Genomic DNA, 71,178 nt, shown 5'->3' with positions numbered 1-71,178 from the left:
TCCAGGTTCACAATCGACATTTATCTCTGACAAGCTGAAGAATCGACTTCGACTTCCGAACAGGCGAAGTTTAGTTCACGTCTCAGGTTTGAGTCCAACAGTGACTGAAACTTCAACCCAAGCGTGTATTTTCACACTGTGCTCAAAGGTGGAACCCGACTTCAAATTAGACGTTTTGGCTCCAGTTCTCAAAACCTTACCGTTCAATTTGCCACCTAGAAACCTAGACATTGACATCAGTGACTTTCAATAACCATTGGCAGATCCGTACTTTTACGTAAGCCAACCTATCGACATTCTCATAGGACTTGATCTGGGTCCCTCAATTTTTGACCTTGAAGCTCCGATTCGTCCACTTGGCTCCCTTTTGACACAAAAAACTGTTTTCGGTTGGACTTTGGGGGGACCAGTGCCAATATCGACTCAATCAAAAAATGAGATTTCACTTTTTAACGCAGTCTCACTCGACAAAATCCTCACACAATTGTGGGAGGTGGAGGAGACCCCAAACCCCATTTTGCGGTCAGAACAAAACTTGACCTGCGAGAATATCTTCCGAACCACGACATACAGAAATGACTTAGGAAGATATGTAGTTAATCTACCATTTAAAAATGGTGAAGAAATTGGACATTCGCGGAGCATAGCAATAGCTCAATTTCTTCGTATGGAAAAAATGCTCAGCAAGAGGCCTGACATTAAGAGTCAATATGACCAAGTCATACTTGAATACCTGGACCTAGGCCATATGAAAAAGATAAATCATTCGGAAATCCAAAAAAGACCTAACTACTATTTACCTAACCATGCGGTGATAAAACCCGACCGTGTTACAACCAAATTAAGAGTTGTCTTCAACGCGTCGTCTCCGACTTCTAACAAGAAAAGTCTTAATGACATTTTATATTCTGGACCTATTCTGCAACAAGACCTCGTACTACAGACCTTGAAGTGGAGACTTTTCAAGTATGTCTACAATGCTGACATAACTAAAATGTATCGTCCGATATTAGTAGACCCTTCACAGACTCAGTATCAGCGAATACTGTTTCGAAAATCCCCTAAGGACCTAATTGAAGACTTCGAACTTCAAACAGTGACTTTTGGAGTCAATTGTGCCCCATTTTTGGCAATTAGGACCTTGCTGCAACTGGCTGAGGACATTCGAGATTCCCATCCTTTAGCTGCTAAAGTTCTAGAAGAAAACATGTACGTCGACGACGTTCTAGCGGGAGGACATACAGTCAATGAGGCAATAATTTCTAGAAAGCAATTAGAAAGTGCGTTACTATCTGCCGGTTTTGACCTCATGAAATGAACATCCAACGATCCTCAAGCCATAAAAGACCTTCCTAAGGAAAAACTTCTTTCATTAGATTGCCTGACCTTATCCGAAAATATTGGGACCAAGACCTTAGGGATAAAATGGAACATTAAATCAGATTCTTTTTCCTTCCCTCAACCTGATATTGGACTTAAATCATCCTATACTAAGCGAGAAGTTCTTTCGACTATTGCTCGATTCTTTGACCCATGTGGCTGGTTAGCGCCATTGTAGTCGTCGCCAAACTTATCATGCAACAAATCTGGCTGGACAAAGTCGGATGGGATGATGGCCTAACACCACTGACTTGCATTACATGGCAAAATTTCATAAAGATCTGTCCTGACATTCAAAATGTCAAAATACCTCGCTGGGTACAATTCACACCAGAATCCAAAGTAGAACTACACGGTTTTTGCGACTCTTCGGAGAGAGCATATGCTGCCACTTTATACATCCGACTTCAAACGGGGAACGACATAAGGTGCCATTTATTGGTTGCTAAAACTCCTGTAGCCCCTATCAAAAAGCTATCGTTGCCGAGACTTGAACTTTGTGGCGCAGTTTTACTCTCGACTTTGGTATCTTCTACTGCGCCACGTTTACAGTTGACCTCATACGACCTACATTTCTGGACCGATTCAACGATTGTTCTATCCTGGCTGAATCGACCTTCATGTACTTGGAACACCTTCGTTGGAAATAGGGTAACATAAATCACGGAAAAAGTAGGGACCTCAAACTGGCGACATGTAGAATCTCGATATAACCCAGCAGACATTGCAACAAGGGGATGTTCGTCAACTGACCTACAGACTTACGACCTGTGGTGGTACGGACCTTCCTGGTAGAAAGAACCAAAAAGTTGTTGGCCGATTCCAAAACAAACGATTGAAACAACTTTAGAAATAAAACCGGTTAAGACATTTCTCACAACGACTTTTGAAGACCCGTTGGAACGATTTTCTAGTCTTTCTCGTGCTTATCGCGTTCTCGCTTATGTATTTCGTTTTTGGAGAAATACAGGATCCAATCGACGTCACATTCGATCGACGTCATCTGAAATTTCGTCCGATGAGATCAAATTTGTGAAAAATAGACTTATCATTATAACACAACGACATCACTTTGGGGAGGAATACAGTCAGCTTTCAAAAAAGCTTCAAGTAGCTTCCACCAGCTCACTTTTGACTTTGAATCCATTTTTGGATACTTCAGGCATTATGAGATCAAATGGACGTCTTACAAAATCGCCAACTTTAACGTTTGGCGAACGACATCCCATCTTGATTCCTCATGACTGCCGACTTTCACGACTTCTCGTAGAACATACTCACAAATCGACCTTACACGGCGGCAATCAGCTAACGATTCGCATTTTACGAACAGAATTTTGGATTTTTCGACTTAAACCTCTCGTGAAATTTTTCATAAATCGCTGTAAGACCTGTATCTTGTATAAAAAGCACACAAGAAACCAGATCATGGCCTCTTTGCCTCCTGAACGGAGTACCTTCACAAGACCTTTTCACAATACCGGAGTTGACTTTGCCGGACCTTTTAACATTCGAAATTACACAGGAAGAGCCTGCCTCATTACCAAGGGCTACGTCTGCATTTTTGTATGCTTTTCAACCAAAGCCGTGCATTTGGAGGCCACTAGCGACCTTTCGACTCAAGCATTTCTCGCTGCTTTTGCCCGATTCATTGGTAGACGTGGTTGTCCTGCAAAAATGTTTTCAGACAATGGAACCAACTTCACGGGAGCAGCAGAAATGCTACAAAAGGATCGGATAGATTTTTTCAGACATTTAAAATCCGACCTTATTAATCGATATTCAACTCAGGACATCGAATGGAACTTCATTCCACCCGGTGCCCCACACATGGGCGGCCTATGGGAGGCTGGGGTGAAGTCTTTCAAGTCTCACCTAAAGAAGACGATTCCTGACATGACCTTTACTTTTGAGGAACTTTCAACGATTTTGGCTCGCATCGAAAGCTGCCTCAACTCAAGACCTCTAAGTCCTGCGAGTGACGATCCAAATGACCTTTCTCCACTTACGCCGGGACATTTTCTAATCGGTGCACCAATGTTATCTCCAGCTGAACCCGACCTATCTTCAGACAATATCACGCTTGCCAATCGGTGGAAGCGTTTGAAGATAATATCTCAGCACTTTTGTCAACGGTGGAAGAGTGAATACCTGAGAGAATTACATCGTAGGTATAAATGGAAGAGACAACAAGAAAATGTCAAACTTCATGACCTCGTAATAATCAGAGATGATAGACTTCCTGAAAATGATTGGAAATTAGGCAGAATTGTTCACCTTTATCCAGGATCAGACGATAACAGCCGTGTAGTCGACCTTCGGACATCCAACGGTGTAATTCGTAGACCTATAACCAAACTCATTCCCCTCCTATCCGACTAATCCTTACCTCACTTTTCAAATTTTCCGCTATATCAACGTTCCGTATTTCAGAAATGGCAGCACGACTTCCCAACGCTAATCAACAACCAAACAGACCTAAAGGATGGATATATTCTTGTGGGCTTTGCAGAAAAGATCATCCTCTCAAGACCTGTCCCAAATTCTTAAGCCGTGACCCTGCTGACCGGTATGAGATTGTGTGCGGATATTTATACTGCATTAATTGTCTTGCGTGCTCACATAACAGACGTGCTTGTCGAACTACAGCTTGCTGCCAAATATGCTATCAAAAACACAATACTTTATTGCACTATGCACCACAAATTGCTGAACTGCGACAACGACCTACGGAACAAGCGGAACCAACCCCCTCTCGTGAGAACAGACCTACTTCACGTGACACTAGACCTACTTCACGTGACACTAGACCTACTTCACGTGACACTAGACCTACTTCACGTGACACTAGACATTCACCACGTGACAATCACCATTCATTACGCGATGAACGAGCTCATCAGCCTCAGCCTTCACGCCGACGAAGTATATCAAAAGACCGTGAATCCCGATCAGAAGAGCGAACCTCACGAGTTCTAGAGTGGTCTTCAAATTCGGCAAAACGACCTTTGCGAAGTCTATCTGAATTCAGAATAGTGCCGCGTGTATATTTTCCCTTCAAATGGTCAAAGGTATTTGTTCCAACGGCTCAGATTCGCGTTGCTTTTCCCAATGAAGCTGACATGTGGCATACCTGTCGTGCAGTATTGAATTTCGGTTCGACTGTCTCTCGAATCTCTGGCCATATACAATCGACCTTAAGCCTTCCGACTTTTGAGTACCGAGACAACCGATTTGCTAAACTTCGAATTACTGGCCGACTTGCACGCTTCAAATGGTCGAAAGAAATTCGAGCCCTTTTGACAAATGACCTACCTAAAAAACCATACGATGGACCCATACTCGCTGACCCATCAGAAGACTTCACCCCCGATACGCTGGGGGTCCTGACCCACGATGCAATGCAGCTACTGACATTGAATTGGGTTCTGACCTCTTTGCTGATCTCTGGCGAAACGGATCCATGGAGACTATAGTCCCGGATGTGATTGCCATGCAGACAGCAATTGGCTACACTTTCAGCGGCGCAGTTGGACACATTTGGTGAAGGACCACAAGGAGGCCGGCATGTTTAATGTCAACCGACATTAAACCAAAAAATCATTTTATTTTTTCATTTCATTTTTTTTATTTGTAATTTTTCATTTAAATTAAAATTTTGTCGCCTAGTGTAATTTCCATTTTTTCATATTTACATTTTTCAATATCTCCTTTAATTATTACTTTATTCAATTTCATTTTATGTTTATGTTTGTTTTTATTAACATTCCCTAATACTAAAAACAACTGTTATAAACAACAACAACAATAACAACACTCAACTTCATCTAAAGATCGTTTCTTCTTTGCTTGCCCTTTACCAACATAAAGGGCAGCAAGAAGTTAGTTGGTTATTGACGTTTATTTCATACTGTTACGTTTTTATATTTAGGCGTTTTTAATTACCCGACAATTAAAACACAGTTCTTTTGAATAACGACAATCTACAATTTATTTACTTTGACTTCACACTTTACAATTCGTTCACACTGAAGTTATTCGTTTGACGCTTTAATTAAGACTGACTCGTTAGCAGCATGCGAGCGCTTTTATATATGACGGTGTGGCAATACGAGAACATTCCGGTAGCACCACAATATTCTGGCAACGCCAGAACATTCTTAGACAATGCTAGAAGGATCCATGACCATTAAGTTATTCGTCTGGTGGCTGCCAAACACATACACACTCACATAGATATATGCTCGCATTACTACAACAACAATGACAATAGACAATGAAATGAGAATGCAGAATAACAAAGCAAAGGGGTTGCTATTCTATGAGAGAGTAAGAACTAACATTTCGGTAAGCAAACAAAAGAACATAAAAGAAATTCAGGAAAATACTAGAAAATGAATAGATGATTCCAACAAGTGATAGCGAAATTTTATCGTTACAATTTGAAATTTTAAATTAACGGAAACTAATTTAAATAAACTTATATCTATAATTATCAAATTCGTAACAATACGGCACGGGCGACATTGCAAAATACAAACACGAAATCAAATATTATTAACCTAAATTGTTAAACAAAAAATACATGAAATAAACTTGTGAATATACTTTATAAAATTAATTAAAATAAACAAAGTGTGAACTCAAACAAAATTCAAAGTATTTTAATTTAAACAAAAGGTGAAATAAAACGGTAAAAGTGGACGGGCATAAAATAACAAAAACAAACAGTGACATATTAAAAGAAACTTTACAACATAAAAATACCAGAGAAAAAAAATATATTTAACCAAAATAAATCCTATTTAGTGGAAAATCATATTCCACTAAACAATGGCATTGGCATCGGATAGTTTTGAAAATTACAAGGACATCGATTTTTTACTGCTTGGAAAATTGAACCAAGACGCCTTAGAGAATTTCTTTGCACAATTACGGGCATCATTGGGGAATAATTCCCACCCAACTGCAAGAAAAGTTCGATATATCACGGCAAAACTAATTTCTCTAAAAATTTCAAAACAAAATCTAGCTGTAACAAAGAACTGCGATAATGACGACGATTTCCAATTGGAATGGGACAATAGCATTACTAATGAAATAGATGTTATTGAAAAAGAGACCAGCGTTCATATTGCACAAAAAATGAATGAATTGAATGATGCCCAAAATGATTTGTGTAACTATAAAATTCAAAATTATTCCGATAAATCCGAGGAACATACACAACGCTATTTAACGAGCTACATTATTTATAAAACAGTAGTAGCGAAGTTCAAATGCGACCGATGCCTGTCTCTAATGCAAAAAAGTTCTATTTTAAACCAATTGTCCGAACGTTTCATTATAAAAAAAAAATTTTAGTTCTTCGCTGCTTTATCTTGTGGCACCCGAAGACAGCTATTTTGAAATGGTGAGGTACCAATTGCAGCAATATTCAATACTTTTTAATAACTTTGCTCATTTGAATAATTTAAAAAAGTTTTTGTTTGATGAAATTCTAACGCGAACAAATGAAAAATATAATTGGTATAATAAAGACGATAAGTGCAAAGACCACAGATTAGAACAGCTGGAATTTCTTTTGCGGATTCTGCTATTTAAAAATTGCAAGTGGAAATCTGAGCAGCTCCAAAAAGATTCAAGAAAGAGGAAAAGGAATAACAAGCTTAAAAAGCTAGCCACCTAAGATTGTGATTTAATATTTTGGCGACTATTTCTAATATAAAATGGTTACAAATAACTCTAAAAAATACCAACCCGATTGGTTATTCACAGTTGAACTACAAAATAACATATTTATTTTGTTATTTTTTGACAAAGTAATTATGGTAAGTGCATTATATTACCATGTAGTCGACTTAACATTTGAAAGAAGGAAATACCAACATTTCATGCACATTGAAACAACAATCATATTTGGCAAACTACATACTTTATGGCAGAATTACAAAATTGCAGATTTACAGCTTATACAGCAAAACAAGGACTAAAATAGCAGTCTTTCTGCTGGAAATTATCGCTTTTTGTCATTATTAATAGAGTTTTTCTGATTATTAAATATAGTTGTACTAATTAATATAAGACACCTAAAGTTTTTTTTTAGTAGAGACAACAGAAAAATATGTCAAAAGAGCAAAAAGTCTGCTGAAAAAGAGGAAGCAGTCGCCGTTTGCAGAAATAGCGAACAATTTAAACGGTAGCGCTTAAATATATTTAGAGTAACATATACGAAGTGTTATTTCCTAGACTAGTAATTACAAAAATATAACAGCCGACACTAAAACAACAAAAAAGCAGGCTTCGATTGAAGTTTTGTTGGAATTTAAAAATGTACTCACCGGCCTTCTGTCACTAATTATTATTAGCGAAATGAAGCAAGATTTCATGATCCATTCTCCTGACTTCTTTCACTAATTATTATTAGTGAAATGAAGCAAGATTTCATGATTCCCTCTCCTGCCTTCTTCCACTAGTTAAACATATATGTCTATGATTTTATTTAATGTACAAGTAATAATATATAAAATATGAAAATTGTATATCGGATAAGCACTTGTGCCCATATGCAAATCAATTCAATTATTTATTCAATTTATTATCGAATGAATTTATATGGCAAAAGCACGTTTTAGTTTTTTTTTTAACTTGTTTTGTATATAGAGTTGTAGTATAAATGGAAAATTTTCGTTGAATTTTAATATGATGTTTCATAGGGGAAATCCTTAAATTCGTAAACAAAATAATTGAAACTAATAGCCGTGTATAGCCAATGCACAATTTTTGGTTTTAGTCCCCACTTTTTCCCTATTGCCTTTTTGCACGAGTACAAAGCTACCGTGGCTTTTCTCGCCCTCTCTTCAATATTAAGCCTACAATTTTGGACAGGAAGCTGAATTTTAGGCTTAAATTGAAGAGAGGGCGAGAAAAGCCACGGTAGCTTTGTACTCGTGCAAAAAGGCAATAGGGAAAAAGTGGGGACTAAAACCAAAAATTGTGCATTGGCTATACACGGCAGTAGTTAGACCTATAATGCTATATGGTGTTGTAGTCTGGTGGCCGGCACTTCAGAAACCGACTTGTTTAGATAAAGTTCAGCGTATGGCGAGCTTATGTATCTCAGGAGCATTTAGTAGGACAGGAACAGACTCCCTTAATGTCATGCTACATCTATTGCCTTTAGACATTTTGGCCAAACAGTCAGCTGCAACAACGGCTGTGCGGTTGCACGAGCTATCGCTGTGGTCGCAAAAAATGTACGGCCATAGTTCGGTCCTCAAAGTAATGCCAGATGTGCCTAACGTAGTGGATTACACCCTGGCAAAACCACTTTTCGACAAAAAGTTTGAAACTCTAATTCCCAACAGTGAGGCGTGGTGTACACAGACCTCGTGGAATAAAAGATATATAGATTTCTATACTGATGGCTCCAAATTGAATGGACAAGTGGGGTTCGGAGTATATTCTAAAGATATGGAAATTCGAATAGCGAAAAGAATACCTAATCACTGTAGTGTTTTTCAGGCTGAAATATTGGCAATAAGAGAGGTGGTGAATTGGCTGAGAAGTAATTTTCCAACAAATATTGGCATTAATATATACTCAGACAGTCAACCTGCAATAAAATCCTTGGACTCTGTGTTCCTTAGCTCGAAAACGGCCATAGACTGCCGCAACGAGATGGCTGAGCAGTACAATATTCACCTAATATGGGTGCCTGGCCATAGGAACATACCGGGGAACTGCGAAGCGGATGAGTTGGCAAGGCTAGGGACTACCTTACATATTCCAGGGGAACTAGAATCTGTTGGTATGCCCCTGGCTACCTGCAAGCTCATGCTGCGTGAGAAGGCTGTTATGATGGCAAATGTTCGATGGGAGAATTGCAAGGGCTGTAACGACACCAAGCAAATATGGCTCCATTTAAACTTAAACCGCACACTAGATATGCTAGTGTTCTCGAGACGTCAGATATCATTCCTGATATCTGCTATAACGGGTCGCTGCCTGATAGGCGATTTTGCAAAAACTATAGGAAGTATAATGACTATTGTATGAGCTGTCATGATGTGGAGGAAAAGGAATCAATTAAACACCTCTTGTGTGAGTGTCCTGCATTTTGTGTAAAGCGCAAGCAACTTTTAGGAGCATATAGCTTCAGATTACTGGCGGATCTGGAAAACGTTAACTTAAGCAGTCTGCTAATGTTTTTGGAACAATCTGGTTGGTTCAACAAAGAAAAATAATCAAGAAGGTTCAGCGGTTAAAACTAGAAGTGCCCATATGTAATAGATACTTTTAGTTAATGTGGTATCACAATGGACTGAATAGTCTAAGTGAGCCTGAATCTTAAATCGGGCTGCAACTTTAACCTAACCTAACCTAATAGTATTTAGTGTAGCATACCAGGTATCCACATAACCATATTTACTTATTTCCCAATAAACACAGGATGAGCGTTTTTCAAATGCAACAACTTTTCAGTTTGAGGGTAAATATAATTTTCAACATAAATTCAACTTGACTTGAAATAGCTCATCTTCAATACATCTTCAAATTGTTTGCGAATTACTTCCAATTTGCCAAAATGTTGACAAAATCTTTGAAAAGGTTTTGAAGATAATATGAAAAAACTTTGACAAAACACTACCCTAAAATGCAACGAAAAAACCATGTGGTTTTCAATACTTATTTGTGCAACGAAGTTCGTGGTCAATTGCAAGAAATTAAAAAAATGGAAAATTTGAGACAAATAACCAAATAGTTTATAAAAATAGGTAAGTGAAAATAAAAAATGAAATAAAACTTTAAGGAAGTCACTAAATGTGTATCTCTTTGCAGAAAACTAAAATTATGGATTCTACGTTCTTGAAAACATTATAAAATGGTGGAAAATTAACTGGAACTGCTTCAAATAGTTTATAATAATTTGTACGTCAATATGAAAAATTAAATCAACACTTTAGAGAAGTCACTAAATTTAAATCTCTTTGCAGAAAACTAAAATCTTTGGATGCTACATTCTTGCAAACATTAAGAAGCTGACCAATAAAAAATGAGTGGCTTATCGACAAGAAAAAGTTTCCAGAAACATTACAAGTGCAACCAATTAAAATTGTTAAAAACAACAAATTGTTGAAATCATACATATGCTATGCATATGTATGATTTCAACAATTTGTCAATTGGTATTGTAGTGTATTATGTAGTGTATTATGTAGTGTAGTGTATTATTATATATTTTATTTTGATGAAAATAAATAAATTATACAAAATTCATAGAATTTTGGCTTTGACTTTCAATTTGAAGTGGGGATATCATTCATACAAATTTAGGTTGAAAAGTATTTGCAACGATGTTAATTTGGAATTTGACTCGCATCGAAAATTGTTTGACAAATTATTGAGTAGCGATGCATTTCAATTTGAGGATAACACTTAAGATATTATTGCTAATGTGTTGAATTTCACTGTTGAGGGTAATGTCTGTTTTTTGTTGAGAACGCGATTTTCTCAACAATTTCTCAACTTGAATATTACCTTAATCCTTTGAAAAAATGTTTGAAAAATTGTTGAAATTTAGCATTTTTCAAACGTTTGTGTTTATTGGGTTGTTACTTTTAGCAACCAATGGGTCCTCTTTCCGCTTTGCATAGGTTTTCAGCTTAATAACAAAGTTCTAATATGTATATTAAATGAATTTTAATTTTGAGATGTTATTCAAGATTAATATTTGATCATTTATGTTAACATATTGGCTTGTTTAATACAAAAGAACATTTTCAATTAATTAAGACAATACAGTAAACCAAATAATAGTGAGCTGCCACTAAAATAAACCTTAAATCTAAACAGTAGATTAGAATAATACAAAGAACATTTGTTTCGAAACATTTTATCCATGTTTTGAGAATAATATTTCAATAAATTTAAAGCCACTGAGACCTCGACATTAATTTTGTACCTCTATGGAAAAGGCTACAAATATTTAAGAAATGTTCAAACGTTATTTGCTTCCTATTTTGGCAAATATTGACTGCTTCCCACTTTTCAATATACTTTTTGCTGTTTTAGCAGACTTTTCTGCTGTGTCTAACTAACAAATTTCTTTGAGTCTCTTATATTAATCAAAATTGAATTATTATTGTAAATACATAACACCGAAATTATTAAAACTTGTTCTTATTTATGTGCAATCTAACAACAAAAAGGCTTTAGTCATATGTTATAATACAGTTTCATTTGCCTTATTGGTTTTGTATTACGCAACAAGTATATTAACTAAATTGCAAAATTGATTATTTTATAGCAAGAATTAAATTGATTGTTACTCTTTTTTTTATAAGACAATAAAGTATAATAAGAAAATATAGTACGATATAAAAAATCTTATTTGTCTTGTATGGGAATAATTCAAATCACAAATTTAAAAAAATGCTGCTTAGCTATCTTACAACCGGGTTAAAGCTTTAAATTTACACAAATCTCAACACTGTAGGGGTCAAAAATAACTCTATATTTAAAATCTCTGGCAAATACAAATTCATTGGCCATAAGTCTTTGGCTAGATTCTATAATGCATTTTTTGCATTATATGGGTATTAAGTTCGCATTATCGCGCTAAATTGGCCATTTTTTCACGGTTACTTTTCTTTAATAATTTATTTGAATTAAAATAGACTTTTTCAGTCGTTGTTTTGGACTATATCAAGTTATAATACAATTGCCTAAAAATTTATAATTTCGCTCTGCTTTTACAGAGATGTATATAGCATTTACAGAAAGCATGTAGAACAAAAATTTTAGTTTTTTTATACGAGGAACCCACTTCAATTACTTCAAGAGTTTCTTCTGAAAACTTGATTCTTGAGTTGTGACCTTATGAAAATAAGCTCTATTTATTTGGCCTCTAATACCTTTCGAAGTTTGAGAAAAAAAAGAAAGCGAGAAAATATCAGGTATAGTTTTTGTAAGAATGTCCATTTACTAGAGACGTACCGTATGGTCTCCAAATTTCGTTTATTGATAAAGATGTGTATAAAAATTAATTTTAGTGCTAACCAAATGGAAAATCGAAACTGTAGAAATAGAGTTTGGAGTCGTTTTCGAATGTTCTCCTAAGTAGATATCGGTAGTCAAAGGTATTTTTGAGTAATAAAGAAGTTTAGTACGCAAAAATACCTACGTAATCGAATAAGACTCATACACACATGTATATGGAGCCAATATTGCGGCCCAGTCCAATGCCGAGAAAAAATGCGCCTTTTTCCCAAAAAAAAAAAAAACAAATTTAAGATTTGGCGAGGGAATTTCTTTCCCACTTCCAAATCCATGTATATCCCGCATTGGAGGGCGCAAGATTTTTGAGGAACGAATCCTTAGCCACTTCCCTCACGTTTGGGATACGGGGGTCATGCCGGTGAGGGAATAACATCTCCCACCCCTATTCCCGAGTCCATCGTTATGGAGTGTGTACCGTGGAGGGATATACTTCTCCCACACCAAGTCTCCTCAATTTCTCGGCGGGAACAAAGAAATGGCAGCTTCATGGCAGTAGCTAGTAATTGTCACAGGTCACGTTTTCACTGATACCATGATGCTTTTATTTCCGTCAGAAATCCTAAAACGAGAAAAATATATTAGTAAAGATGTTTAAAAAATAATACTAAATAAAGAATACTGTATCCACATAGAAAAGAAGAAATTAAACGCGACGTACTGACTTAAGGCCGGTACTCTGTTTGTTGGTGCGAAAAAAGTTCCACTCAATCATTGTTTCGCGTTGAAAAATGATAGTGTTGACAATATATTTTGAAGGAAAAAACAGCCATTTTGGAACTTTTTCGCGTTTATATCATCGAAATGTATTGACAACATCGCAAAATGTCACGAAATGATTACATATACATAGGCAAATAGTGGCTCGATTTACACACATACACGCATACATAATAATTAAATTGAAAAAGAAGAAGCAGAAGTTATTTTACAAATAACTTTGGATTTAAAAAATCTAATTTTACAATGCTTTACAATTTTATTTTTTGGTCATAGCAATTAATTCTTGTGATTCCATTCATTGCTACCCTGGTACTATACATGTTGGTTAAAGTTCTAATGCTTGGTTGGTTGAAGTCAATTGCTGTACTCCTTTTGTTAACATTTTGTTTTGTGTGCATCGGGATAGCCCAGTACAAATGAAGCGATTGTAAAATATAATTCACCAAATAAGGCTTTTATTTTGTTAACATTTGTGATTAAATTTCATGTTTTATACATTATTTATGTTCTACAAGCGGCTAGATATTGGTTGCTAGTTTATTACGGAAATACAACTCCATGTCATACTTTGTTTTCTCAATCGATCAGATTACATTTTTAAATAATAGTCCGATCCACTTTTGCATTATAAATTCACCAAAATCAGTTTAATAAATAAATTATTTCTTAATTCACATTGCAAATGGCGCCATGTTATGAAAATACTGACTGATCGATTTACGTCAGTTTTTCAAAGTATCGCAAATGGAAAAAATTTCGCTAGTTTTTCGCATTTTTTGGTTTTGTATGGAGTTTCAACGCGAAAACCGAACAGAGTACCAGCCTTTATTCATTCATAACCATAAACCAACCTCAATAAACACAAACCTTCGAAAAATGCTAAAATTAATTTTTTTAAACATTGTTTCAAAGGATTGGGGTAATAATACGACGTTCTCACCAAGAATGTTTTGGGGTTTGAAATGTTTCCCAATAAACACAGGATGATGCAACAACTTTTCAGTTTGAGGGTAAATATAATTTTCAACATAAATTCAACTTGATTTGAAAGAGGTCATCTTCAATACATCTTCAAATTGTTTGCGAATTATTTCCAATTTGCCAAAATTTTGATGAAATCTTTGAAAGGTGTTGAAGATAATATCCGAGAACTTTGACTACACCCAGAAAACAAATTCGTTGCCTCAACCGAATTATTTGCCAACCGAAAGCAGATGGTTCCATCAACTATCAATGATATCTGTCAGCACAACTAACATTTGGCAATTGTAACTACATGGTAGTGTGTTGGATCAACTTTGCATTGGTTGTCCCAATTTCATATTGTTTTGTTTGTTGGTGCAACCGCCCTCGATTTTCTTTACTATTATCCTAACCAAATTCCAATATCAAATGAAAGGGCAGATTATATTGCGATTTTATTTATTTATTACAAGATTTACAATCATAATAAACTACGAAAATAAATACAAAAGGTGCTAACAACAAAGGCTTTTGATCTACATATACGTGAGATCAATTTACATTACAATTTACAATTTTTTATAGGTAATGTTTGTATACCAATGACAGATGGTTATTAGGTTGCAATTATGTGGTCAAACTACAGAACCTAATTCAATATATACTTGCCAGAAATTTCTTCCTTAAGCCTCTAGATATCAATACATATCGACTTAGACTCTTCCTGTAATCTTAACACAATAAAAAAGCTCGCTTGCCGTCAAAAGTATTTGTGTTTGTTGGTGTATGAAGCCTGCAATTTTTATGGAAACTTTTGTAATATTCCTTTTTTATAAATCGGTGCGCTACTTACCTGAAGGAAACTTCTTTTCTATGGGATAAACTTTATTCAATGTATTGCGGACTATTATCAAGTAAATGCTGTTCCCCGTTTTGCAAATTTTGTAGCGTCATACCATTTACCATGTCGATGTTGACATAAATATTTATTTGTTGCAACAACTACGTTACGCCCGTCCTATAATTGAACTAAGATTCTATTAGTATACTCAACTTTTGGTTGTACCAACCATTTGTTGATTCCCATGATGTAGGTCTCACTATGCTGGTGGTTAGCTCAACAATTTTATGCAGCATAAAACCAAATTTATCGGCATTGGTTATTGTAACCAATTGAATGGTTATGGGAATTTCGTTTTGATCCTGTGAACTTTTTTATGGTCGTGTTGAATGTATAATGGGGAAAATAATCAAAACTTGAAATTGTTCACAGAGAATGCTATGCATGTCAAATTTGGTTGAAATTTGTTCGGATTTAGATATAGCTATATATTTTGTCCGATATGCACTTATATAGCGCTACAGACAAAAATTCACTCCCATCTTCGTGAAGTTTTGCACAGAGAGTAGAATCAATATTCTTGCTATACATGCCAAATTCGGTCAAAATCGGTTCAGATATAACTCCCATATGTAATTTTCTCCCGATTTAGATTCATATGACCACGGAGGTCAAAGTTTCATTCCCCTTCTATATTAATAGATGGTCAGAGGTTTAACTTAGTCAATTCTCTTAAATGTCTTGGAATTACTCTAGATTCGAACCTATGCTTTGATCATCATATTAATAATGTTGCGAATAAGGTATGTCTTATTTTGAGTTAGAGTTTTACGTGTTTGGAATCATCTTCCTAATGACCTTAGGTCATTCTCTTATAGAAAGAGGATTTTGCAGTATTTTAATAGTGTTGAGTAGTTTATTATGATTTGCTGGCACCAGGTATCAGATATCTTACTACAACACATGTAGGCCTTTATTGGCTTCCTTTGTATTGACGACTGAATAAATAAATAAAATAAATATATATGGCAGCTATATCTAAATCTGAAAATTGATTGAAACGAATCAATAGCGATTGTCTTTGAGCCAAAGTAAAACTATGTGTCAAATTTGAGGACGATCGGACTTAAACTGCGAGCTGTACTTTGCACACAAAAATACATGAACAGACAGACAGGCGGACATCGCTACATCGACTTAGAATTTAATTCTAAGACGATCGGTATACTAAACGATGGGTCTGACTTTTCCTTCTTGACATTACATACAAATGCAAAAAATGTTGGCAGGGAAATGGAGGCTATATTAAAAAATCGACTAATATGAACCATATTTCCGCATATCTCTTTGTGGGCCACAATAACGATTGTCTTTCATACACTTGCAACATTATTCCATAAGCGCGGAAACCCAGCTTTGGACTAAAACAATACTTTGACTTATATTTTCGTAAGTCCATGGCTTCAATTTTTACTAACGATGTTTTTTATTTCCACACCCAGAAAAGCTAAATAAGTAAACCAGATGATGGAATTTAAGTTACTAGATACCATGTGCATTTTGTAAATGAAGATACATCTATTATCATGTTGCCATTTATTTATTTAGTTTTGCTTCTTTTTCTCACACATCAATTGTCACAACAATATCCAGATTCTTCTGTCCGGATGGTGCCTCTTCCAGCAGAGCTTTGCTTGCAACATTAACAGCACCATTTTTCATCATGTTTATATTGTGTTCCTCGTATTTATATTGTGTTCATATTTTTTTTTTTCTATACAGTACGTATTTCTATCGAGTCCCTATAGGAAATATCATTGATTAACATTAAGTTGTAATTAAGGACTACATACATTAGATGGTTTTACCGACTTTTTTCAACGGCGAATGACGTTGATGTAATGCATTGCTTTTGTACATGATTCCGTTTTACACCAGCATTTACCAGCCTTTCAATAACTTAAGCATGAAAGAGGATAACCTTATTGGAAGAAATATAAGGATCACAAGGACTTGTACATATTATTCTGGGTTTTAAGACAACTCTAGTTTAACCTGATGTCTAACCAAATAGATGAATTAATATGAAAATAAAGGAAATAATCGTGATGAAAGGAATAATCGCACAATCAGTGTAAAGGTCGGTTTGATTGGCTAAGGAAACAAACAAAAACTAATTTGCATTATGGGTGCGAAAGGGAGATGGTTGATACATTTTCTCATTCTAGTATAAAGTAAAAGAGAGACACATAGAGTAATGCTGGATTCGAACATGCTCAAAAGAAATGAACTTTTGAATGAATAGTGTTGCCAAGATACAATTTATAAATACGTAAATATAAAAAATCCCACATCAGAAAAACCGTAGGTCATAGCATCTATCAATCAAATACATCAAAAGATTTTCTGATATAATACAATGAAACTAATAATATTTTAGATGTTCAAATCTGGAGACAATTTTTGTTCATATTATATGGCATTTTCTTCACAAGCCGCTGGTTGTTCACGTAAGAACCCTGCCAACAGTTTTTGAAACAAAAACTCGTCGGAAAAGCGCCGCCACTATTGAGAAGTTGTACCACGCCAAGATACTACGAAAAAGTTTCTCATCAGTGCAATTATTAGGTGCCTATTTAGATCAATTTCGAAGGACGCCAATAAGAACCCCTGCAAACTATCAGAAAAAGTGAATTTTAAGGTAATTGTAGAAGAATCATTGTGGTCAAGTAAAACACGATTGTGTAGATGTTTATTGATTTGATTAAACATTTATAATTTCTTATAAATATAACATTTTTCGGTTTATCTCATCACACTTAACATAATTTTTTGCATTAATAAAAGAATGATGTTGAGTTTTAAGTAGCAAGTTACATATTGCAGCGTCTATCAGCCAGTTTGTTTATTTTCGATGGAGACAGCGTGCCTGGAAAAATATTTGAAAAACGATCACTTTATTCTATTTGGAAAGTCGAAAATTGTTCACCATATACCTTTCACAATTTTAAGCGTAATATCTATGTTTTCAGAACTTTATTTTCGTTTTTATTTAAATAAAATATAACAAGCTGGTTGCGCTTGGCGTTTCACAAAAAATAAAATGGCTCTTCTAACAGTAGTGATGGCAAAATACTTTCATGTACATTTTGTACTTTTTGATATGCTTCCCCCATCACAGTTCGCGATGGTTGTGGTGACATTTACGAGTCTGTGGTAGCGACGAGGTAATCCAGGTAAAGTCATGCAATCAGGTGACTAATATCGACATTCATCTTGTGAAAGGCTTTGTTTACGTTTAGTAGATTTGTTTACATTCTTTGTTTACATATATATTGCTTTTATTTACGTTGTGTTATTAGTATGGGGTTAGTTTTACGAATCTTTTGCCTACTTGTTAGAAACTGGGGAGAAAATAAATTCAAAGTGCGCAAAATTACAATTCGGGAACAGCTCAAAGTATCACAATATGATGGAGGCATAAGGCAAATAAATGTTGAAGAATGTATTGCTAAACTGAAACACTATGGTTCGAGTGTACGAATTGAGGCATTAAGGAATGTAAGAGATGCAATAGCAATAAATCCCTATGAATAGATCCCTATGAAGTTCAAAGAGCTTATATGGAAAAGGTCATCATATGTCTAAGAGATGGATCAAATGGTTTTCTGGAATCCCCAACGGGTATAAAATAATGTATAACAATGTAACCACCAATAAAACAAAAACTTTCTCATAGGAACCGGTTAAACCTTATGTTCATCTTTGGAATGGCTGCAATCCCGAAAAGAGGAAATGAAGATGCAAATACAACAAACAGCACCGCCACCAATTATTTTAAAAACAATCCTATTTAGGCGGAGCACCTGTAAATGATTGCTCGTGCAAAGCCCAAGGGTGGTAGCTGGCGTCTAAATAATATGTATATAATGGGTACCTCATTCACAACTAACGCAAGCTATGTAAGAATTAAAGCGGACATCTTACTCATTTACGAGAGCGGTGGTTTTGAGATCCAGAGATCAATTGTGTATATATCCCGAGGTATTGCGAGAACAGGGCAATTCAAATAAAACACAGAGCGATTTGTCGATTGCGAGTCCAAAAAAAAGAACTTGCGCCTTTCATCATCGTGTGGAATCGCGCAAATATGATCTGGATTTAATGGACATTGAAGACTTGGTTAAAGTAGGTAAAAACTCAAAATGTGTCCATATTATGGAGCCAAAGAATTGATTGAAGATGCAGACAATGTATTTATGTCCTATAACTATTTATTGGACACATCTGCAAGGAAAGCAAATAGAATTTAATTGAGCAATACCTCATAATATCGGAAAGATAAATAATAAATAATTTTTATGATTTTTTATAATTTTTTATAATTTTTAATGGATTCTAACGCTTGTCTGAAACGTTTGACCTCAAATATTCTCAAAAATTCATAATTTTTTCAGATTGAATTTAACATTTTTCGACAAAATTTAAATAATTTGTACCATTTTATGAATTCTTAAACAGTTTTTAACCAATTTGAAACAAAAAATTTAACATTACCAATTAAAAATATGAATAAAACATGTTATAAAAAATTGAATGAAAAGAACTTCCTGTGTAGTTAAAATGAAGAACATCATTGGGAGTACATCTTCTGGAAGTTCTTTTAAAGTTGTGCCTTTGGAAGAACTTCCAAATTTTTTGATGGGTAACTCTGCACTTCTGCCACATAGGATCAGCAATAATTTTTTATGAAATAGCGCAATGCCTCATGCAAACGATCCATAAATTCTGTTTCTGGTGTAATACAATTGCAACCGAATCGTTCGTGTTCTCTCACTTCACCTAGGCTCTGTGCTAATCGTTCCAAAGTTCAGCTTCCTTGGCTGAACGAAAACGTCTACTGCGCTGTTGATTCATTTTTGCACGAGGGGCCACTCCGTCAATGGCCATAAGGAATAATTTCTGTGGTTTAATTAGAAAAAACAACTTGTCAATATAGTTGAATATGTCCTTCAACATATCCTCCTGTTATGTTGAGATGGATGTTTGTATCATCGGAATGGGAGCAATTGTGAATAATGCCATTCATATCCAAATAAAGATTATCAAAATCGGGAACATAAATAGAATACACAAGAAGCTCATAATTATTTCCTCCAACTTGTTACATGTCATTCCACACTTACGCATTGTTCCCAGGCCAATTCACTGAGACAAGGACACCGTTCGCTTATGTAGCGGGAAAATTTCGGCCCATTTTTTGTTGTTGTTTTGTATTGATGTCTGCCTTAGGCATATATTTAAATTCAAATGACTTTGTTCTTTGTAATAAACAATTGTTGGCTGAAAACAACACTACACATACACAAAATGTCAACTTAAGTCATCTGCCATTTTAGTTTGACATTATAATTATCATGGGGGGTACACACGTTTGCTCGTGACTTTACCTTTAATTAATATGCCTTGAGGATGAAATGGAACTTTGAAATGCTGGCAGTGAAGTACATCCCAATAAACACAAACGTTTGAAAAATACTAAAATTCAATAATTTTTCAAGTTGAGAAATTGTTGAGAAAATCGCGTTCTCAACAAAAAACAGACATTACCCTCAACAGTAAAATTCAACACAATAGAAATAATCTCTCAATTGTAATCCTCAAATTGAAATGTATCGCTACTCAATAATTTCTCAAAAAGTTTTCAATGTGAGGCAAATTAAAAATTAACATTGTTGCGAATATTTTCTAACCACAATTTGCATGAAAGTCAATCCCAGTTCTAACTGAAAGTCAACACTAAATTTCTAGGGATTTTGTAAATTTTATTAATTTTTTTCGTTAAAAATATAATAATATTAAAAATAACATTAATAATATATAAGAATAATAATAATATAATACCAATTAAAACATAAGTTTCTTATTAAACGTATTAATAACTAAAACGATCAATACAACTTTAAATATCTTAAACATTTTTACATGTATAATTCCATTTCCTCCATAATGTCGGTGTCACATAACTATTAATTAATTAATTAATTAATTAATATGTTGGCAATTTGAAATAATTAATATCGAGGAATTTGCTGGCCTGCGTGTTAGAATAGATTCTATCAAGAGGAATTCACAAAATATCAAACTGATGACGGAATGTAAATTGATGTAATGCACATTTTCATCCAGAAGTTCTTGATATAGGAATTGTTGCACTTTTTTAATTGGTTGAACTTTGCAAGTTTTCTGGAATATTTTCTTTGTTGTTTGCTTCATCATTTTTTCACCGGTCAACATCTTCCAAGAATATAACATCCAATGATTTTAGTTTTCTGCAAAGCAGTCGAGTTTTGTGATTTCCATTACGTTTTATTTCACTTTTTGTTTTGAATTATCAATTATAGTTAGCGTTTTGGACTAATTTCACTCTTGTGTCAAAAATATTTCAATTTTTGTATTTCTTCCAACTGACCACGTACTTCGTGGCACAAAATGTATTGAAAACCACAAAATTCGATTTCCTCAAGAGCGTTGGTGTCACAAAATTGTTGTAAAACTCATTAAAATTCGGGCAATTCGCAAGGAACTTGATAACCAGTGAGTTAGAATAAATTTCCAGTAATTTCAATTCGCAAAATAACAAATTAAACCGATGATGCGAGGTAAATTAAAATATCGATGTGATGCGAATTAACATGTAGTAGTTGTTGATATGGAAAAGCATAAATACCAAGTTTAATTCGTTGCACTTTGATTTATGGAAACTTTCTCTTTTCGATAAGCCACCATCATTTTCATCGGTCAACCTCTTAAGGTTTCAAGAATGCAGCATCAAAATATTTTATTTTTCTGCAATAAGATTTAAATTTAGTGACTTCTCTAAAGTGTTGATTTAATTTTTCATATTGACTTACCAATTATTATAAACTATTTGAATCAGTTCCAGTTAATTGTCCAACATTTTTTATCGGTCAGCTTTTTAATGTTTCAAGAACTTAGAATCCATAATTTTAGTTTTCGGCAAAGAAATATATATTTAGTGTCTTCCTTAAAGTTTCATTTAATTTTTTTTATTTTCACTTACCTATTATTAGAAACTATTTGGAGTAAATTCAGTTTTTTGTCTAAAATTTTCCAAGTTTTTTATTTCTTCCAATTGACCACGAACTTCGTTGCACAAACAAGTATTGAAAACCACATGGTTTTTTCGTTGCATTTTAGGGTAGTGTTTTGTCAAAGTTTTCTCATATTATCTCCAACACCTTTTCAAATATTTCGTCAACATTTTGGCAAATTGGAAGTAATTCGCAAAAAATTTGAAGATGTATTGAAGATGAGCTGTTTCAAGTCAAGTTGAATTTATGTTGAAAATTATATTTACCCTCAAACCGAAAAGTTGTTGCATTTGAAAAACGCTCATCCTGTGTTTATTGGGATGATAATAATAATGACAGATAAAAGAATGCAGAATATATATAAATGATTTCGTACATTGCCAGTCTTTAAACTTCAATGCAAATGTTATCTTACAAAATCATTATCACACCGCAGTTTATAAACACATTTCATGTTTGTGCTATCCCTGCCAACATTTTTTGAATTTGGGGGCGCTTCTGAGAATCCCCACTACGTCGAAAACAGTCGTATACGATATCCAAAACTCCTCGGAAAAGCGCCGTCACTATTGAGAAGTTGTACCACGCCAAGTTACTACAAAAAAGTATCGCATGAGTGCAATTATTAGGAGCCCTTCTGGATACATTTAGAAGGACGCCAATAAGAGCCCCTTCAAACAATCAGACAAAGTGAATTTTAAGATAGTTGTAAAAGAATCATTGTGGTCAAGTAAAACACGATTGTTTAGATGTTTATTAATTTTTTGAAAAATTTATAAATTCTCATAAATATAACATTTATAAGACTATCACATCACATTTACATTTTTATGCATTAATAAGAGATTGATGTTGAGTTACAAGTTGTAAGTTAAATGTTGTAGCGTCTATCAGCCAGTACTTTTATTCCCAATGGAGGCAGCGTGTCTGGAAAAATATTTAAAAAGCTATCACTTTATTCCATTTGGAAATTCAAAAATTGTTCACCAATTTACTTTTCACAATTTTAAGCGTAATAACTATGTTTTCAGCACCTTATTTTCGTTTTCATTGAAATAAATTATAATAAGCCAGTTGCGCTTGGGGTTGCACAAAATATAAAATGGCTCTTGTAACAATAGTGATGGCAAAATACTTTCATGCGAATAGTGATGGCAAAATACTATCACAGTTGGCGATTGTTGCAGTGTCACTTACGAGTCTGTGGTAGCGATGAGGATGAAATGGAACATTGAAATGCTGGCAGGGATAACACTCCAATATGTAATTTGTAGAAAAGTTTGCATTCCTTGTCTATCTTAATAATCATTTTATTGGTTGATTAAACACAGTTCGTGCTAATAATTTTGTCTTGTCATTTGCAGAAATCAATTCTAGAAAATTTCTTAAAATTGTTCTCTCGATTTACAAATATGTTTGCCCAATTTTGTAAAGAAATTCTTAAAACGGCAACACTGTCATTGAGTGTAAGATCAGAAATGAACTTTTCCAATGAGTGAAAGATTGGACCAATATGCAACGACGACATCTATTGGGTATTGTCTATAATGTAAGTGCGACATCTTGCTATGTACATCTTTGGTAAAGCGAATATAAAGAACTTACGAACACTGACAAACAATTCACAGTAAACGGCTAAGGGCGTTATAAAAAAAATAGAAGGTAATTCAAAAGGAAAACAACGAAACAACTATAGTTATTTATGTTGTATGAATTAAAACACGAACTGTTTAACTTAAATAACTATTAAAATTCTTTTATTTAATAAAAACATATAAAAATTCAGTTTAATTTAGAAATACGATAAAGACTTCACGAGGAACTAACTTTTGTTTTCTTCTTTGTTGTCGTTTTTCCGCAATGCCAGACTTTTGACAATCTGTCATTGACTCGGCTGGAGTTGCCACACAACTTATCACACTGGAAAAACGAAAAGCACTCCATTTATCTCCGGAGGAGCAAACGGAAAAAGCACCAAAATTTGCCAAGATGAGTCAGGAACAACAGAAGGTTTCGGACATTAGTGTCGCTAAACTAAAAAATATTATAAAGGAGTGCAATGAAGAAGTACATGGGAACATTGCGAAACTGGCGAAAGATGTGCAGTCACTTAGGACACAAAACGGAGAACTGGACACGAGGTGGAACGTTTGAAGGATGAAAATGGTATACTTAAAAGACGATTAAGTGACCTAGGAATCACACCATACCAAGCTAACAAAGGCGAAATAGAAAATATATGCTCCACGGTTTTAGAAGTAGAGAAGCGCGTTAGATCAGTGAAAATATTATACCAAACGAACACATTGGTGGCAGCCTTGGTGGAGTTTGATTCAGAAAACGATGTGGATTTATAGGCAAAACGAAAAATTTGAAAGGTACCAACATATATATAGAAAGAGACTTAAACGCAGAAAGAAGATTGGATAAGATGGTAATGCTTCATTTAAGAAAGTGTCTAATGGAATTCAGTAAAACACATCCAATTAAAGTACGAGATGATAAAATAAGAGTCGGTGGTATAAGGTTCAAATGGAACAAAGACAAGAAGTTTGTATGTGGAACTATTGGACACAACGTTATGAAGGAATTGTATGGCGATAATTTTAATTTAAACATAAAGTATAATATACTAAAAACTCACTATAAGCTAAAAACTAAGAGATAGTACATCATATAAAAGAAATATGCAGTTAGCAAGTAATTTTAAAATTCTTTCTTATAATATAAATGGTTTGAATAACAAATGTTTATACCCAGAGTTTTTTACATATTATTACGAATTTGATTTTTCTAGATTTAAGTTTATTCAAATTAGTTTCCGTTAATTTAAATTTCAAATTGTAACAGTCAAATTACGCCATCACTTGTCAAAATCATTTCTTTATTTTCTAGAACTTTCCTACACATCTTTTGTGTTCTTAGTTTCCCAATCGTTCATTGTAAAGTAACCCCTTTTTGTTTTGTTATCTTCATTGCTTATGCCTGTGCGACATCGCCATAGAGTAGAATGTTCCAGTTGATTGTAGCCAAGACAATGAGCATAGGCCGATAAATATGTGCCCGTGCGACATCTACCAGGTAGTAGAATAGTCTAGAATGTTGTAGGCCAGACTACCGAGAATTTTCGATTTCGTTATACAGTACTATAAAAGAGCTGACGCAGGGAGCTGTGAAGTCAGTCGTAAGCTAAAGTTTATAGAGTACACATCGTAGAGCAAATAAGTGAAACCAATCAATTAAACAAATAAATTGTAGATTGTCGTTATTTGAAAAGAACTGTGTTTTAATTATCGGGTAATTAAATACGCCTCAATATAAAAACGTAACAATATATTAATGGGTTTGAAATTTTTGCTCCAACTGAAACAAAAACAGAAAAGTGGACAAAATATTTTTATGGTTTCGATTTGTATTGTAGGCACTTTGTATAATAAAAATACTTTAAATATTATTTTTGGAAAAACAAGCCAAGAAAATTATTTTACAATTTATTGAAAATAAAAAAAAGGAAATGTCATTCTGTTACTAACAACTACATAAAACGGAAGTTTTAATAAAAAGAAAAAAAAAGAACAATCCTTATAAAGCAGCGGTGGGATACACCAAATACTAATAACTGTATTGGAAATTACGCAAAGGACCAAAATGAATACGAGAATGCATCAATCGGCTAGAAGACAACTGGAAGCGCGAGAAAATGCAAGAAATTCAAATATTGATGCATTCTGTTCTGATGGAGATGGACATATCACGAGAGATGAAATTAACGCTAGGATGCAATCTCTTGAAAGTTTAGTGAGAAATTTATCTGATAGACAACATACAGCAGGTGTGACCGCAAGTGCTAATTTTATTCCGGAATTTGAACCTGGAATAATAAATTTGCCAGCATCAGCGTGGATTCAGAAAATCGAACAGTTTGGAGTTTTGAATGGTTGGAACGATAACTATAAAATTTTCGTCATGCAGAATCGACTAAAAGGATTAGCAAAAAATTGGTTTGAGAGTTTAAATAATTACTCGTTGTCATGGGAACAATGGAAAATTTTGTTAATTCAATCATTCCCAGAACACCAAAACTATGCAGAAACTCTTAAGCGATTGGTTAACCGTGTCAAAGTTCCTGAAGAGTCAATGGCGAAATATTATTTCGATAAAAAATTATTGACAGATGCATGCAAAATTTCCGGACGTGATGCTGTTTCGTGCATAATAGATGGACTCCCTCAAGGCAGTACCCAGATTGGAGCAAGAGCAGGCAATTTTATAACACCTGAGGACTTGTTTGGGCATTATCTTTCAACATTTCCCAGTAACATAGAACCTAGATCAAAAATTCGGAAGATAGAGGGACGATCCATAACAATACCACGTGAGGAAAATGAGGAAAAGGACTTGATTTGCTTCAATTGTAAGAAAAGGGGACATTATGCCAACAAATGTAAGGAACCTGCAAAGAAGTGTAATAAATGTAGAAAATGGGGACATCAAACCCAGGAGTGTTTGAAAAATACGGGTGAGTTTGCCACATTGAATGTAAAGAATAGCAGTAATTCAAGCAAGGATTTTTGTTATTTTATGAAATGTAAAGTGCATGGTGTGAGTTTTGATTCATTCCTTGACACAGGATGTTCTGTGATACTTATGAGGCAATCTAGTGCTAATACATTAAAAATTGAATATGATAAGTGTTGTATGCATGTTATGGGATATGGAGGGTCAGTTGTACCCGTGATAAACAAATTTTCGTCCAAACTAGAAGTTGATTTGGCTACAGCTGTAGTCGAAATTTACATTGTACCCGATTATGCGCAAGATGTTGACGTCTTAATCGGGCGACCTTTGATAAATCATCCTAACATTATAATGATTGTGGCGAATAATGTTGTTCATCTGATGACTCGTGATTGTGGTTTATTACCCGAATTTGATTGCGAGTTGAAGAAAAAATTCTCCTTATTTGTTGATGGCACAGTTAATATCCCAAAGAGACAGGCCCAACTTGTAAATGTTGTTACTGATTCAGACACGAATTTGAGTTATTACATCGACGACTTGTATGTTAATAAACCGAAGGGCGAATATCAAATCATGGGATGTGTTTTTGGTAATAATGGATTAGTTCTAATCAGTAATGAATCCGAAGAGGATATAATTTTTAAGGATGGGAGTCGGATTGGTAGAGCCCATGCATGTTATTTTGATGAAACTGGCTGTATAGAAAATAATGTTGTAAACAGGAAAGAGTTGAATAATTTGAGCTATGCTGAAGTTTCTACTCAGTGTGGTCATTTGACAGAAGAACAAATTAAACAACTGATGTTACTTTTGAATAAATATAGATGTTGTTTTGCTAATGATATGTCAGAGTTAGGGACAATAAGAGACTCGGAAATGAAAATTGTCTTAAAGGATGAAATACCGCTGTCATATAAACCATACCGCATGTCTTGGTCGGAGAAAGGGATTGTACGGGAAATGGTAGATGAATTAAAAAATGCTGGCCTAATTCAGGACTCATCATCCTCGTATTCCAGGCCCATTCGTTTGGTTAGAAAGAAAGATGGCGGATACAGAATGTGCATTGACTTCAGAGCTCTGAATAGGAAAACTGTGAAAGAAGTGTTTCCAATGCCGAGAATGGATGATGAAATTGATAGACTAAAAGGTAGCAAATACTTCACTAGTCTAGATTGTGCAAGTGGATACTACCAAATCCCGATGGATAACAACTCCTCTCACAAAACAGCCTTTATTACACCTGATGGTCATTATGAATTTTTGAGAATGCCATTTGGTTTGGTAAATGCGCCTGCGGTTTTTCAACGAACCATGAATAAAGTTCTTGGAAATTTGAGATTTAATATTGCAATGGTTTATATGGATGATGTATTGATTCCTTCTGACTCAATTGAAAATGGGTTTAAAAACCTTGAAATTGTTTTGAAACGGTTTGAAGAAAATGGTGTTACACTTAAATTAAAGAAATGTTTTTTTGTTCAAGATAGTATACAATATTTAGGATTTGAAATAAATTCAGAGGGTGTTAAGCCGGGAAAAGACAAAATAAGAGCTGTTCTAGAATTTCCAATTCCTAAAAATATACACGAAATACGACAATTTTTAGGATTAACAGGATATTTTAGGAAATTTATTCATCAGTATGCCTTGATAGCCAGGCCTATTCAAATGTTAGTGAAAAAGGATGCAAAATTTATATGGGGGGAGGAGCAAAACAAAGCTTTTCAAGAATTACAACAACGTCTTACAGATCGTCCTATATTAGCCATATACGATAGGGAAGCTTACACTGAATTGCACACAGATGCTTGTAAATGGGGAGTGGGCGCGGTTTTGTTTCAGAGACAAACTGATGGTTATTTGAAACCGGTTGCATACTTTAGTCATACAACTTCAAAGGAAGAACAATGTTATCATTCATATGAGTTGGAGACTTTAGCAGTTGTATATGCATTGAAACGATTTCGAGTATATTTATTAGGAATTGAATTTAAAGTTTTAACAGATTGCGCAGCTTTAAGAACTGCATTTACGAAAAGAGATTTATTTCCGAGGATAGGTAGATGGTGGTTAATGTTACAAGATTTTAATTTTGAAATAGAATATCGTCCGGGGTCTCAGATGGGTCATGTGGATGCACTAAGTCGTAATGCAATAGAGCCCCCAATAAAAACGGATATTAATAGAGTAGATATATCTGAGAAAGATTGGGTACTAGCAATGCAGCTCAGTGATGATAGGTGCAAATATCTATTAGAAATTCTTAAAAATGCACCACAAGATAAGAACGAAAAACAAATTCAAAAGGATTTGGATTAAAGCAGGGCAGGCTGTACAAGAAAACTGAAGATGGAATAAAATGGGTTGTACCCAAAACGTCTAGAAGAGAAATAGTTTTCAATCATCATGATAAGATTGGCCATTTTTCAGTACATAAGACAATTTCTGCTATAAGCAATAAATACTGGTTTGCGAATATGAGACGTTATGTCAATAGATATATCGCATGCTGTCTCCCCTGTTCTTACAACAAGGTAGTTTCGGGTAAGCAAGTAGGACAATTGCATCCTATAGAAAAGTCAAACATTCCATTTGAGACAGTACACATTGATCATATTGGACCTTTTTCGAAAAGTAAAAGGAAGAACATGTATTTGATTGTGATGGTAGATGGATTTTCAAAGTACGTGCAATTAAAAGCTGTACCAACGACAAAGGCGGATCATGTAATAAAATTTTTAGATGATTTTATAAAGATTTTTGGGGTACCAAGGCGAGTTGTTTGCGACCGGGCTAGTACTTTTAGATGCCATAAGTTTATGAATTTCACAAGTGAATGTGGAATAAAGGTGATCCATAATGCGACCGCAACTCCACGAGCGAATGGCCAGGCTGAGAGATATAATAGAACTATTTTATCAAGCATACGAGCATCTGCAGTAGAGGAGAACAGTTGGGATGAATGTGTGAGTAACATTCAGTGGGGTTTGAATTCCACCGTTAACAAATCTACCGGAAAAATACCCAATGAACTTTTATTTGGATTTTTACCAAAGGGAAAAAATGATGCATATTTAAGTAATGAGGTGGTAGAGAATGTAGGTCAGAATTTTACTATTAGCCGAGAGCAAGCTAAAACTTCAATAGAAAAGGCACAGAGATATCAGAAAAGAAAATTCGATCAGTGTAGAAAGTTGGGTAGTATTTATGAAAGAGGTCAATTGGTTCTTGTTAAGAAGACGAAAACAGTTGACGGAGGTCGAAAATTACTTCCTAAATTCTGTGGTCCATTTCAAATAGTGAAATATTTGGGAAATGACAGATATGTCGTGAAAGACATGCCGGGATCGAAGAGGACGCAAAGGCCATATGAGGGAATCGTATCGGCCGATAAAATTAAAATATATAAATCATTTTTGGAGGAAGATGATGAATAAAATTGTTTTCTTAAATTAAAAGATTATATTTCTCAATTTCAGATGTATCACGTGGACGTGTACAAAGGAGCATGGCCGAGTTGTAGGCACTTTGTATAATAAAAATACTTTAAATATTATTTTTGGAAAAACAAGCCAAGAAAATTATTTTACAATTTATTGAAAATAAAAAAAAGGAAATGTCATTCTGTTACTAACAACTACATAAAACGGAAGTTTTAATAAAAAGGAAAAAAAGAACAATCCTTATAGTATTGGCAGGCTGCGAAAAAGATAAGTCGAATGGGTAGAGCTAGTGGTGTAATTCTTTGTGGCGTAAAAAAGGAGTTACTTGTTATCGACAAGTAACTACACGGATGAAAAAGACTGTTTTTCATATGTTTGGCTATAAACATTATATGTTTGGAACACAAATTTTTAAACACAATATTTTTGAGTGCAAGCATATAATGTTCATAAACTAGCATAACATGTTTGGGACATATATGTTAATATGTTAGAACATATTATGTTTGGGACATAAAATGTTTTTAAATATAATATGCTTGGATGCAAACATCCCTGCCAGCATTTCAAAGTTCCATTTCAACCTCATCGTTACCACAGACTCGTAAATGTCACTTCAACCATCATGAAAAGGTACATCAAAAAGTACATGCAAGTAATTTGCCATCCCTACTGCTAAAAAAGCCATTTTTTTGTGAAACGCCAAGCGCAACCAGCTTGTTATATTTTAATTAAATAAAAACGAAAATAAAGTTCTGAAAACATAGATTATACGCTTAAAATTGTGAAAGGTATATTGGTGAACAATGTGGTGATTTTCCAAATGGAATAAAGTGATTGTTTTTCAGATATTTTACAGACACGCTGTCTCCATGGAATAAAAACACTGGTTGATAGACGCAGCAACATGTAACTCGCTACTTGTAACTCAACATCATCATTAATGCCAAAAATTATGTTAAATGTAATGTGATAGTGGTATAAATCTTATATTTTTAAGAATTTGTAAATGTTTAATCAAATTAATAAATATCTAAACAAACGTGTTTTACTCGACCACAATGATTCTTTTACAACTATCTTAAAATGCACTTTTTCTGATTGTTTGGAGGGTCCCTTATTGGCGTCGTTCTAAATTGATCTATAAAGGCACCTAATAATTGCACTCATGCGAAACATTTTTGTAGTAACTTGGCGTGGTACAACTTCTCAATAGTGACGGCGCTTTTCCGACGAGTATTTGATGTCGTATATGATTGTTTTCGACGTAGTGGGGATTCTCAAAAGAGTCCCCAAATTCAAAAAATGTTGGCAGGGTATATATTAATTTAGAAATAGCCTATAAACATATATGTGTTTAGTAGCTTGGAGCGCTATTTAACAGGGAGCGATATTGAATTAAGTTGGTGGTTGTTGCTTGTTATTACAAAATTGACATTTTATTTTTCCTTGGGCAATTGATCAGCTACTTCTTTGATCCTTACAAACTGTGTGGTCCGCTGCTCGAATCCCCGTCCCGCAAAAGGTAAAATTAAAATAAAAAAATCATACAATTGAATTTCTTCTACAATGTTTGTGTTACAGAAAAAGGTGCTAAGAACTAAAAAATCTCGTGGAAGTGAGAAAGATGTGGGGGAATATACAATTGGGCAGAAACAAAATTTTGAGCATTCAGGTCGAAAACCTATGTTGTTAGCACCTATATTACCTGTTTATTTTCATAATTCATTATGATTATAAATATATAAATAAATAAATAAAATTTTGAGCACAATATTGTTTGGGAGAATTTTTTTAAGCATATAATATTTTTGGGTGCAAAATGCTTCCAAACATATTATATGTTCACATAATAACATATTGTTTTTTGGAAGACAACATTATTGAATTTGGATGCAAAAATACAAAATGTTTGGAACTTAGACTACCCAAACATATATTGGTTAGACCAATATGCTTTCAAACATATTATATATTGGAAGAGATCAAACATATAAATGTTTGGGCAATAGCCAAAAATGTATATGCTTGAAGCAAAATATGTTTGGGAGTATATGTTACAGAAGCGATTTTTTGTGAGCGTGTACTACACATATATTAGTGCAATGGGTACATCGGTACACGATATAGCGGCAGTACATCTGGATATGCTAAAATATGTTAAAAGCTTTACGATACAAAACAAGATATGGTCCGACCATTTACCATTATGTATACACGCTCACAAAAAATCGATTCTGTAACATATACTCCCAAACATATTTTGCTTCAAGCATATACATTTTTGGCTATTGCCCAAACATTTATATGTTTGATCTCTTCCAATATATAATATGTTTGAAAGCATATTGGTCTAAACAATATATGTTTGGGTAGTCAATTTCCAAACATTTTGTATTTTTGCATCCAAATTCAATAATGTTGTCTTCCAAAAAACAATATGTTATTATGTGAACATATAATATGTTTGGAAGCATTTTGCACCCAAAAATATTATATGCTTAAAAAATTCTCCCAAACAATATTGTGCTCAAAATTTTATTTATTTATTTATATATTTACAATCATAATGAATTATGAAAATAAACAGGTAATATAGGTGCTAACAACATAGGTTTTCGACCTGAATGCTCAAAATTTTGTTTCTGCCCAATTGTATGTTCCTCCACATCTTTCTCACTTCCACGAGATTTTTTAGTTCTTAGCACCTTTTTCTGTAATACAAACATTGTAGAAGAAATTATTCAATTGTATGATTTTTTTATTTATTTTAATTTTACCTTTTGCCGGACGGGGATTCGAACAGCGGACCACACAGTTTGTAAGGATCAAAGAAGTAGCTGATCAATTGCCCAAGGAAAAATAAAATGTTAATTTTGTAATAACAAGCAACAACCACCAACTTAATTCAATATCGCTCCCTGTTAAATAGCGCTCCAAGCTACTAAACACATATATGTTTATAGGCTATTTCTAAATTAATATATGTTTGCATCCAAGCATATTATATTTAAAAACATTTTATGTCCCAAACATAATATGTTCTAACATATTAACATATATGTTGCAAACATGTTATGCTAGTTTATGAACATTATATGCTTGCACTCAAAAATATTGTGTTTAAAAATTTGTGTTCCAAACATATAATGTTTATAGCCAAACATATGAAAAACAGTCTTTTTCATCCGTGTAGAGATGAACGTGAGACAAATGCCCCTGCCAGCATTTCAAAGTTCCATTTCATCTTCATCGCTACCACAGACTCGTAAATGTCACTACAACCATCCTACTGTGATGGGGGGCAGCATATCATAAAGTACAAAATGTACTTCATACATGTATTTTGCCATCACTACTTTTACAAAAGCCATTTTATTTTTTGTGAAACGCCAAGCGCAACCAGCTTGTTACATTTTATTTAAATAAAAACGAAAATAAAGTTCTGAAAACATAGTTTTTACGCTTAAAATTGTGAAAGGTATATTGGTGAACAATTTTTGATTTTCCAAATGGAATAAAGTGATTGTTTTTCAAATATTTTATAGACACGCTGCCTCCATCGAATAAAAACACTGGCTGATAGACGCTGCAACATGTACTCGCTACTTGTAACTCTACATCATCATTAATGCAAAAAATTATGTTAAATGTGATGTGATAGTGGTATAAATGTTATATTTTTAAGAATTTGTAAATGATTAATCAAATTAATAAATATCTAAACAAACGTGTTTTACTCGACCACAATGATTCTTTTACCACTATCTTAAAATGTACTTTTTCTGATTGTTTGGAGGGTCTCTTATTGGCGTCGTTCTAAATTGATCTATAAAGGCACCTAATAATTGCACTCATGCGAAACCTTTTTGTAGTAACTTGGCGTGGTACAACTTCTCAATAGTGACGGCGCTTTTCCGACGAGTTTTTGATATCGTATATGATTGTTTTCGACGTACTGGGGATTCTCAGAAGCGCCCCCAAATTCAAAAAATGTTGGCAGGGTGCAAGACACGTCAAAATCCTTAAACATTTTACCTAAATTAAAATGGATAGAACACGAAAAAGAGCACTATCAAAGAATAATGAATCAGAATCTTTTACAGGCAAGAGGAAATATAAACAATTTAACAGATATAGCTAACATAGTAAAACAATATGTTAAAGTGCAAAAAATTAAAAAATCATTGAAATACAAAAGCAAATGGTTTGACAACGAATGCGAGATGACAAGATGTGAATCATTTAAAAATCTAAAAAGTTTAGAAAGGTTCATAACGATGAGAACAGGAATTTATATATAAACTCTGCGAAATATAAAAACCTTTGAAAACGAAAGAAAATGAGTTATCACAGAGACATAGAGTTAAAAATTAGTCGAAGTTCAGATCCCAAGGAACGGTGGAAGCTTGCCAAATAAATAAAAGGTCAAGATTTCAAGATCGGTACAAATATAACGGCTCAAGGTTTTCAACGTTATTTTAGTGTACTTCTAAGGACTTGGACAGGAATATCGATATTGAGGAGATACGTAGTGTTTTACACAAAACAAAAGACAATAAAGCTCCAGGAATAGATAGAATACATTACGAATTTTTGAAAAACTCTACCAACGAATTTTTTGCGAAATGGCCCGAATTTTTAATGTAATTTTCAATTCCGGGAGAGCTGACGTCAACCTAGAAGAAAGTGTAATATTCCCAATATATAAGAAAGGAAATACAGAGATACCAAACAACTATAGGGGATATATTTTATGAACGCAATGGCAAAGGTGCTGATTGGTGTTTTAAATGAGAGGATAACGAAGTGGACAAACAATAACAAAATATTGAACGAATTCCAAGCAGGATTCCGAGAAGTTACTCAACGGTCGATAATATATTCAGCCTATCTTCACAAATTCACATAAAACTGGCGGAAAAGAAGAAGGTATATGCCTTTTTTCTTAACTTTTCCGAGGCCTTCGATAAAGTGTCAAGGAAACTGCTGATGTATAAATTACACAGACCAGGAATGTCTACCAAAATGGTGAATATGATTGAACTGTTATATAATAACACGAAATCCGTTGTGTGGGCTGGAAATGATTTATCCGACCATTTTTTAACATATTGTGGTGTACGTCAAGGGTGTCTATTATCTCCTCAATTATTCACACTATATTTGAATGACCTTCATGACTATCTGGGGGCTAATCACGGCATTCGATATCGAATTCATAATCGTATCGAAACAATTGTCGATACGATTAAAAGTTTGGATCACGGCATTCGATCGAAATTTGATGCAATTTCTCAAGCGTTGCCAAAAGCAAAAAACGAAGCAGAGCAAAATGAAATGACAAAACAAAGTTAGCGTCGCAAAATAGAATGTAGAAAAAAACATGTTTTTGGAGGTTTAAAAGTAAATTGTATTGCATTATATCTTATGGACCTATATCTCTTTTTACATTCCTCCAAATTCTTTCCTAATTGGAGGATGAGATGAATATAAAATAGTTCGGCAACAAATAAGGAATAAAAGTGCACATTGTTATTGGTGTAAGTACATGGGTTTGAAATGGTGTGCACTGTTAGAAAGTCACCTTTTGTAGGCTCAATGGACGATTTCGGCTGACGAAGGAGGCGTTCAAATGGAAAATAATTTTTGGTGGCATGTCAACGTCAATTTTATCACTTTACAATTGTCTGCCGTCTTAAAACTTTTTGCGAGTGGGAGACTTCATAATTCACTATTCTTACAAGGTGGTCCAGAAGCGTTATGTTGTCACGGAATGGTACGGTATTTGGTCGATCACAATCTCTTGAATATCGATCTAGCATGTGCGCTTTATATATGGTTCTTTGCCAAGCTAGAATGCTCGCTGCGAACACTACTATGACCAATTTTTGTTTAACTTTTATTGGAATTGCATTGGTCCTAAATATTAAAAATATGTTCATTATAGGTAAATTTACTACAAACTAGGAACAATTCGAACTAAAACTAATATATTTACTATTCCTATATGGCGAAAACAATGTAAAAAACATGTGAAAAATGTTTTACGATTGCAATTTACCAATCGAAAAAATTGTCGATCAAAAAAACTCGATATCGACTCCCGTGATCCGAAAAATTTAGATTTCGATCAAAAGTTCTCGATATCGAATGCCGTGATTAGCCCCCTGGAAGGAGGCCTGACAGTTGATAATCTTAATATACGTGTCTTAATGTATGCGGATGACATAGTAATATTAGCGGAAGAAAAAATATGATACACAAACTTGAAGAGTACTGTATGCAGTGGAATCTGACAGTAAACTTGGAAAAATCCAAGATTATTGTTTTTAGAAACGGAGGTCGCCTCGCTGTAAATGAGAAATTGAGTTACTTAAATCGCAACATTGAAATTGTAAATGAATACTGTTACCTTGGAGCTATCCTAACCCCAAAGATGTCGTTTAGGAAGCATGTTGAAAAGAGGAACGATTTATCCAAGAACTGTATAAATTCAACGTGGAATTCACTTATAAATAAACGGAATGTTTCACTAATAACGAAGTGGAAGATTTTTAAAAGTGTGTGCAGGTCAACACAAAGCTATGGCGCGCAAGTATGGGGTTACTCCTACTTTGAGGAAGTCAACAAGCTACAGAGATATTTCTTGAGAAGAGTTTTAAAATTGCCAGATTTTATGCCGAACTATACTTTTGTCATCCCGTGTAAAAATTGGTGGATCTAATTAGACATGATTATATCTCAAAATTGGCCTCTTTAGATCTAAGTAGATTTACCCAGATATGATGAGACAGAATAAGATATAATTATATATAATTCCATATGTGACGAGATCTAACATAAGATCCAACTATATGTAAGGATAGATATGATTATATCTAAGACATTAGATCTAGGCCAATATTGAGATCTGATCAGATCTAATTCCATAGTAATTAGATATGATTAGATCTTACCATTTTTTTGATATTCTTATATCTAATCGTATCAAATTAGATCTCTCAACTTTTACTCGGGATTAGAGACAGATACAGTCGAAAACGATATTTGCACCTTACAAGTACATCTCGATTACATACATAAAGCACTTTTTCGATATGAGAAAGAGCGTCTACCTATAGTTATGGTATAGTTAAAATATGGGAAAGAAAAATACTTTGGGCAGAAGCTTTGGAAACCAGATCGAGGGAAACATATATAACTCTCGATGATATGCCAACAAATCCTGAAGAATGGAAAATAAAAATACAAATATTGATGCAAGAGCTAAAATCCCAAAGTTACCACAGAATGTTTGAAAAAGCAGCAGCAAGTGAAAGCAGATTTTATAGATTCCCAAATTACAACATAGGTGTAGACTACATGAAAGATTGCACAAATTTAGATAAGACAAGTTAGGAAAGTCTAAAGTCGGGCGGGGTCGACTATATTATACCCTGCACCACTTTGTAGATCTAAACTTTCGATACCATATCACATCCGTCAAATGTTTTGGGGGCTATATATAAAGGTTTGTCCCAAATACATACATTTAAATATCACTCGATCTGGACAGAATTTGATAGACTTCTACAAAATCTATAGACTCAAAATTTAAGCCGGCTAATGCACTAGGGTGGAGCACAATGTTAATAAAAATATATGGGAAACATTTAAATCTGAAGCAATTTTAAGGAAACTTCGCGAAAGTTTATTTATGATTTATCGCTCGATATATATGCAGTAGAAGTTTAGGACAATTAGAGTCATTTTTACAAATTTTCGACTAAGCAGTGGCGATTTTACAAGGAAAATGTTGGTATTTTGACCATTTTTGTCGAAATCAGAAAAACATATATATGGGAGCTATATCTATATCTGAACCGATTTCAACCAAATTTGGCACGCATAGCTACAATGCTAATTCTACTCCCTGTGCAACATTTCAACTAAATGGGAGTTAAAAATTGGCCTCTGTGGTCATATGAGTGTAAATCGGGCGAAAGCTATATATGGGAGATATATCTAAAACTGAACCGATTTCAACCAAATTTGGCACGCATAGCTACAATGCTAATTCTAATCCCTGTGCCAAATTTCAATTAAATCGGAGTAGAAGATTGGCCACTGTGGTCATATGAGCGTAAATCGGGCGAACGATATATATGGGAGCTATATCTAAATCTGAACCGATTTCAACCAAATTTGGCACGCATAGCTACAACGCTAATTCTACTCCCTGTGCAAAATTTCAACCACATTGGGGTAAAACTCTGGCTTCTGGGACCGTATTAGTCCATATCGGGCGAAAGATATATATGGGAGCTATATCTAAATCTGAACCGATTTCAATAAAATTTGGCACACTTGACTATAGTACTAATTGTCCTTCTTGTGGAAAATTTTAAGCAAATTAGGGTAAAACTCTGGTTTCTGGGGCCATATAAGTCCATATCGGGCGAAATATATACATGGGAGCTATATCTAAATCTGAACCGATTTCTTCCAAAATCAATAGGGATCTATTCTGAGCCAAAACACATACTTGTGCCAAATTTGAAGTCGATTGGACTAAAACTGCGACCTAGATTTTGATTACAAAAATGTGTTCACGGACAGACGGACATCGCTATATCGACTCAAGAGCCCTGAGCATTTTTGCCAAAGACACCATGTGTCTATCTCGTCTCCTTCTGGGTGTTGCAAACATATACACTAACTTATAGTACCCTGTTCCACAGTGTGGCGCAGGGTATAATAAGTATCATAATGAAAACCAGAGCGGACATCCTCCCCTTAAATGCCACCAAGTTTAATAGACCTGAAAATGCGAAATGCACCATATGTCACATGGAAGAAAATGAAACCCTACAACATTTTATAGGGTATGTCCGATTATGGGGGATGCTTACTTGGTACAGGTGCAACTAAGCCAAACGGAAATAATAGAACTGTTAAATGGGGAAGCAATAAATAGTTGGGAGAAATTATATAACTATGTACGAAACGCATTGACTTATAGAAAACGTATAATAGATGAGACATTTTCAATAACAATATTAATAATACATTCTCAAATTGTAAACATGCAACACTATATCTAATACCCTGGACATTGACAGATAACTTTTAGTTATTGTCATATAGTCAACATTTGGAATTAATAATATATAATTTAATAATAATTTAAAAAATTAATTATTATTAAATATTAACAATAATTATAATGGAAAATTCGTAAAAAAAAATCGAACTCCCGTAGCGATGTTAAGCCGGAACAGTTCCGGAAGTGCACCCATTCCAAGCACCGGTTAAACCTCACCGAAATCGAACGATGGTGAATTTGGTTTCGGCAGACCGAACAGTACCATGGTCCGGGGTTTTCCTCTACCCGGCTCGGAGAAGGCTCCTCGAGATGAACCTTCTCCAACAAAAAAAAACGGATGAAACAACACGTACCCTGATGTGGCAGCCGCTGGCCGGTGAATAAAATCCATCGGGTCAATCCGGTGCATAGAATCCGCCGACGTGGGATTGCTCTATTCGTCACATAAATAGTAGTCACATATATTGCCTGTCTATGACAAAGGTTATTGCCAAGACAAAAAGCTTTTTCAACTAATGCAGTGTGATATTTCAGCAGAGAAGATTTTCAAAATTTCGTGAACAAGTTCCTAGCTGGGCAAAAAAAAACATATACAACTTGTGCACAGACAAGAGCGATACACAAGATACTTTGGGATCATTTAACCCTAAAACTTAACGTTTCTGGACCACCATGTAAGAATAGCGAATGTTGAAAACTTCCACTGGCCAAAAGGTTTAGACGGCAGATACTTGTAATATCGATAAAATTGATGTTGACATGTCAGCAGAAAAAAAAAATAAATTTTCTAATTATAAATTTGACCTATAAAAATGCGACAACAATAATGGGTTAGGTTAGGTTAAAGTATTAAAAATCTTACGTTTTTTTTTTTGTGTCCAGCAAAATAGGACAAAATCAAGGCCAAGAAATCAACCAAAACAGCTAAGCTAATTTTTAACACATACAATTATAATAATGCATGAAAATCTTCTAGAATATTGTTCAGCAGTAATGGTTTGTCAGCGCCAAAATGTATTTAAACATTTTGAAAGAAAATCTTCACTCCAGCGATGCTAAAATGGGATTCCGAGATGAATTGAAATACTGTCTCATACAAGTGATTACTGGGTCTGTCATTCGGGATCGATTTTTATAAATCTCGGGATTTCAGGACATAGAATCCCGGGATTTTTTCGGGATCCGTTAAATACTTTAAGTAATAACAATCAAGAGCGCCTAAAAATAGTGGTGTATTAAATCAATTCAATTCAATTTTATTTACAAAAGAACATACGAATCAATTTCAAATTGTTATTTTACTTAACGAACACAGTCCAACACAACAATATGAACAAAGAAAAACAAAACATTATGACAAAAATAAATTAAAACACAATTTCATATCGCTATCTTACTCAGCAAAACATTTTAAGGATTTTGATTAGCTATGTTTTCATACACTTGTGTTAATACTTTTGTAGTTCATCATTTTAAGTAACTTCTTAATAATATCAAGGCGACCAAGAAATAAAAAAAAAACAAACGAATACTTTTGTGAGTCACTGTATAGGTATAGACGATGAAAAATGTTTAGGATCAATCGAAAAAAAAATTCGATCAATAAAACTCGGTATCGACTCCCGTGATTTGAAAAATATAGATTTCGATCAAACAAAATCCATAACGAATGCCGCGATTAAGCCCAGTCTCCATTAGAAATCAAAAGAATTACTGTTCAATTATTGTTCTTAGTATAGGAACATTTTTAATAGATTCCAACAGAATAAAGTAATACATAATTGCAATCAATTGTTACCACATAGCCCTCTGTACTCCTGATAGTTTATTATAGTCAGCCAAATGGCGCCATACAATACGACTTAGACGATATTTGTGGACAACTCCTCGTGGCCGGGAAGTTAAAGCACAGCGTTCACGTACACGGACCAAACACGAATTTCTTGGGAACGCTGAAATTTCGGCATCGGCAATTTCTCTCAGTTCTATAGGTAGAATGTCATTTTTCCGCAATGCATTAACTCTTAAACGTTCCTTGGCATTTTCTTGTACACATTTCCGACGTTTTACATCACGTATCATCTTCCAATCTGACCACTTGTTCCGAACTTGCTGAAACTATAAAATTATATCATGGCTGAATATATTTATGAAATATATGTTTTATAAACGTACACTGTAATTTGTGAAATTAATATATTGTTTGATTTTGGTTAAAGAATTCATTTTCTTGTGTTACTATTTTCTTTCACGTAACTCTCGTTTGATTGTGTACTAACTAATAACACCTGAATCAGAGATGAAAAATCAATTTTTGTCAATCGTACCATCGAAAAAAATGTGTATTTTTCGGTACAAATTGTACCAAATTTCAAAAATTTTACCATGAAATAGCAAAAATAACACTTGAGATATTCAGGTTGAAGAATTAAATGTTTTATGAGCTTTATGCGCTTTACAGACTATCAGTTATTCCGGACGACAGTGCTCGTGTCGAACATAATCCATATATTGTGCATATTATAAGTTAAGTCCGAAGGCATAATCGATACTGTTGCATGTTTATGGGATCGATAACACATTTACCGATTATTTAGTCATCGCCAAAAAGTCGTATCGATCCGACACATTGTAAGATTCTTTACAAACACCGACATTCCGTCCGGAATAACTGATAGTCTGTAAAGCGCATAATACAGAATATCAGTTATTGTAAAGAATCTTACAGTGTGTCGGATCGATACGACTTGTCGGCCATGACTAAATAATCGATAAATGTGTTATCGATCCCATAAACGTGCAGCAGTATCGATTATGTCTTCGGACTTAACTTACAATGTGCACAATATATTGGATATGTACAACACGAGCACTGTCGTCCGGAATAACTGATAATCTGTAATGCGCTTTACAGATTATCAGTTATTCCAGACGGAATGTCGGTGTTTGTAAAGAATCTTACAATGTGTCGGATCGATACGACTTGTCGGCGATGACATAATAATCGGTAAATGTGTTATCGATCCCATAAACATGCAGCAGTATCGATTATGCCTTCGGACTTAACTTATAATATGCACAATATATAGGATATGTTCGACACGAGCACTGTCGTCCGGAATAACTGATAGTCTGTAAAGCGCATAATTCGCAAACTATTTGAAGATGTATTGAAGATGAGCTATTTCAAGTCAAGTTGAATTTATGTTGAAAATTATATTTTCCCTCAAACTGAAAAGTTGTTGCATTTGAAAAACGCTCATCCCCAATAAACACAAACGTTTGAAAAATGCTAAATTTCAACAATTTTTCAAACATTTTTTCAAAGGATTAGGGTAACATTCAAGGCATATTAATTAAAGGTAAAGTCACGAGCAAGCGTGTGTACCCCCCCCCCATGATATTAATAATGTCAAACTAAAATGGCAGATCACTCAAGTTTTGTTTGTATGTGTAGTGTTGTTGTGTTTGTGAATGTGTAGTGTTGTTGTATTGTTGAATGCATATATAAAACATCAACATTGTTGAATACTAAACGTAAACAAAGCCTTTGACAAGATGAATGTCGATATTAGTCACCTGATTGCATGACTTTACCTCTTTAATATGCCTGGGGTAATATTCAAGTTGAGAAATTTTTGAGAAAATCGCGTTCTCAACAAAAAACAGACATTACCCTCAACAGTGAAATTCAACACATTAGCAATAATATCTCAAGTGTTATCCTCAAATTGAAATGCATCGCTACACAATAATTTGTCAAACAATTTTCGATGCGAGACAAATTCAAAATTAACATCGTTGCAAATGCTTTTCAACCTAAATTTGTATGAATGATATCCCCACTTCAAATTGAAAGTCAAAACCAAAATTCTATGAATTTTGTATAATTTATTCATTTTCATCAAAATAAAATATATAATAATACACTATACTACATAATACACTACAATACCAATTGATAAATAATAATCTTATTAAACATATCTGTCGTCGTAAAGAATAAAAACACCAGTTCAGAATATTCGTTTGTGGAATTTATTCTCTAAAAAACGTTTAATTAAATAATTATACATTGATACAAATTTTAAGTCTTACTTCTTGTTTGACGACATAACCTTACGAACGACAGACAAATTGTGATGCAATATTACAAGATCATGTATCACGTAAAACAAATTCAAATGTTGGCTGCACTTAAAACAATCAAATTGCCGTTAACAACAACATAAATATCGTACCCTTTTTTACATAAAATCGTACCAACTAATAGGGCTATCATTTCGATAATACTGATGAATCCGGTTTTCAACATACCCGCCCCCGTGAAGGGATCCCGTCTGATCCACTTCACACACGTCCAACACAGCCAGCTTCGATATCGGTCTTTTAACAGTCCCAGCAACTGTATGAACTTCGGCAGAACGTGCTACACCGTCACGACCAACAAATAAACGTAGTATTCTGCCTCTTCTCCATTTGGACCTAGGGAGATCGGAATCACAAATCAGAACTAGGGAGCCGGATGATATGGCGTGGGTTGGTTGACACCACTTTGCTCTTCTTGTCAATTCTGGCAGATATTCTGCAACCCATCTTTTCCATAAAGCATTTTTTAAATTTTGCAGTATCCTCCACTGCTTACGCAACAGGTTTTGCTTTGGATCAAATGGCGCAGGCGTTTGAGTTGAGTTGGGACAGCCCAATAAAAAGTGGTTGGGCGTGAGTGGCTCAGGTTCATCAGGAGTGACAGGCAGGTGTGTGAGAGGCCTGGAGTTGACGATATTCTCGCATTCTAGAAGACTGTAAAGCGTTTCAGGGCGTGGTGAGTGCTCTTTCAGAACAGCATATAGAGACCTTTTAACAGATTGAACCAATCGTTCCCAGGCACCACCTGCACTGGGATCAGAGGGAGTGTTAAACTTCCATTTTATACCCAAAGGCTTTACCCCTTCGTTGATCTGTGTAAAGTCAATAAAATTTTGTTCTGCACCAAGCTCTTTTCTAATACCCACAAAATTGGACCCATTGTCGCTTCTTATTTGAACTGGGATGCCGCGCCGGTTTATAAAATTCCGTATGCATAAAAGACACGCGTCACTTGACAAATCGTGGGCCACTTCTAAATGCACGGCGCGAGTGGTCAGGCACGTGAAAAGTGCAACCCAACGTTTTTCACGACTACGACGAACCGTCACCATAACTGGTCCAAAATAATCCAACCCGGTATATGAAAACGGACGAACAAAGGCTCGAAGGCGGTCTTCAGGAAGGGGACCCATGATTGGCTGAACTGGATTACTCTTTCTAAGTTTGCACATATTACAAGCAGCTTTCACCCGTTTTAAAACGCTGCGGATAGCAGGAATCCAATACCTCCGTCGTACTTCACATATGACCGTGTTGTCATTCATGTGATTTTGGCGGCAGTGATGCCACTGCACTAGTAACTGAGCCAACCGACTTTCTTTTGGCAAAATTATGGGTCTTTTAGTGTCAAACGAAATAAATGGCGCATTATCTATTCGACCTCCGCACCTTAGAATTCCATCCTCGTCTATATACGGATTCAATGTTATTATTGAGCTAGCCTTTGGTACCAGTCCTTTGTTTCGCAGACTTTCAAATTCTTCTAAAAATACAAGTTTCTGAACATACCTTGTGACCATTTTTTCTGCTTTTTCTTCTTCTTCTACAGTCAATTCTCCAGATACTTTGTGGCGCTTCAATGAGTTGATGTTGTTGTAGAATCTTAACATCCAGCCGACAGTTCTTTTCAGTTTATAATAATTCGAAAAACGGTCAAAATCAATGACAGTGTCTACTGCCTCCGAAATAAAAAATGCAAAGTGATCTTTTCGTAGCTCATTGCATAAATTTAGATCAATTTGTGGTGCAGTTTGAGTGGGCCAGTGTGCCTCAGGGTGATGTAAAAACGTAGGGCCATTTTTCCAACGTCCGTTTGGATTATAATCATTTACAGGCCTAGTGGCCTCATCGGCAGTATTTAACTCACCCGGTACCCAACGCCACTGCTTTTCACTCGTGCTTTCCAGTATTTCATTTATTCTATTTGCAACGAATTGTTTGTAGCGTCTGTGGTACGAACGTATCCAACAAAGCACGGCACTCGAATCGGTCCACAAAACAACTCCACCAGACGACCTTCCATGAAATTCCTCAACCGTATTTTTTAGCCGAACTGCCATCACTGCAGCCTGAAGCTCTAGGCGAGGAATCGTCATACCTTTGCTTGGTGCGCATTTAGTTTTACCTGCCACAAACACAACTTCAGTACGACTCCCAGACTCTATGCGCCAATATGCGACTGCTGCCATAGCCATCTCACTAGCGTCACAAAATATATGAAGAGATCTTTTTATGATATTAGGAGTGAGAGAATAACACCTTTTTATTTTATAGTCTCTTACCTTACTCAATCCACGCAGCCAAATCGTCCATTTGTCACACATTGCCTTGGGTATATCATCGTCCCAGCCGACACCAATTCTCCACAGATTCTGCATAAATATTTTCCCGGATATAGTAAAGTCACATAATAAACCAAATGGGTCGTACACCGACATAATTATACTAAGAACTTCTCTTTTCGTCGGATTGCGGCGGTTGTGTAAAATATCCAGTGATACGTGTTGAAATTGACAATTAAAAACAAAATCATCTGTTGTGGGTGACCATTCCATACCTAGTATTTTTTCGGTGTTGCCAGATGTTATATTTTTATTTTTGGATTCTGGGGTACCAAAATGCGAATTTATTTCCTCTGAGTTGGATATAATTTTATGCATTATAAATCCGGCGTGTTTATGGATCTTATATACCTCTTCGACCACAGATATCGCCTCCTCTACCGTTGAAAAACAGTCAACATAATCGTCCACGTAATGATGATTTATAATTGCATCAACAGCCCGTGTATTTTTAGTTGCAAACTTCTTAGCATTTACATTTTTAATATATTGAGCAATCGTGGGGGAGCATGTTGCCCCAAATATGGCTCTGGTCATAACATATTGTTCAATAGGCTGATTTTCATCTTTTCTATATAAAAATCGTTGAGCTTCTTGATCTTCTTTAATAATAGAAATCTGCAAGAACATTTCTTGAATATCACCGCAAACAGCTATCGGTTTCTCCCGAAATTTGAACATTACTGCTAGAAGTGGCTGATTTAAATCTGGGCCAGACATGAGAAAATCATTCAACGAAACTCCTTGTATCTTAGCGGCCGCATCGAACACTAACCGGATACTGTCTTTATTTGGATTTGTGACTGCGAAATGAGGTAAAAAGAATGTTTTTGCAGTTATGCACATTTCTTCTTCGGGAGTTAAACGTCTAGCATAATTCTTTTCGAGCAAATTCTCTATTTTTCTGCGATATTCCATTTCATATTTTTTGTCTCTTCTGAATTTCCGTTCGATCTGTTGGAAACGACTTAGTGCATATTGGTAAGTGTTTGGAAATTTCTGTTCTGACGACTTCCATAGTAAGCCACATTGAAAACGGCCATTTTCATATCTCGAGGTTGATTCTAATATTTTTAGTGCCATTTCATCATCTTTTGAGATTACTGGCTTGGCGTCCAATTTAACCATACACAAAATCAAAATATTCTGTCATAAGTGTCTCCAGTTTTTTATATTCATCATCGGATTTTCTTGAGTGAAAAATTCTTTTAACCGTGTATTCGCTATCACTACCAGTTGGGCCATACACAACCCAACCTAACCTGGTTTTTACTGCTATAGGACCACTATTGATAGTACATCTCGGTGTTTCCAATGGCACTGTTAAATATGCATGTGTTAAACTTAAAATCATTTGTGGTTTAACTTTTTTGTAACCATTGATAGGTATATCCGACAAATGGCTATGATCCTTGTCATCACCAGAAAAAGATTGAGTTGGCAATTCCAGATTTTTGACCAAGTATACCTTTGATATTTCATATTGCGTGTTGAAACTGTTTTCTCCGCTTATGGACAAATTCACAGTTTCAGTCATTTGATGGTGGAAATGCCCATTGAGCCACTGCAATTTCAATTTTTCTTTATTACCTTCCAACCCAATTTGTTTCCCAATATCCCATTCCAACATAGTAGCATCGGCGCCATCATCAATGAAAGCAAATATTGATATACATTTCTTTGGACCATACAGTTTAACTGGGACCATTTGGAACAGAATCTCATCATTTTTTGTTCCAGCATGCAAATTCCTCCTGGAATTTTCATCTTCAGTTGAGCTGGCAACGCTTGTCAGGCTATCGTCAACTCGGTCAGCTGGTTTATGAAGAATGGGATTGTGATGTTTCGCACAGCCATCTATGCCACAAGGCTTTTTGTTAAAGCATCTTCCAAGTTGATGATTACCTTTCAAACAAGAGAAACACAATCGCATTTCTTTTATCTTTTTCCAACGATCATTCACCGACAACTCTTTCAACATCTTGCAATCACCAAGATTTTGGCAATCTCCAGTACACACGGTACACCTTTTTGCAGTAGTGGTAGTGAATGCCGCTTTACCTTTGCTATTGCCTTGTGGTCTTCTCTGTGGATTCTGTTGTTGATGCACGGGAAAGGATGACGGGAGTCCATCTGAAACCATGTTCGCTATCTGTTTTACTTTATTTAGCCATTCACAAAAATCCACCAAATCTACCGGCCTGTCCAACGAAATACATTTTTCAGCCCACTGCATTTGTTTTGACTGTGGCAGCTTTGAAACAAGTTGGCTTAATAATGTGGGGTTGCTCAAGTGGTGCTTACCATTGGCTGTTTGTAGGAATCTGACCATATTACCCACTTTTGTTGAAAATTTAATTAGATGTTCCAATTTTCCTTCCGGTACATATGGCAGTGCGCACACCTTGTCGATTTGACTCCGTATTAATTGTTCCGGACGTCCGAATGATTGTGCCAATGCGTCTACTATTATCTCAACATTTTTAGAACTTGATAATAGAGACTCCACTGTTTCCTTTGCTTCCCCGTACAGTGCTTCACGAATTCGTATAATATTTTGCAAAGGGGTGTATTCAAATTCTGCTGTTGTTTGACGAAAGTCTTCTAAAAATGTGGGCCATTCTTCCGGCATACCTCCAAATTTAGGCAAAGGATATAATTTGGCTTTGTGTGACGCCGAACCCTGACTGCTGGAAGAGTTATTAGTAAGAGACTCACCTGTGTTAGATGCTGCTATACTTTGTGTTGAAATCTGACTCATAGCATCTGGGTCTGGTGGAGCTGTCCTGGCCATATCAACACCTCGCACCTTTTCTGAAACTGTAGCGATTTCTTTTTGCAAATTTGCAATCTTTGTTGCGGTTTGTTCCCCTTGTGCAGCGATTAGTTTTTGAACGGTAGTCATTTGCTGTGCCATTTGCCTTTGCATACTCGCCAAAGCCTGCATCACATCTGTTTGGTTTCCTTGTTGTTGGTGTGTTAAGATTTGTTGGTTACTAGCTGCTGAACTTGGAGCACTTGGAGAATTTTCCATGTTTACGGGCTGTTCAAATCTCTTGGGTGGAATCCCTTTTGTTGTCCGTTCGCTTTTCCTCGGCGATTCCGACATAATTCAATCGTAGATACCATGCGTACTTAACAGGGACACAATTTATTTGTTTATCAATCAGACCATTCGATTAGCTTTCCAATATCGTTCTCCACTATATCTTGAGGCCAATAAGACAAAAGGCCAACCACATTAAGGTAGGTACTATGTTCGGTTTCCGAAGCGAAATCCCATACAAAACCAAAAATGCGAAAAACTACCGAAATATTTTTTCATTTGTGGTACTTTGTTTTTTTTCGAGTTGAAAAACTGACATAAAGTGCATAGTCCCTAATTAGGTCGGCTTTAAATCCTTCCATATGTTGAGATTAGTTAGTTTCAAAACATGGCGCCATTTGTAATGTGAATTAAGAAATAATTGATTTATTCAAATGATTTGTGTTAAATTAGAATACAAAAGTGGTTCGCGTTGTTATTTAGAAATGCAATTAGATTGACGAAATAAAAATAACGGAGTGCTATATGTATATAACATATATAACAGCATCTGGTTCTGTAGCCGTTTCTGCCACAGTAGCATCTGCCCTCACATCCCTGACACCCACAATTGCAGCCACTACATCAGCTACAGTGAACAACTCCAACATAGCACCCTCAACACCTGCCACGACCACAGTGGCTGTGACCGCAAATATTGTATTGCAACAACCAAATACAACGGCCGCCCAAGTAGTGAGTGGTCCCATTGGGGTGGCAGCAAATACTACTCCAATATTAGCCACTATTACTAATTCTTCAAATGCAATATCGACTGTTGCTGCCGTTAGTAATACAAATGCAATACTAATGCAATGGTGGTTTCACAATCATCCACAATAGTATCACCAGCAGCTGGATCGAATGTTGTTGTTCCCACCACTACAATGGCTTTAGCAGGAGCTACCGTGGGACTTAAGTCTGGTCCAGATATTACAATGACATTGAACCGTATAAATACGGCAGAGAATGAAGTTGATGTGGAGGAATGTTTACCAGGTGATGTTGTTAAATTGGATTTTGCTGGCGAAGAAGTGGCCGGGTGAAATTTTACCCCTAAGGAATGTCTTCTAGGAGTTTCCAATCGGCGACCGGTGCCCTTTGGAAACTCCGCCTATTACAACAGTACCATCATCGCTTCAGCCATCAGCAACAATAGCATTCCATCAGCGTCATATTGTAGAGATACAACCAGGCCACCATTTATCATCATCCCCTGCTAATTTAGAATTGACTAATGTTATGCTACATAATGTTTCAACACCCATTTTTTACAAAGAAATGAATTGTATTTTTTTTATTATTTTACCGCTCCTCGTAATTGCTCCCTTTTCTATTTGTTAAGCGAGCTCGTTTTTTGTGTGTAAGAGGCGTAAATGAATGAGAACTGAACAAAAGAAATGTTAATGCAATTTTAATTTTTAATGGAAACTACATGAAAGCTAAATATGAGAAATGATAATTAAAAATTTTTAAATATAACAATATTAATGAAAGAAAGCTGATAATCCAGAAAAGAAAACATTGTGTTCTAGGGTCTTTAATTAGTGTATAAATGTACAAATTAATAAAAAATCATAATAAAATTATAATCGAACTTGTTTTATTTTTATATACCGGGGTATAAGTAATTGGGTGGTCTTATACGTTTTATACTTTTTAATATAAAATTAGTAAATTTTTCTGAACAAAGTTATATCCAAAATAAATGTTTATAGCAAATAATTAAATAATTTTTATTTAAATAGCAAAATAATTTTCTTGTATTCATCATTTGTCCAAAATGATTGCGATAGGCTGGAATGAAACGATTTAATTTCGTTGTGGCTTTTAAATTTCAGTTAGCGGCATTCTTGCATTTTATCAATTCAAAACACTGGTTGAATTTCATAACGTGACTGAAATAGTTATTGGAACTTATACATTGGGAGAGTATAACATCCTTCAGTAAACCAGCCAATTGCTTCTCAATGTATTAATTTCAGTCAACGAAGAGTCTGGTATAGAACACTAACATCCCTTTGTGACGAAATATAAGTCGGGAACAGTGACTTTGGCTTAGGGACTACCCTTGAACTTGAGTTATGGGCTTAAGTTGGTTGTTCCCCCCGATGTAACAACATTGGCAAATGAAATGGCGTTATTATCCTTTGTGGGAACCGTGGTGGTGACCACTGGATTTGAAATTGCTAGTGAGGCGGCAACAGCATGGTATTGCAATGCGATTGTGTAGATATTGTGGAGACCAACGAATTAAGTTTGTTGATGAATGAGTCCATTGCTGCGCATGATGTAAAAGTTAGCATAACACCGGAATTATATGTTTTTTTTGATGTGCGTTACAAATTGACGGTATCCATTTGGAAAAGCTGAAGAAGACAATGTACCACATGTTGTAAAAGCTGTTGCAGAATGTGGTAAGACACCAGGAGTAGAGCGGCTGGAGCTTTATTCTTAACAATTATTAGTGTCCAGTGCTGTATGAGATTTTTTTGCAAAACAATCCAAAAACTGGTAGAAAAACACTTTTCAAAACAATTATCATGAATGCGTGTATGTAAACAATCAGCTGCTGCGTATGTATAAGTAAAAATAGTATGACATTTGGCGATGTTGTCAATTAAATTGCGGAGAAATAAACGCGGAATAGCTCCAAAATAGCTGTTTTCTTCGTTCGAAATGTATTGTCAATACTCTCATTTTTCAACGCGAAAGAATGGTTAAGTGAAGTTTTTTTCGTGCCAACAAACATAGTACCCACCTTTAGAACGAATAAAGCCACAAGAAAGAATAAAGATGTCGTCGTAAAGAATAAAAACACCAGTTCAGAATATTCGTTTGTGGAATTTATTCTCTAAAAAACGTTTAATTAAATAATTATACATTGATACAAATTTTAAGTCTTACTTCTTGTTTGACGACATAACCTTACGAACGACAGACAAATTGTGATGCAATATTACAAGATCATGTATCACGTAAAACAAATTCAAATGTTGGCTGCACTTAAAACAATCAAATTGCCGTTAACAACAACATAAATATCGTACCCTTTTTTACATAAAATCGTACCAACTAATAGGGCTATCATTTCGATAATACTGATGAATCCGGTTTTCAACAATATCAACAAATAAGAACAAAAAAAAAACAAACAAAACTTTAAATATCTTAAACATTATTAGTAAACACTTTTGCATTGATAATTCGATTTCCTTCCTTTTTGTGTCATAAAACATCATTAAAATTTATTAACATGCGGGCAATTTGAAATTAGGAACGTACTGGACCGCGTGTTAGAATTGATTTCCAGCAGAAGGAATTCACAAAATATCCATTTTAAACTGATAATAGCATATGAATTAAACTGACGATGTGATGCACATTTTCATCCAGAAGTTGTTGATTTCAACAATTTGTTGTTTTTAACAATTTTAATTGGTTGCACTTGTAATGTTTCTGGAAACTTTTTCTTGTCGATAAGCCACTCATTTTTCATTGGTCAGCTTCTTAATGTTTGCAAGAATGTAACATCCAAAGATTTTAGTTTTCTGCAAAGAGATTTAAATTTAGTGACTTCTCTAAAGTGTTGATTTAATTTTTCATATTGACGTACCAATGTTAGGTTAGGTTAAGGCCGGTACTCTGTTCGGTTTTCGCGTTGAAACTCCATACAAAACCAAAAAATGCGAAAAAATTTGCGAAATTTTTCCATTTGTGATACTTTGTTTTTTCGTGTTGAAAAACTGACGTTTATAGCACGGCGCCATTTGCAATGTGAATTAAGAAATAATTTATTTATTAAAAACTATTTGTGCGGGTTTATAAATCAAACACGTACCATATTTTTGTTCCGAAACTATACAAAGGATCAAAGGAATAGCAGATCAATTGCCCAAGGAAAAATAAAATGTTATTTTGTAAAAACAAGCAACAACCACCAACTTAATCCAATATCGCTCCCTGTAAAATAGCGCTCCAAGCTACCTAACAAAACGCCGCTTTCTATGTGCGAAATAATGGTTTCCATAAAAATTTTTCGCAAGAATGAACATAGTACCGGCCTTTATGTGGCAGCCCGATGTATCAGGCTCACTTAGACTATTCAGTCCATTGTGATATCACAGTGGTGAACTTCTCTCTTATCACTGAGTGCTGCCCGATTCCATGTTAAGCTCAATGACAAGGGACCTCCTTTTTATAGCCGAGTCCGAACGGCGTTCCACATTGTGGTGAAACCACTTATGCGCTTTATAGACTATCAGTTATTCCGGACGACAGTGCTCGTGTCGAACATATCCCATATATTGTGCAAATTATAAGTTAAGTCCGACGGCATAATCGATACTGCTGCATGTTTATGGGATCGATAACACATTTACCGATTATTTAGTCATCGCCGACAAGTCGTATCGATCCGACACACTGTAAGATTCTTTACAAACACCGACATTCCGTCCGGAATAACTGATAGTCTGTAAAGCGCGTTAGAGAAGCTTTGAAACCCTCAGAAATGTCACCAGCATTACTGAGGAGGGATAATCCACCGCTGAAAAACTTTTTGGTGTTCGGTCGTAGCAGGAATCGAACCCACGACCTTGTGTATGCAAGGCGGGCATGCTAACCATTGCACCACGGTGGCTCCTTGACGTACCAATTATTATAAACTATTTGAAGCAGTTCCAGTTAATTGTCCACCATTTTTTCATTGGTCAGCTTTTTAATGTTTTCAAGAACGTAGACTCCATAATTTTAGTTTTCTGCAAAGAGATATACATTTAGTGACTTCCTTAAAGTTTTATATCATTTTTTATTTTCGCTTACCTATTTTTATAAACTATTTGGTTATTTGTCTAAAATGTTCCATTTTTTTAATTTCTTGCAATTGACCACGAACTTCGTTGCACAAATAAGTATTGAAAACCACATGGTTTTTTCGTTGCATTTTAGGGTAGTGTTTTGTCAAAGTTTCCTCATATTATCTTCAACACCTTTTCAAAGATTTCGTCAACATTTTGGCAAATTGGAAGTAATTCGCAAACAATTTGAAGATGTATTGAAGATAAGCTATTTCAAGTCAAGTTGAATTTATGTTGAAAATTATATTTACCCTCAAGGCCGGTATGCACCTCTAGCGAAATTTTCGGTAGCAAAAATTTATTTAAGTCTACAACAAAAAAACAGGGCTGTGTACACAAATTTTAAACCAACTAATCGCTTTTAAAAATTGTTAATATATGTTCCAAATATTCCTCAAATAAATTGTTTATTATTTACAGAACTTTTAAAACTTTTACGCACACAATGATTGTAATAAATTAATGTTTGCTGCAAAAATATGCTTTTGACAACCCTGTTATTTTCATTAGAGGTGCGTACCAGCCTACGAAATTGAACGCTACCGAAAATTTCGTTAGCATAAATAGCAATGCATTTCTTATGGGAATGAAATTTTTCGCTAGAGGTGCATACCGGCCTTCAAACTGAAAATTTGTTGCAAATGAAAAACGCTCATCCTGTGTTTATTGGGAATGTGCTCTTTTTTTGCCTCTTCAAAATCTGGCATCCCTATACATTCTGCAACAGCTTTTACAACATGTGGTACATTAGGGCTGTTTTATTTTTGCACTGGATGCAACATTTGTATGGGATATCCAGAACATCGTTGCACTGGCGGTCTATCCAGAACATCTCATCAGTGCAAGTCGCGCCGATGTTGCCAGATTGTATTTGGATAAAGTGACGCTTCTTCGATTCACAATAGCAATTTATTGTGACTATTTTATCGAAAAACATGAAATTCAAAGTGATACAGTGTCATAAATAATCGCAGCAGTAAATATTTATTACTATTTGGAGCATTTCATACATTAAAAATGCAAGATTTCAATTCTGTTCTGTGATTGTTTTTAAACAGCTGATGACAGTGTTGCATATTTTTGGAGATGTCCTGGATAAACGAGTACTCTGTTTTCTTTTAGTCCTTAACGGATTAGCATATCCAGTGCTAAAAGAAAACAGCCCTATTGTCGTCTTCTTCAGCTTTCACGAAATGGATACCATCAATTTGCAACGTCCATCTAACAAACATGTAATTCCGGTGTTATGCAAACTTATATATCATCCGCAGCAATGGACTCATAATCCGTTCAGCAACAAACTCAATCCATTGGTGTCCACAGAGTGTACTTATGCCCATGCTGTTGCTGCCTCACTAGCAATTTCAACTCTAGGGCTGTTTTCTTTTAGCACTGGATATGCTAAGCCGTTAAGGACTAAAATAAAACAGAGTACTCGTTTATCCAGGACATCTCCAAAAATATGCAACACTGTCATCAGCTGTTTAAAAACAATCACAGAAAAGAAGTGAAATCTTGCATTTTTAATGTATGAAATGCTTCAATTAGTAATAAATATTTGCTGCTGCGATTATTTCTGACACTGTATCACTTTGAATTTCATGTTTTTCGATAAAATAGTCACAATAAATTGCTATTGTGAATCGAAGAAGCGTCACTTTATCCAAATACAATCTGGCAACATCGGCGCTACTTGCACTGATGAGATGTTCTGGATAGAACACCAGTTCAACGATGTTCTGGATAGCCCATACAAATGTTGCATTCAGTGCAAAAAGAAAACAGTCCTTCTATTGGTCATGATAATAACGCCATTTAATTTGTTGTTATATCGGTCATAAACTTAGGATGGCCTCTGGGGAGGGGGCTTAGACCCCCCCCAGAATTTGAAAACCTATTTACGATTTTACATTTTTATAAAAATTAAACAAGTATATACTCGTACAACGCACAAAGTTCCACTAAAGACTTTCATGCACAATCGAATTACTTGGGTTGTGGTAGAAGTCTGATATTTATGAAATAAAGCTGTGGTTGAACGTATGATTTAGTTGAATAAAAAATAGTAATTGATATTAAAACTATTCTTTCATAAATTAATATCTTAATAATGCTGCAAAAAAGTGTCGCCAAAACAGAAGTGAAAATGTTCTTTTTGGGTCTGGAAGTGGTACAAAATTGGCGGAGAAGCGATGAATGTAATATGAATTTGTCATAGAACGAATGTCCACCGTTTCAACAACCGTTGCAATGAATTTGCATCACTTCATAAGGTGTGTTTTGAATGTGAATTAAAAATGTTGTGATATTTTCCCAAATAAATAATTTATACTTTTTATGATTTTAATGCATTCTAACGCTTGTTTGAAACGTTTTCCCTCGAATATTTTCAAATATTATCGATTTTTCTATAATGGATTTAGCATTTTTGTGGCAAAATTTGAATAATTTGTACCATTTTATTTATTCTTACTCTTTTTTTAAACTATTTGAAAAAAGAAAACAAAAAATTACGCATTAAAATATAAAAAATTGAAGTAAAAAAACTTCCTGTGTAGTTAAAATAGTTAACTTCTTTTCGGAACACATTTTTGGAAGTGCTTTTAAAGTTGTGCCTTTAGAACAACTTCCAATTTTTTGCTGGGAAAAGTGTGGAACTACCCTACGGGAAATGGATCAACCACAGAACTGGTACAGGACTAGTCCCTGGTGTGTACACGCAAAAAAATAATTCTTTTTTTACCTTTCGCCTGGACGGAGTATCGAACCGCGGACCATGCACTTTTTAAGCCAACATACTAACCACTGAGCTATGTACCTGTTATGGTCATCAATAGAGAAATACCCATGTAAGTCATATTTATATAGCATAGCTTGCGGCGCCCACGAACCGAATAAACAAAGTTTATTTAACAGAAAAAAACATTTAGTTTGGCACCGTGGAGCAGTGGTTGCTACGTCCGACTTGCATGCCAAGGGTCGTGGGTTTGATCCCTGCTTCGACCAAAGTTTCTTTTTTTACATATATTCCAGATACGTTCGGAAGATTCCGAAAAAATGTTCAACATTACATTGTAGTATATTAAATTTTGAACTGTAAAATGTGTCTTATTAAAGACCAAAAGTCAGAAAAGAACAGTGTTTGATATAAACGAAATGGACTGTGTTGTTGTTTCAAAAATAACTTTCTTTATTGAAAAAATAAAAATTTAGTACCAAACGAATTTTTTGGTGATAAAAGTTTAAAATTTTCGAAGCAATTCAAAAGACTCTAACAGAAGAAAAACGTTTTCGGTACACGTTTTCCAAACGTGACTCATCCCAAAGAACACGTCCTGGGACAATTTAGCAGGAGCAACCCATAAACAGGTCCTCAGGAACCAGTCTCGGACAAACTCTTAGAAATCTCTTTCAATTTGGGCTCCTAATCGAACCCGAAATGAAAAAAAAAACTTTTGAAATATGTCGAACAAAAGGTTATTCTGATAGTTTTATTTCACTAAATGTGAAAATTGCAACTAACTGGAGGACAGGTACCAGTTCTGTGATAGGTTCGTCAGTAGCAATTTGCACCAATTTCCCCGTAGGGTACTTTTGGTTGCTTTATTATAAATTGATTGTCGAGTTATTTTGATGTCTATTTTTTTATTCAATTTCATGAAATAAAACATTAGTTGAACCTATAAGTTCAGTCTATAAAGTTTTAGCTAGGGGGGCTATAGCCCCCCCCTAGGAAAATTGTCTAGCTACGCTAATGACATCGGTCCATTACTATTGCAGCATCTCTCACGTTTAAGTCACTGTTTCCGACTTATTATTATTAGAAATCTCTTTCAATTTGGGCTCCTAATCGAACCCGAAATGAAAAAAAAACTTTTGAAATATGTCGAACAAAAGGTTATTCTGATAGTTTTATTTCACTAAATGTGAAAATTGCAACTAACTGGAGGACAGGTACCAGTTCTGTGATAGGTCCGTCAGTAGCAATTTGCACCAATTTCCCCGTAGGGTACTTTTGGTTGCTTTATTATAAATTGATTGTCGAGTTATTTTGATGTCTATTTTTTTATTCAATTTTATTAAATAAAACATTAGTTGAACCTGTAAGTTCAGTCTATAAAGTTTTAGCTAGGGGGGCTATAGCCCCCCCTAGGAAAATTGTCTAGCTACGCTAATGACATCGGTCCATTACTATTGCAGCATCTCTCACGTTTAAGTCACTGTTCCCGACTTATATTTCGCAAGATAATTCGTCACAAAGGGATGTTAGTGTCCTACACCAGAGACTCTTCGTTGACTGAAATTAATACATTGAGATGCCAAGTGGCTGGTTTTCTGAAGGATGTTTCTTGTTATACTCTACCAATGTATAAGTTCCAATAACTATTTCAGTCACGTTTTATTCGATGTGTTTTGAATCGATGAAATGAAAGATATATGCGTAATTAATGCCGACAATAACGAAGAAAAATTCATAAGCCTTCATCCCGGTTTAATTAATGCACTTGAAAATTCTCCTCTTATAGTCCTACAGCGCAGTGTACCCTATTGTACCACACATTTTATAAGAAAACATTACAAAAGTTGGGCTGAACAAGAAATTGAGCTACTGCCCAACGTGGGCATGACAAATAAAATTCAAAAGATCATCCTCCAACTACTGAAAAATAATTTTGTGACATACCAGTTGCATCGCATGTTATTGAAGGACAATTGAAAGTTCAAATCACACCCAATGAGAACAGCGTTAATTTAGAACATTTACTTTGCTTCCAGGGCATACAAATTACAGTAAATAATTTTGGAATAAAAAACAATGAAAGATATAACTTATATTTAAAAAATTCTGTATCGGATCCGCTGAATAAAATTTTACGAGAAGTGATAGAAGTAGTGAAATTGTTCCAAAAGCCACAATGAAATGAAATCGTTTCATACCAGCCTATCACATTCATTTGGGAATGATGATGAATACAAGCAAATTATTTTGCTTTTTAAATAAAAATTAGTTGTTTATGTGGCATAAACATTTACCACTTATTCTGGAAATAAATTTGTTCTGAAAAAAACTAAATTTATTCTGCATTTTATTTCTTGTGATTACATTCGTTTCTATCATAGTACTGAAACATCAATTGCAATGCCTCCTTTATAATTACGATGCAAGGCTAGCAGCATTTGTGTTTATTATCCCGATGCCCAGTAAAAAGAATCGATTATAAAATAAAATTCAATAAAAAAAAACATTTATTTTAACATTTTTCTATAAATTTCATGTTTATATACGTTATTTCTATTCCATCATGTAGTAGGGAGCTGCTATATATGATGGAATAGAAATAACGTATATAAACATGAAATTTATAGAAAAATGTTAACAAAATAAATGCTTTTTGAATTTCATTTTACAATCGTTTCTTTTTACTGGGCAAGTCGTTTCTTTTTACTCGGCAAGTCTACAGGAATATGTTTGTTTTCATTTATAATTTTAATTATTTCAGGAAAAGTAATCGCAAACATAAAGTGCATTTCGACTCGAAAAACGAATATAGTAACCACCTTTTCGCAGAAAATCTATCGAATAGTTTAATAATGTGTATTCACGTTTTTATTTAAATAACCAACATTAAAAATGTATTAAAAGTAGCTCAATCTTTTAATACGTCGATTCCTAACCGATTATCAATTTTGGTCGAATGTCGATTGTTCAGTTGAGCTCAATGTAATAGGACTGACGGATGTGTGAACAACTCAACCCAAACCTGAGGGTACGAAAATATATAGCACCGAGGCAATCCCACAAAGCACCAATTCAATATATTTAGCTGTTTAAAATAAATGAACACGAACAAGATTTACACCTATAACATTTGGTGTGCTGAATCATATATAATTTTGTCACGTTACGTGTGAAAACAGACATTAAAAAGTATTATGGATTGATATTAAATTCAAGTTTAGGCGCAAAATAAAAATTATTTGTAAAAGCAGATGCATAAATTCATATTTTTTTTTGGCAAATTTTAGTATAACTTGGTGGGGAATGATTCAACAATTGTAAAAGTTTATTTCCTTTAAAATTGATTATTTTTTTCTCCACTATTTTCATATACATATATGTATTTTGTTTCCTTTGTTATTTTTAGCATCATTAGATATGTTTTATGTTTGTTTTGCATTCTGATATTCGCTACAGAGAAAATATTGTTTTTTTAATATTATCTGTTCGACATTTTTAAAATCCTGTCAGAGTTAGGTATAGCTCCCATATATCGCCCGATATACACCCATATTACCACAGAGGCCAAAGTTTTACTCCGATCTACGTGAAATTTTGCACAGGGAGTAGAATTAACATTCTTCCTTTTTTCTCATCATGGGTGCAAGCGGTTTTTACTTTTGAATATCCTCTGTCACCAGGCAAGAGTATCAAAACTGAACTATTTACATTTGTATGTAGTGTTAAAGCTAGGGTTAAATAGTAATCGTGAAAAATTTACTGTTTTACCGCTATAATGCGATCTTAAAACAGGCCTTATTGCATAAAATATTACAACCAAACCGCGAAATTCACTTTTAGGAATTTCAGAAAAATATATGTAAGAAATTGACATTACTGAAATATGAACGTTTTTGGTTTTCGGCCCAAACTGAAACCAATTGATGTCTTCTTCTAATTACCTAGTAATTTCTCTTCCTTAATGAAAATTAGCATCAATCTGATAATTCGTACTTCATAAATATATAAACGGATTTAGGGTTCATCTTTCTTGCGATCGTGTAAAAATTTAAAACTTTAGAAAGCAATTGTGTAAGACTCAATTTATTTTGCTGATTTTCTCAAACAATAAAAATCTTTAAGCTTTGACAGCATATTTTCTTTGAGGATAAATGGATCTTTTGCGTATTTCCTTCAGAGTCTTTCTGTTGGCGTCTCTAGGGGACAGTGCCTTACGAATAGCACGAGTTTTCTTTTTTCGTAAGTCCAATGGCTTATACTTCTTATTTTTATAGACCTTGCGTAGATTTTCCTTTTGCTTTTGGTGCATAACAATATAAACGCGAGCAATTGCTTTGCGAACTACACGTCTGCAAAATAAAAGTAATGTTTAGCGCATCTACACAAATTGTACTATTACATTAATTGCTTACATCTTGGAGAGCTTAGAAGGAGCACCACCAGTAACTTTGGCAACTCGTAGGACGAGCAACTCATTTTTCAGCTCATCGAGCTGTTTCGTTAGCTCTTTCTTGTCTTTCGTTCGCAAATCCGAGCACTTCACTTTTACCTGAAACAAATAATTGTACATACATAAATATAGAAAAATATCACATCAGCATTTAATATAATTATGTACGTAAAAGGACAGTACTAAGTAATTGTAAGTTACATTAGCGATCGCAAGGAAAATACAAGAAATTTATCTTCAAATCTAATTAACCAACCATTTTGTCTGCCACTCACGCCAAAAAGAAATTTTCAAGCAGCTGTACACTAAAATATGACATTTTGTATTTCCTAGAACTCAGCTTTCATATAGTCCCACATTGGAAACTTGGCAGCATTATCGTTCTATTCGCGCACAGAACCATTTTGTTTTGTCATGATGACTGGTATTATCTGTTCGCGGAACAATAGCTCCGTTCGAGAACACAATAATTTTTGATAACTTCCACAAATTTTTACTGAATGTCGTTCGTTTACACCAAAAAGCCAGCACACACAATAGAGCCGACGTTATCATATATAGAAATTGCAAGTTTTTGCTAGAGATTTTTTTCCCAGTAAAATCTTGCAAATCAAAAATTGTCTTGTTCTCGAACGAAGCTATTGACAGCCAATTTTTCATATCCCAAACGAATGCTTTCGTTCGGCTAGGATCCCCACACAGCTGAAATTATTAAGGAAAATGAACTATTTTTGATATTTTAGATGAACGAAAACGTTTGTTTCGGATATAAGAAATTAACTGTAACCCTCTAAGAAAAACGGCACGGAAACAAATTCGTTTTTCCAAAACATTTCACCGTTCACACCGGGTTGAGATGTTTTAATTTGACAGTTACCATGGAAACTAGAAATTCACATTTACTCGAAATTCACATATATGCAACCTATGTCCAAATAATTACCGCGAGCGCAAAGGGAAAAAAAATTTTATGTTATTTTCACATGTCCATGTTCTTAAAAGCCTTCGTTTATTCTTTTTTCTATGAAACTTATTTCAATATTTTGACATATATTTTGAATAGGGTATGTTATTCGGGGTATATTCCAAATTAGGTGGGTTCACATTCTAAAATTGACGTGTTTTGGAGGAAAACTTGTGTGTTTGAACTTGTTTTTTTAGTATGGCGAAAACGACTCGTTTTGAAGTGCTTATAAAGCGAAAACATTTCAAACCCCAAAACATGCTTGGTGAGAACACCGTATAAGCTAAAGTAGTACGTTTACGTAACACTAAAGCAGTCCGTTTTTGTAACGCAAAAGCGGCACGTATACGTATCGCGGAGGCGGTACGTTTCTGTATCGCCAAAACGTGCATTTTCCGTACTGAATTTTCCTATTGAAATAATATAAGCTTTTTTGTACTGAATAATCATTGTTTCATTTATTATCAATGAATTATTTGGCTATTACAAAAAGTTTATATGTATATATAAATGTACTACAAACGTATTATAAATATACTATAACCATAGTTAAATTTACAGATATTGTAATATAGAATATAGTTAGCGTATGTGTTGTAAAATTAAAAACTAAAACTGGCAGGATTTTACTTCAACCTGATGAAATCTAATTATCACAAAAACAGAATTAAAAAATTAACCGTTTATTTTGACTGCGAGTTTCCGTTGCCGATCCTTCGCATATTGGAACCACTTTTTGGCGACAGCAATAAAATCGGTGAACGATCGTTGGGAAATTTGGCCATTGTACATTTTGTATTAAAAAATGAATGAGACGTAATGATCAGTAATTCCATATCATATTTAAAATTGTATACCTTTTATTATATTCATTACTGTTAGTGCATGGACAGGTGTATTTCCATGGTGCCCAAACCAAGAAAAGCTACATGCTGCTTGATCTAGAAGTACCGCTTTAAGGCAATTCCGCACATATTTTTCTAATGATATGTCCGTTAATCCATTTAATATCCCTTTCTAAATAATAAAAGATAATATAATTTGTTTATTTTGACTTATAAAATGTAGATTCTGACATTTTCATACCAAAGCATTTTCTCCGTCTTCTGTTTTGACTTGTCCTTCCAATTCTAGAAAAGACAGCTGTTACGGATGCCCTTGTGCGACTAGGGGATATTATTTTCGGACACCGGCTAGCCTCGTCGACACCTCAGGCGTGGTCCCATCCCAATATCCCAGTCCAGGCCCGCTGACAATAAAAAAAAACATGTCCTAACATCACACAAACAAACTCTTAACACAACACACATTCCATTACGTAGGGAAGGTCGCCCTATGATCTTCGGCCGCCCGCCCTACCTTGGTCATTATTTCCGTCCTACATGACCCCACAACCCCCCGCCCACATCACACACTCACCTCACTTTACTCCCCCTCAGCAAATATAACTAACACATCATGATTTCAATTTCCATAATTCAAACAAAAATCATATTTATTAAAATTATGCTTAACCCTAATATATCAATTATCCTATCTTCTATTTTTGTGTCCTTTTTTCTATTTTTATTCTATCTCTAGGTTTCAATTTAGTTATAAGTATTATTAAAAACAAAATTAATTATTTATCATCATAACAAAAAAAAATCAATAAAAAATACAACTAAAAATAATGTCAAAGAAAAACTACAACTGACTCGTCTTTTTAATCATTCAGAGAAACTATATTAAACGAACGGTTATAAACCCAAAAATAAAATCAATCAAAATTAATAAAAACGATTGGACTTAGAATCCACAAAGTAACATACTAAATGAACTATAACATGTATTGAGAATCACTTTTCACCCTACTTTCCTGACCTAAAGGAGCTCACTTAGGTAAGTATTCGCGTAAGGTTAAGATTATCAACAGATTAACATCTAACAAAGACAACTATTACACTTTGGGGATCCTATCACAAAGATAAATCCTCAATAAATATAAACCGTCAATAACTAATAAAAAAAATAAGTTTGTGAATCAATCAAAATAAGTGATATAGTTAATACATAGTATACATAAAAAAATACAAATACAAAATACAATACAAATATCTTAAACTAAAATTTTGGAGAGTTTCTTGTTTTGATTTTTAAATTGTTTTATACATGTACAAAATCCAACGGTTGCAATTTGGCCACCTTCCAACACTTGTCTCAGTTTAGACAGCTGATACTGCACCAGATGACTCGTTGGATATTTGTATGGATGAATTATGGAACGTCGTTGTATTTGTGTTTCTATTATTTAGAGCTTTGTACGTTTGCTCTTGCTTTACTGGCAATCTTGGTGTAGACAAATATGACAAAGTAATGTAAAGCTTTCGGTACTGAGCTTTACTCTCTTCGAGATTATGGATCAATGCAATTGACAATTGGAGATTTAGCCACAGATGACGGTAATACTGTTCCGCACGTAATATTTCGTTACGAATCGAGCAAATATACTTAAGGATACAATCCTACCTTACGATATGATCAGACCTGGCTTCTCTGATTCTGGCTTGTCCCCTAAGGCGTTTTGTTGCCCTGAACCGCAACTATGGATGAATTTGTAATCGATGTTCTAAAGGCCTATATCAAGATCATAATTAATACATCATTCCACGCAACGGACTGATCTTTAATTTTCCTCACCTTTTTGCATAGGCACTTCTCATGGGCACGGATTCCGTTTCACAAACCCAGACGAAGCCATATCTCTTCCAACCACGCACATAGAAATTTGGAAATCAAAGCATCCAAATAAAATATACAAACAAAATAGCTCTCCCTGGCTCCCCCAGCAATAATCCAAAATAGGGGCTGGGGATAATTTGTGGTTTTTAAGGCCGCCATTTAGTCGTCAAGGCCTTACTATAGGGGCCCCCACGCAAAAAAAATTTCCTGACACCCAGGGGTGAATTCACATCGTCAAGGGCCCCGCAACAAAACTCCAGACCTGATGATGGATAGAAATCAGGGGTGGCGTGCGGTTGTCCTTGCTTCTGTGATACTATCAGTCCTTGTAGCCCAACGTGGTTAACTCCCACACCCTGAGAAAAAGCCGGGCACTACTATCGTTATTAGGGAAGTATGCCATCTATACTCCACCATAGTCCTGATACTTTGTGGCACTTTTTCCCCATTTCAGGAATGGTCCCCGCACGTATGGTTCATGTAAGACGGCCCATTGTTCCAATTCCAGTATCGAAAACAAAAAAACTCAATGAGGTAGGGGGCACAAAAAATGAAAACATTAATCTAGGCATATCATAAGTTCGTATAATCCAAAAAAAAAAAATTATAATGAGTAATGATATCACAGCTAGTTTTCATTGCACTATAGAATAGAAATATTGCTATATTAGGACGAGCACAAACACAAAGACTTATCCTAATATTGCACTGAGAGAAATCACAGATTCTAATTCTATATTGCACTATGCCTTGATATCTTTTACATGATAAACACCAATCGGTTTGCCTTGTAGGGTTTCTACCTCATCATATTTCGTCTGATGGGTTTAACAATTCGACATTTCAAGAACTTCTTGCAAAATTTTGCATTGATATTTTTCGTAAAATCCGATTGCACTATGTTCCGCCGGTATACCTCTTGTCCTGGTATAAATCTCACTACTCTAGCCCTTTTATTGTATCTTTCTGAACTCAGTTCATATGCCCTATGCAAGTTATCCTTTACTTTCGCGCGTATCATTTCCAATTTATCAGATCTATTCAGTCCCTTTATTTCGTGATCTGACATGGACATCAGTTTTCGAGCCAATTTGTAATCCGCGCCGTTTGAAAACCTGTGAAATCCAAACAACGCAAAGAAAGGTGTCACACCTATGGCCGAATGAACTGAAGTTCTCAAAGCACATTCAATTTCTGTAAGGTACATATCGCAGTCTCGATGGTCGTCTTTCAAGTAAGCCCTTATCGCAGTCAATACCGATTGATTCACCCTTTCCGAAGCATTTGATTGGGGTGAATACACTGCAGTTTTGATGTGGGTGATACTATAAGCCTCAATCATTTCTTGAAAAGACTTAGTCGTAAACTGCACTCCATTATCACTGTGGATCACTTCAGGCACCCCAAATTTAAGAAAAACTTCCTCTACTAAAAATCTGATCACATTTGTGGTCGTAGCCTCTTTCATCGCCTTGAGGAATGTAAATTTGGTGAAGTGATCCACAACAATGAATATATACGCATTTCCCTTCTTTGACCGGGGATATTTACCCAGAACCACCTCCTGGCCAATTCCGGGCATTAAGTTTCGATTCGACGATTTGGATTCCTTACAAATTTCACAATTTCGTACGTAGTTTCGTATTTGAATCGCCATTCTAGGCCAATAAAAGAACGGCTTCACCCGTTCCATTGTCTTAGCCATACCACCGTGAGCCGATGTAAAAGATTTATGAGCCTTATCTATAATTTCGTGGGTAATACCGGCCGGAAGCCATAGTTTCCATTGAAATTCTTCAACTTCAGGATTCACCAGTATCCTTTTGAACACCATGCCATCCTCTATCTTCAGGTCAGGTAAATTGTCCATGTTCTCATTCACATGGCGTATTAAACCCAAATAATCATCACTTCCGAAATCCGATGTCTCAAAATCCAATAAATCATCTCGGCCAATTTCATCAACATCAATAATAGTGGGAGCTCTTGATAGCATATCAGCGACAACGTTATCTGATCCCTTTCGATGTTCAATTTCAAAATTAAATGATTGTAACTGTAATGACCACCGGGCCAATCGGCCAGTTAAATCTTTCAAACCCATAAGCCATTTGAGGGAGACATGATCTGTGATGACGGTAAAAGACATCATTTCAGCATATGACCGAAACTTTTTATTGCCATCACAGCCGCCAAGCATTCCTTTTCTGTCACGCTATAATTGCGCTGACAACTGTTCAGTTTCTGTGAGTAAAAAGCAATTGGGTGTTCTTCATACCGATTGTTCAACTGAAACAAAACCGCCCCGATGTCGTACTCACTCGCGTCGCACTGTATGTAGAAACGTCTCGAAAAGTCTGCATGGCGTAGTACCGGTGCTGAAGTCAACGCACGTTTCAAATTTTCAAAAGATTTAATTGCATCAGCACTCATTTCAAATCTTTTAGTCTTTTTAAGTGTGTCGGTCAAAGGTGCAGCAATTGAAGCGAAATCTTTGATAAAACGCCGGTACCAACCAGCAGTACCTAAGAAACTACGGACTTCTCGAGGGTTACGCGGAATCCTAATATCTTTTATGGCCTTAACCTTATCCGGATCTGTTCTCAATTTTCCGTCGCCTATAATGAATCCTAAATATTTCAGTTCCCGAAAACAAAATTGCGATTTTTTTTAGACCAATGGTCAAATTTGCCCTTTTCAACTTCATTTAGCAGACGGATATGTTCATTAAAATCGCTTGAAATGACCAAAAGGTCGTCTAAATAAACAAAGACATTTTCCTTTAAGTGTTGAGGGATTACACGGTCCAATAGCCTGCATAAGCGCTGTGCCGCGTTACAGAGCCCAAATGGCATTACCCAGAACTGGTAAAGAGGGCGACCGGGTACTGTAAACGCGGTGCAGGCTTTACTATCATCATCGAGTTCGATTTGCCAAAAGGCATATCCACACTGCTAATAAAGTAGGTCTCATAGATTCTGCTCAAGATGTCGTCTATATTTTGTAGCGGATACGCATCTTTTATTGTTTAATTTTCGGGCATCTAGGCAGAATCGATTTTTTCCTGGCTTCCTAACAACGGTGGTTCTATTGCTCCAAGGGCGTTCACTTTCCTCAATAACCCCAAGCCTGAGCATATTATCTACTTCCTCATACACAATAGCCTGAACTGCCGGTGAAATGGGATAATAACGATCCTTTACTGGTATTGCACCTTCAACTAACTTAATTGTATGTTTCTGTAAACTAGTCCTACCTAATCCTTTTTCTTCAAAAGTATCGAAATTCTTGATTGTTTCATTCAATATTCTATTTTGCTCATCAGTTAGTTCATGTGGCTTTAGTTTATAGTCATCATGACTTTCAAATTCTTTCAAATTATTTTCATTAATTACTTCATCAATTTTCACAATATCAGGTGCTAATTCAAACAATCTCCAAAAATCAATCCCTAAATAAAGATTCTGTTCTAAATCGGGGCATAAATAAAAATCCATTTCCTTGCAACTATCCTTATATTTTATTTTTAGCCTAATTTTTCCTAAAATAGTATGTTTTTGGCCTCCCGCAGTTCTTGCACTAGAATATATTGGTTTAAACGGAGTTTCAAGTCTCTCCACCAATTCTCTACAACCTTTTCCTAAAATGCTCACTGATGCACCTGTATCTAATAATCCATTTATTGAAATTCCATTAATATCTACTTTTGCAAAAACTCTCAGATCAGAATAATTACTCACTTTCCTAACTGCTTCAATCAAAATCTTCATTTCCTTTCTTTTAGTCTCAAATTTTTCTCTTACTTTAGGTATATTTCTTTGATTTCCATTATTTCTAAATACTTCCGAATCAAAAATCCTATTCCTAACATTTTCATAATTTTCCTTTCTGATTTCTAATGGTACATAATGTCTATTTCCAGAATTAACAACATGATCATTTACTTTAATTAAATTACTCGCTACGCTATTTTTCTTTGAGTGTATATCCAGAATTCGATTCACTGACGAAAGGGGTTCTCCTTCGGACGTGGGTCCCCTGGATTGTCCACGCCCTTGTTCCGGTTTCCCTGCTGGCAAATATGACACCTTGGAGTAGTAGTTCCAGGGTTACCACATTTATAGCAAAATAATGACCTTACTGTTTCCTCACAATCGCGGAATGAATGACCTAATTTTCTGCAATTCCAACATAACATTCGTTGTTTCGCGCTCCCGTCGAATTGTATGGCCGATACTTCGGGAACTGTAATCGCATCATATTCCTCTTCAGATCCGGTTTCATTTAAGTCCATATATAATTCGTTAACATTTTTATTTGGTCGCATGTGTGGTAAATTCCTAATTTCACGTCTAGGGAAGTTTTTCTCTGCCTCATTACACTCCACTCTGAGCTGTTCGACAGAGGAAACCTGAATGGGATATACAATCCTGCCAATACTTTCCCGAACATTCTTTTTCATTATTTTAATCATGTCGAACTCACTTATGGGCTGCACCAACTTTGTCCTAATTTGCCCCATGACGTGAAAAACGTGTCAATCGATTCATTCACATCCTGTTTTCGTTGAGCCAAATCGGTCAGTATTTCAAAATTCGAACGTGAAGATTGATACTGGCTAAGCAAACTATACTTTAATTCGTCACAGTCATGAAACATATGTGTTTTTTGAAATAGCCAGTACCACGCGGCCTGTCACTAATAGTGGGAAATCTCTTATTATTTCCGCCCAGGGAATTCCATATTGACATTGAAAATATTCCAGTCGATAAACAAATTCCTCTACACCTATACCATTTGCAGTTCCATCGAACATTAATCCTAATTTATTTATCCTGGTTACTAAATTTACCTTTTTCTGACTTAAAGCACTATTCTGATTACTTCCAACCGTACCATATCTACCTCCTACACTACTGTTAGTTGAAGCAGTACCCCATCACTATTTGGACCGTTTCCGGGTGTTACAGGGTCGCTTTGTGAACTCTTGGCAGTGTTCTCACCCCTAGCTTGACATGTCGCTAAATTGGTCAAATCCCTTACAGCTTTGGACAATTCACCTATTGCCTTTCGGATATCACCTATTTCAGATTGCACTGTTTGCACCCTGTTTTCCAAAATGCGATGGTAACCTAATGCTTCGCCCTGTAACGGACCTTCACTTTGCCCAGACTCCTGCTGTTGTTCCCCGCCACTTGTAACATCGCGCAAATTACGGGGCCCTAAAGTATTAGTGTCTGATGCAGTCGCATTTATAGTTTGGGACATATCCATGATCTGACCAGGCGCATCAGAACTGCCAGTCGCTTGATCCATTGCGGAAAGAGTTTTACTCCTTTTTTCCTCAAAGAATATAGAACGATTCACGTCAAATAATTCCGGTCTACTTCTTTTCTTAGCCTGTGTTCGAGTCTGAATATTCATGCCTCTACTGCACCACAGAAAGACACTACACTTTCGTCCAAGAATCTCTTTCCAAGGTACCAAACTATCTCAACACAAATGGTAAGAACAATAAAACTTCAACATATAACGAATAATCCTTCGACCTTCGGCCGCCTGCCCTACCTTGGTCATTATTTCCGTCCTACATGACCCCACAACCCCCCCGCCCACATCACACACTCACCTCACTTTACTCCCCCTCAGCAAATATAACTAACACATCATGATTTCAATTTCCATAATTCAAACAAAAATCATATTTATTAAAATTATGCTTAACCCTAATATATCAATTATCCTATCTTCTATTTTTGTTTCCTTTTTTTTCTATTTTTATTCTATCTCTAGGTTTCAATTTAGTTATAAGTATTATTAAAAACAAAATTAATTATTTATCATCAAAACAAAAAAAAATCAATAAAAAATACAACTAAAAAAAATGTCAAAGAAAAACTACAACTGACTCGTCTTTTTAAACATTCAGAGAAACTATATTAAACGAACGGTTATAAACCCAAAAATAAAATCAATCAAAATTAATAAACTGGTAAAAACGATTGGACTTAGAATCCACAAAGTAACATACTAAATGAACTATAACATGTATTGAGAATCACTTTTCACCCTACTTTCCTGACCTAAAGGAGCTCACTTAGGTAAGTATTCGCGTAAGGTTAAGATTATCAACAGATTAACATCTAACAAAGACAACTATTACACTTTGGGGATCCTATCACAAAGATAAATCCTCAATAAATATAAACCGTCAATAACTAATAAAAAAAAATAAGTTTGTGAATCAATCAAAATAAGTGATATAGTTAATACATAGTATACATAAAAAAATACAAATACAAAATACAATACAAATATCTTAAACTAAAATTTTGGAGAGTTTCTTGTTTTGATTTTTAAATTGTTTTATACATGTACAAAATCCAACGGTTGCAATTTGGCCACCTTCCAACACTTGTCTCAGTTTAGAATGCGGAGACAGCTGATGACATGTGCAATCTGGACGAATACTGCACCAGATGACTCGTTGGATATTTGTATGGATGAATTATGGAACGTCGTTGTAAAGGGTGATTTGTTAAGAGCTTGATAACTTTTTTTTTAAAAAAAAAACGCATAAAATTTGCAAAATCTCATCGGTTCTTTATTTGAAACGTTAGATTGGTCCATGACATTTACTTTTTGAAGATAATTTCATTTAAATGTTGACCGCGGCTGCGTCTTAGGTGGTCCATTCGGAAAGTCCAATTTTGGGCAACTTTTTCGAGCATTT

At 35.0% G+C, this 71,178-nt stretch overlaps 7 protein-coding genes and 9 long non-coding RNA genes across 20 annotated transcripts; 6 read left to right on the top strand and 10 right to left on the bottom strand.

Moving 5' to 3' along the window:
* Positions 1–676: 676 nt before the first annotated feature.
* LOC142230925 (uncharacterized) lies at positions 677–1,318 on the top strand. Its single transcript, XM_075301543.1, has one exon. It carries the CDS (start codon positions 677–679, stop codon positions 1,316–1,318), a length of 642 nt encoding a protein of 213 aa, XP_075157658.1.
* Positions 1,319–1,533: 215 nt separating this feature from the next.
* Positions 1,534–3,762, top strand: LOC142230924 (uncharacterized). The gene is made up of 3 exons (XM_075301542.1): positions 1,534–2,031; positions 2,081–2,171; positions 2,231–3,762. Exons 1-3 carry the CDS (start codon positions 1,534–1,536, stop codon positions 3,760–3,762), a joined length of 2,121 nt encoding a protein of 706 aa, XP_075157657.1.
* Positions 3,763–14,644: 10,882 nt separating this feature from the next.
* On the bottom strand, positions 14,645–17,115 carry LOC142229034 (uncharacterized). 2 transcript variants are annotated; one of them, XR_012720310.1, is made up of 3 exons: positions 16,819–17,115; positions 14,978–16,767; positions 14,645–14,917 (listed from the first exon to the last, which is right to left on the bottom strand). It is a non-coding gene; the product is annotated as an uncharacterized LOC142229034 (long non-coding RNA). The 2 variants fall into 2 exon arrangements; XR_012720309.1 differs by having other exon boundaries at positions 16,838–17,115.
* A 569-nt stretch (positions 17,116–17,684) lies between these two features.
* Positions 17,685–18,358, bottom strand: LOC142229157 (uncharacterized). Its single transcript, XR_012720344.1, has 2 exons — positions 17,962–18,358; positions 17,685–17,894 (listed from the first exon to the last, which is right to left on the bottom strand). It is a non-coding gene; the product is annotated as an uncharacterized LOC142229157 (long non-coding RNA).
* A 209-nt stretch (positions 18,359–18,567) lies between these two features.
* LOC142229155 (uncharacterized) lies at positions 18,568–18,843 on the top strand. Its single transcript, XR_012720342.1, has 2 exons — positions 18,568–18,649; positions 18,705–18,843. It is a non-coding gene; the product is annotated as an uncharacterized LOC142229155 (long non-coding RNA).
* Positions 18,844–19,448: 605 nt separating this feature from the next.
* LOC142229156 (uncharacterized) lies at positions 19,449–20,404 on the bottom strand. Its single transcript, XR_012720343.1, has 2 exons — positions 20,152–20,404; positions 19,449–19,990 (listed from the first exon to the last, which is right to left on the bottom strand). It is a non-coding gene; the product is annotated as an uncharacterized LOC142229156 (long non-coding RNA).
* A 1,466-nt stretch (positions 20,405–21,870) lies between these two features.
* LOC142229398 (uncharacterized) lies at positions 21,871–22,675 on the bottom strand. Its single transcript, XR_012720397.1, has 3 exons — positions 22,347–22,675; positions 22,050–22,227; positions 21,871–21,959 (listed from the first exon to the last, which is right to left on the bottom strand). It is a non-coding gene; the product is annotated as an uncharacterized LOC142229398 (long non-coding RNA).
* Positions 22,676–30,603: 7,928 nt separating this feature from the next.
* LOC142231971 (uncharacterized) lies at positions 30,604–31,109 on the top strand. The gene is made up of 2 exons (XR_012720978.1): positions 30,604–30,838; positions 30,896–31,109. It is a non-coding gene; the product is annotated as an uncharacterized LOC142231971 (long non-coding RNA).
* Positions 31,110–33,181: 2,072 nt separating this feature from the next.
* On the top strand, positions 33,182–33,797 carry LOC142230594 (uncharacterized). Its single transcript, XR_012720745.1, has 2 exons — positions 33,182–33,528; positions 33,596–33,797. It is a non-coding gene; the product is annotated as an uncharacterized LOC142230594 (long non-coding RNA).
* Positions 33,798–35,455: 1,658 nt separating this feature from the next.
* On the top strand, positions 35,456–36,209 carry LOC142229374 (uncharacterized). The gene is made up of 2 exons (XR_012720393.1): positions 35,456–35,590; positions 35,644–36,209. It is a non-coding gene; the product is annotated as an uncharacterized LOC142229374 (long non-coding RNA).
* Positions 36,210–40,851: 4,642 nt separating this feature from the next.
* Positions 40,852–41,423, bottom strand: mRpS14 (mitochondrial ribosomal protein S14). Its single transcript, XM_075300751.1, has 2 exons — positions 41,311–41,423; positions 40,852–41,253 (listed from the first exon to the last, which is right to left on the bottom strand). The coding sequence occupies exons 1-2, from the start codon at positions 41,359–41,361 to the stop codon at positions 40,930–40,932; spliced, it is 375 nt and encodes a 124-aa protein (XP_075156866.1). The 5' UTR covers positions 41,362–41,423; the 3' UTR covers positions 40,852–40,929.
* Positions 41,424–43,006: 1,583 nt separating this feature from the next.
* On the bottom strand, positions 43,007–45,707 carry LOC142228279 (uncharacterized). 3 transcript variants are annotated; one of them, XR_012720119.1, is made up of 3 exons: positions 45,567–45,707; positions 43,234–45,510; positions 43,007–43,180 (listed from the first exon to the last, which is right to left on the bottom strand). XR_012720119.1 is itself a non-coding variant. In XM_075298665.1 (2 exons), the coding sequence occupies exon 2, from the start codon at positions 45,477–45,479 to the stop codon at positions 43,383–43,385; it is 2,097 nt and encodes a 698-aa protein (XP_075154780.1). In that variant the 5' UTR covers positions 45,480–45,510; positions 45,567–45,707; the 3' UTR covers positions 43,160–43,382. The 3 variants fall into 3 exon arrangements, 2 of the variants coding, with proteins under 2 accessions (XP_075154780.1, XP_075154781.1); XM_075298665.1 differs by having other exon boundaries at positions 43,160–45,510; XM_075298666.1 differs by having other exon boundaries at positions 43,160–45,483.
* Positions 45,490–46,709, bottom strand: LOC142230923 (uncharacterized). Its single transcript, XM_075301541.1, has 2 exons — positions 45,567–46,709; positions 45,490–45,510 (listed from the first exon to the last, which is right to left on the bottom strand). The coding sequence occupies exons 1-2, from the start codon at positions 46,707–46,709 to the stop codon at positions 45,490–45,492; spliced, it is 1,164 nt and encodes a 387-aa protein (XP_075157656.1).
* A 37-nt stretch (positions 46,710–46,746) lies between these two features.
* On the bottom strand, positions 46,747–48,735 carry LOC142230922 (uncharacterized). Its single transcript, XM_075301540.1, has one exon. The coding sequence runs from the start codon at positions 48,733–48,735 to the stop codon at positions 46,747–46,749; it is 1,989 nt and encodes a 662-aa protein (XP_075157655.1).
* A 2,809-nt stretch (positions 48,736–51,544) lies between these two features.
* Positions 51,545–52,661, bottom strand: LOC142228280 (uncharacterized). 2 transcript variants are annotated; one of them, XR_012720121.1, is made up of 3 exons: positions 52,553–52,661; positions 52,328–52,457; positions 51,545–52,262 (listed from the first exon to the last, which is right to left on the bottom strand). It is a non-coding gene; the product is annotated as an uncharacterized LOC142228280 (long non-coding RNA). The 2 variants fall into 2 exon arrangements; XR_012720120.1 differs by having other exon boundaries at positions 52,328–52,609.
* A 7,716-nt stretch (positions 52,662–60,377) lies between these two features.
* Positions 60,378–61,147, bottom strand: RpL35 (Ribosomal protein L35). The gene is made up of 3 exons (XM_075300112.1): positions 61,017–61,147; positions 60,723–60,859; positions 60,378–60,659 (listed from the first exon to the last, which is right to left on the bottom strand). The coding sequence occupies exons 1-3, from the start codon at positions 61,017–61,019 to the stop codon at positions 60,428–60,430; spliced, it is 372 nt and encodes a 123-aa protein (XP_075156227.1). The 5' UTR covers positions 61,020–61,147; the 3' UTR covers positions 60,378–60,427.
* Positions 61,148–71,178: the final 10,031 nt, after the last annotated feature.

This window comes from Haematobia irritans, chromosome 3 (assembly GCF_050003625.1).
Source record: "Haematobia irritans isolate KBUSLIRL chromosome 3, ASM5000362v1, whole genome shotgun sequence".
In the NCBI taxonomy this organism is placed as follows: Eukaryota; Metazoa; Arthropoda; class Insecta; order Diptera; family Muscidae; genus Haematobia; species Haematobia irritans.
This window is presented reverse-complemented; position numbering and strand designations above follow the sequence as displayed.

What these genes read in the sequence shown, in the direction of transcription:
- LOC142230922 (XM_075301540.1), bottom strand. Translation starts at nt 48,735, where the DNA reads ATGTCGGAATCGCCGAGGAAAAGCGAACGGACAACAAAAGGGATTCCA.
- LOC142228279 (XM_075298665.1), bottom strand. Translation starts at nt 45,479, where the DNA reads ATGGCTATGGCAGCAGTCGCATATTGGCGCATAGAGTCTGGGAGTCGT.
- mRpS14 (XM_075300751.1), bottom strand. Translation starts at nt 41,361, where the DNA reads ATGAATTCTTTAACCAAAATCAAACAATATATTAATTTCACAAATTAC. An exon ending in TTAATTTCACAAATTACAGT is followed by an intron (nt 41,254 to 41,310) that starts GTACGTTTATAA and finishes ATAATTTTATAG; the next exon opens with TTTCAGCAAGTTCGGAACAA.
- LOC142230924 (XM_075301542.1), top strand. Translation starts at nt 1,534, where the DNA reads ATGTGGCTGGTTAGCGCCATTGTAGTCGTCGCCAAACTTATCATGCAA. An exon ending in ACACCTTCGTTGGAAATAGG is followed by an intron (nt 2,032 to 2,080) that starts GTAACATAAATC and finishes GGCGACATGTAG; the next exon opens with AATCTCGATATAACCCAGCA. An exon ending in TGGTGGTACGGACCTTCCTG is followed by an intron (nt 2,172 to 2,230) that starts GTAGAAAGAACC and finishes AAACAACTTTAG; the next exon opens with AAATAAAACCGGTTAAGACA.
- LOC142230925 (XM_075301543.1), top strand. Translation starts at nt 677, where the DNA reads ATGCTCAGCAAGAGGCCTGACATTAAGAGTCAATATGACCAAGTCATA.
- RpL35 (XM_075300112.1), bottom strand. An exon ending in CCTTCTAAGCTCTCCAAGAT is followed by an intron (nt 60,660 to 60,722) that starts GTAAGCAATTAA and finishes TTTATTTTGCAG; the next exon opens with ACGTGTAGTTCGCAAAGCAA.
- LOC142230923 (XM_075301541.1), bottom strand. Translation starts at nt 46,709, where the DNA reads ATGGCACTAAAAATATTAGAATCAACCTCGAGATATGAAAATGGCCGT. An exon ending in GGCTGCGTGGATTGAGTAAG is followed by an intron (nt 45,511 to 45,566) that starts GTAAGAGACTAT and finishes TATCATAAAAAG; the next exon opens with ATCTCTTCATATATTTTGTG.